Here is a 71,370-nt window from a genome sequence, read left to right as displayed (position 1 = left end):
CCTCCGCGGCGCGTCGGTCCAAGCAAGCATCATGGACGCCAAGAAAAGGAGGGGCTTGCGGCGCACGCGTCCGGCGTATGTACGTACTGCGTACCAACGTCCGTCCGTCCGTCCTCGCACGCCCGACCTTGTTTTTCTTAATCTAGCCCCGGGGGATACGATGCACCTTGGTTTTCAAAAAAAAAAAAAGGTTTTCAAAAAGATATGATGCACCTTGCTTAATCCACTGGTGAACAAGGCGCAGAAGAAACTAATCAACGACGACGACTGATGGCTTCTTTTTTGCCCTGATTGGTTTCTTTATTACAGTATCAGGCAAAGAAACAAGACGCTGCGGCGTGCACTAGTTTAATGGGGCACGGTGATCTTGAGAGTGAAGGGTCGTACGTACGCGAGGGTTCGATGGATCCGCGACAGCGACGGGGCAACGTAAAGATCAGAGGCGGGCGCGGGCAGCTTCGGCGTAGCATGATTGTGCGGCAAGGGAGTCCGTTGTGGCAGAACCCAACGGAAGGGAGAATAGTGTGGGAGGCTTTACCCAAGTGTAAAGCAAGCCAAAGGCAAGCTCTTACTTCACCGGCGGGTTGCAGCATTGCTCATATACACAGCACCACTGCACTGACCATGACCAGTGACCTGTGACCGCACCACACCACCTGCCCGGCTGCCCCTGCCCCTCCTCTGCAGCAGCAGCAGCAGCACAGCAGCAGCAGCTCTTGTTCTTCACGTGCTCGTCTTCACGAGTCACGAACAACCCACACGGTTTGGCTCTGCTGCTATAGATATGAGACGCAGGAGGCGGCCAAGGCTCGGCATGGGGTGGCTCCGGGCCGTGCTCTCCCCGCTCAGGAAGCTCTGGTGCCGCGTCAACGCGGTGCAGCAGCGCAAGAGTACGGTGCCCTGCCCATCACACGCTCTGCTTTGCTCTGTTCTGCTCCTCCGGTTCTCTGGATTCTGAATGTCCTGTGCTGTGCTCTGTGCTGTGCAGAGAGAGGGATCTACATCCTGTACGACGACGTCAAGTCGTGCCAATGCGAGGACGTGCACGTGCTGTGGTCGATCCTCGTGGAGTCCTACGGCCTGCCGCCGCCGACCCCGATGCCGTCGCCGCCGGTGCTGAGCCTGAAGCGATGAGGGGGGCGGCGGGTGCTTCGCCACTGCACTGCACCCCTGAATAAGCGAAAGGTCGATGGATATACCTCGACATGGCTGGCTATGGGAGGTGAATTGAAGTAGTAGTGATTCTGAATTCTGATGTACATAGGGATCAACCGGTGTGCTGCTCTGCTGTCGGCCTGGATTGGCGCCTCTGTTGGAGGCTGCCGAGACGAGGAGTGGCCTGCGGCTGCGGGGAATGTAGCTGCTGCGCGTGTCCCTTGATGAGTGTGGTGATGAGCTTCTTGGAGTTGGAGCGCACCCCTCGTTCGCTTGACTTCTACTAGTTTACTGCATCTGGATGTGCGGTCCTTCATCCCATCTCTATTGGAAGGGAGTAGCAAGAAGAAAAGTGAATGGTCAATGATTTTCTGAATCTGGTATCTACCTTTTTCAGTTTTCGCTTATGGTCCTATTCACTTGTCTTATAATCTATATTTTTCAGCTTATTTTTTTAACTGGAACAGTGTTTCACTTTGCACTCGCTGAATGGTGCAGTGCTTCTGCCTGCAAGTCTGCAACCTTATCGTACGGACTACGAAACTACGCAGTAGTTCATGAAGAAATGCTTGTTCAAATAACCACCATAATTTGCTTGGTCTCTTTTTTCCTTTTGACGAGTGCAAGTACACTTTAAACGCTACATCAGCCGGCACACCGAAAAAGCCGATGCACACTTGAATCGTTGAACGCCCGAGCAATCCGTCACCGAGAGAAAGGAGATCCAACGTCTGCCGTCGCGCGTAGTCGCACCTAGCACAGCTGCAACCACGCCTGGCGCAGCACCAGCCGAGCTCGACATGTCGCCCTGAGTACGCGGCCGGGTGCCCGAGGTAGGCTCCTGGACAGGTCGTCGGGGCCGGCCTTCTGTGGCACCAGATGAGCCGAAGCTAGAAGGAGGCACTGTGTGCTGCCGCTTACAGTCCCGCGCGAGGTGTCGGAACCCCTGCATCTTAGGTAGCGTGGAGGCAGCTTGTAGGTTGCCACCTTATGCGTGATGGAGAGACAGATGAAGCATTTCCCGTGTAGGTCCGTCGGATAGCGGATAGGGGGCCGCTAGTTCGCCGATGTAGTTTGGGTGGGCGTGCCCCGCCGGTGCCGCATGACGACCCCTGCGACAGGACCTCATGCCAGTCGTCAGCGTTCGGAGCGGAGATGCGCTGGCGGGCGCTGCAATGCGGACCCCATCGACGTTGGGGACGGAGACCTGTCCACGTCCACGGCGACCAAGGCGTTGGCGAGCAGGGACGCGGCCATCCACTGGCCGACGAGGCAGGCCGCACAGCAGCTGTGGGCGCGGCCGACTGCGTTTCCTCGGCCTCCAACCTAGTCTCTTCCGGTCAGGAGCAGGGACCAAAGCAGCGACGGGGCGAACATGGGCACTTGCGATGGGCGCGGCGACCGCCTTTGCCGGGCGACAAGCGTCGTCCAGGTAGGTCTAGGGTGGCTGTCGTCAGCATCATCATCCACCCACCAGTGCCTTTTGGTGCGCCCACCTGAGACTGGGTAGAAGGGAGCCGCGTCCGGTGAAAGGAAGGAGCTAGGGGTGACTGGCGGTGACTCGGCGGTTGGCTGACGGGACGGCGTCTCCAGAGGTGGCTGCACCTTCCCAGCATCCGTCACCTCCGACGGGTCGCTGTCCGGCGCAGGCGGTGGCATGGAGGGGCTGGAATGGACCCCCACGCACGGACCCGTGGTGGCCACAGGCTCTGGTGATGGCTGCGGGGCCGCACCAGTTCCGATGTCGCTGCTGCTGGAGGTTGTCACGGAGATGGTGGTGCCCGACGCCCGTGGAGGCTATAGGATCTACAGGAAGATAAAGAAGGCCTAGAGAGAAGTGAATAGGCCTGTAAAAATTCAACTCAAAACTCTGTTATAACAGAGGGTGGCACTGCCGGCCTTATAGGGCGACACTACCGCTCTACGAAAAATAATCTAACATAGTTGAGATTTAACAGATATAAACCTAACTCCACTAGTTGCATAATCCTGCAATATAAAGCCAAGATCCAGTTCGAAGGCTGGATACCACAGAAACTTCACTCAACAATGAATCGAGCAACTAAACCCTATCAACAGCTAGCAAAAAGATGAACTGCAAGTATAGTAAAGATGAAGCACGCGAGACACAAGATTTATCCCGTGGTTTAGCTCATCACTAAGGTTTGCCTAAGTCCACGTTGTTGAGGAAGCCACAAAAGGCTTGAGCTTGCCACAAAGGCTTGCCTTACCCTCATTCTCAAATCAAGAGAGTGAACTCTTGAAGTGAGGGGTGATTTCTTAGCTTTTGAATGAGGTTACAAACCTCCCAAGGCTGCCACACAAGTTGGCAAGCACAAGGGCGATGCCTAGCTGGCTAGGAGCAAGCTCCACGAGTAACAAACCCTAGAACCGCCGACCAAATATGAACCAAATGCTCTTAGACTTTGAGAATCAGTGGATCTTCTCTCCAATTGAGTTTTGCTGCCTTTTCTCTCAAGTTTTGATGGTTGGAATCAAGGATTAGCTTGAGGGATAGAGGAGCAACAATGGAGGAGAGTGGTGAGCTTTGGTTCTATCTTGTTTCGAGCTAAATGACTCAGTGAAGAAGATGATCATTGTGGGCTGGGCCTGAAGGGTATAAATATCCCCCGAGCCCAACGGTCAGTTAAGGGCGGCACTGCCGCTCTTAACAGGGCGGTACTATCGCCCTAGCCAAAATAGGTAATATGATATCAAATTTGGCTGGCTGTTTTGACTAGGTGGGAGGATGTAGATCTGTGAATTTGAGCATCTGATTCAACAGTTGACCAACTGTCCTAAAATCCCTCTTAATAGTACGGCTTTCCCTAAACTCAAATTCAAAACATAAAAGAATTTAAACCTTCTTTGAGCTAGGTCTAGCCACCTTTTGTAATTAGGACACCTGCAACCTGTACATCATCCTTATTCTTTGATTCCCTGCTTGTCATCTCGATAAATCTTATTAGTCCTCTAATTTGGTGGTCATCAATACCAAAACCCACAATAGGGCTTGATTGCACTTACAATCTCTCTATTTTTGGTAATTAATGACAACCCAATTAGAGATTACAAATGATATGAAATCTAAACTTAGATTTTCAAACCATGGGTGTAGAAGCCTCCCCCTAAATATGTGAATAAAGATTTGAATTCTCAAATTTGCATGAAAGACCATGATTCACATTTTAGATGTGATGGGAACCTCCCCCTATATCCATGCCTATTGTGGGGTGCTGAACAAAGTGTCATAGGAATGAACTTGACGCATAAGACATGTTTTATCAGTTCAAGCACACAAGATTCCGACTGATACAGCAGAGGGCGGGCCCCATAGGGCGGTACTGCCGTCCTGACTATGTCAGTCAGGTAGCAATCAGATTTCTACAGCAGATCATATGGATATAAAACAATTTAAACACATAATATGACAAGCTAAAACTATAACCATGAATACATGTCCATATCCAAAGCAAATAAAGTCACAAAGTAGCATAATTTCATAAAATAGAGTTTTGAGCGACTCTCAAACTCACAACCTAACAACTACTCTCATCGGATCTAAACATCAAGCGCAGCAGCGAAGAACATATGGTGTCAAAAAACTATTGACCCCTCTAATTTTCTCCCCCTTTGGCATCAAATACCAAAAAGAGAAGAAGAAAAAAGCAGAGAGATCACTCATCACTGTCGGAGTCGACGCGGGCACGTCCGGCGACGTGGGTGTGTGAAGTGAAGCGTGCTGAACGTCGCGGAGGTGCTGCCCCAGCTGATGTAGAAGGCCCTGGCTGATCCATTGAAGGACGTGGTCTCCTAGAATATGTGCGAAGCAAAGCTGCCTGAACCTGTGGATCGGCCTCAGTAGGGTGAATCTCTGTGCCAAGGTCCTGCTGACTTGGGGGTTCCTCAAAATGCTGCCCTTGTGGGTACCCATAGTACTGACTGAATGGCTCATATGAGTGCTCATGCTGCTGATCATCTAGCTATTCATGTGACTGATCCTGCTCCTCATCAGAAGAAGAAAGGCGAGGCAAGTTAGGAAACTAAGGTGGTGACTGCACTGGTGGAAGTGGTGGCAGCCCTGCCATCTCCCTAGCATGCCTCACTACTTCTCTGTTCTCCATTCTATCCTCATAAGCAGTCTGAGAAGCATATGTACAATGAGCAAAGATTGCCTTCATCCATGCACTCATCTTTCCCCACTTAGACTTCTTCTTTTGTTCCCTAGCCTTAGACGACTCAGGAATATCTCTGTGTTCAGCTCTAGAAGAGTGAAAGCCTGCTGCCCCACTATCTCCAAGTCCTCCAGAACCAGTGTGCTGAGTAGCTGAGCCAAGTCCCCCTAAACCACCATGTGTCTTTTTGATCTTGTAAACAGTGTGCTCACAGTTCTTAGGAAACCACATGTCAGTCACTCTCTCAACCATAAACATGAGGTAAGGAGCATAGGGCAAAGATCTCCTCCCATCATCCATAGCATATGCTAGCTCAACCCAAATAAATCTTGGAACATTAAACTTTTCACTATTGGGAAACCTAGACAACACATTAGTGATATAGCCATTCAAATCTGTTGCATTGTCTTTAGGGTTGAGAGTGATCCTGAAGAGATTATTCATGATGTAATAGAAGCTCTTGAGGTTTGTCCTTAACCAATCAGGAACTGCAAGATTTTGATCCTCCCACATGAAGCTTATTTCCATTGGCTCAAAACGACGCTCATTATGTATCCTCTCATATTCCTTATGGATGTGTCCAAAACCAAGAATACGACAGAAGGTGACAAAATCAATGCGATAATGTCGCCCATCAGTCATCCAATGAAGCTCATCCACTTCCCTGTTCCAATAGTAAGTAGCATGGAATTAGGCAAGAATCTCCCTGTTCCAATTATACCTAAAACTCATGATGTCTGTCATCTCAAAGCGGTCACAGGTCTTGATTGCTGTAGCAAACTGATGATCATCCCTGCTCTCCAAGTCACCAAAGTCAATGTACTGCATCTTGCTAATCTTGCCCTTTGACTTGGATAGGATGGCTGTGGCATAAAAATCAGATTGGAAAGCATTCTAAAATCTATAATCAATGCCATTTGATCTGTCAAAGGAGTAGGGATCAATCTCTCTGGCTTCACCAGTCTTCTTCCAACTCATGGAATAATCAATAACTCTATGATCATCGCTGTTTTGGGGAGGAATGAGGTTGAACCTATCAGTGTTATCTCTTATGTAGCTGCTATCAAACTCTGAAATGTGTAGAGGAGAATCAGGCCACACCCGAATGGTTCTTCCCATCCTCTGAATATTTTCCTCTTCAGCAAGATCTTCATCAAGATTTCTGTCTCTAGGGTTATAGCTCGCCTGTCTCCTGCCTCTCTTGACCTTTTGCTTGGTTGTCAACACCTTCCTTTTATCTCGGTCCATCTATGCAATATAAATGAGACTTGATAAGAAATTGTATAAGATAATGAGTTAGACATAGCTGCAAGCAGGTTTTAACAAGAAAAAGAATTTTGAAGATGACACAGGAAGCAGTGCTGGATTTGGAATCAGCGTGGTAGGGCAGCACTGCCGCCCCCTGAGGCCGGTACCGCTGCCCTCAGTTGCTTCACTATTTCATTTTCAACTTTCTCGTTCTGGTTAAATCCTATTTCCAACAATGTCTATTCATCATCACAATTTCAGAATCACAGTCTAAGCAAAGAATACATGAAACCCTAGCCATGAATTTGAAAGATTGAGTATGAAAAACTTTAGAAACAATTTTTGATAAATAAATCCAATCCATTCTGAACTTCATCGGATTTATGAACTTGAGAATAGTAGTTTGAATCTGCTAGGGGTGCCATTAATGGTCCCAAGGGCGGCATTGCCGCTCTCCCCAAAATCGTCCAACTGGTGAAATCCAAAATTAACTCGATTCAACCATCAAAAACCTTTCTAAACTCTTCATACTCTCCCTAGAAACTGAAATCCATGACTAAAAGCTTCACATTGCATAGATCGAAAGGGGTTAGGGTGTCACCTTGCTTCCAAACCATTGGAGTGGAGGGAGAAGAGAAGAAACGGCTTGGCAAGGAGCCTCCTGCAGTGACCAGCGAAGAAGAGTCTTGGCCAGCTGTAGGGGCGGCACTGCCGGGGTTGCAGTCCACAAGGAACGGCGGCGACACGTGCTTGTGAGAGAGGAAGAGAGAAGCACAGGCATCGGCGTCAGCTGGGAGAGAAGGAGAGAGTTGGGTCAGGGGCCAGAGAAGGAATAAGTAGAAGAAAATGGGCCCCGTGACCCAGCCAAAATTGACTAAAAATGGCCCAGTTTTTAGAGAGTGGCACTGCCGGGCAAGATGGGCGGCACTACTACCCTACCAATTTTATAGGGTTTACGCTGAAACTTTATGACCTCCTTCACCTCAGATATGGATATATATTCTCTAAATATCATGACCAGTAAGCAATCAACAATGCAGACAATGGTCATGACACTTAGTTGACCTTTTGAAATAGTTTTGAAACACAATATAATACCCCTTTTAAATCATTTTCCTATTTCGCTAAGTAGTCAAACAGAGGTGTGCTATATTTCAAACCATGTTACGAGAATCAAGTATATTTAGCTCACTACACAAAGCACAAAACCTTGACTCATCGAGAGGCTTAGTGAAGATATCGGCTAGTTGTTTTTCAGTGCTCACATGACGAATTTCGATGTCTCCTTTGGTTTCATGGTCTCTCAAGAAATGATGTCGGATGTCTATATGTTTGGTTCTTGAGTGGCTTACGGGATTGTTTGCTAGCTTTATGGCACTTTCATTGTCACACAAGAGTGAGATTTTGGTGAATTGACATCTGAAATCACAAAGGGTTTGCCTCATCCAAAGTAATTGAGCACAACATGCACCGGCTGCAACATACTCGGCCTCGGCGGTGGAAAGGGCTACACAATTTTGCTTCTTAGAACTCTAAGACACTAGGGACCATCCAAGAAATTGACATGTCCCCAAAGTGCTTTTTCTATCTACCTTGCAACCGGCATAATCGGAATCTGAATAGCCAAGTAGATTGAACTTGGAGCCCTTGGGATACCATAAGCTAAGATTAGGAGTGTGTACTAAATATCTCAAGATTCTTTTAATAGCCACTAAATGGCACTCTTTCGGGTTAGCTTGAAATCCAGCACACATGCACACACTAAGTATTATGTCCGGCCTAGATGCACATAAGTAAAATAAAGAGTCAATCATGGAACGATATACCTTGATGTCTATGGCTTTCCCTTCTTCATTTAGATCAAGATGTCTATTAGTTGGCATGGGAGTTTTGATAGGCTTGGCATTCACCATGTCGAACTTGTTAAGCATATCATGGGTGTACTTGGTTTAGCTAATGAACGTCCCTTTCTTTATTTGCTTGATTTGAAATCCAAGGAAGAACTTCAGCTCATCTATCATGGACATCTCAAATCTCTTAGTCATAATCCTACTAAACTCATCACAATACACATGATTAGTACTACCAAATATTATGTCATCGACATATATTTGGCACACAAATATATCATTTCCAACTTTGTGAGTAAAGAGTGTAGGGTTGGCTTTGCCTATTTCAAAGCCTTGTTTGAGCAAGAATTCCTTAAGGCATTTATACCATGCTCTTGGTACTTGCTTAAGCCCATAGAGCACCTTTTGGAGTTTATAGACATGGTTGGAGAACTTGGGATCTTCAAACCCCGGTGGTTGCTCCACATACACCAACTCTTGTATTGGGCCATTGAGGAATGCACTCTTGACATCCATTTGGTACAACTTGAAGTCATGATGGGCGGCAAAGGCTAGAAGCATTCGGATTGCTTCAAGTCTTGCCACCGGTGCATATGTTTCTTCAAAGTCCAAGCCCTCTACTTGAGTGAAGCCTTAGGCCACCAATCTTGCCTTGTTCCTTGTCACCACGCCATTTTCATCTTGCTTATTGCGGAAGACCCATTTAGTACTAATGACATTGGTATTAGGCCTTTCAACCAATTTCCACACTTGATTTCTTTCAAAGTTGTTGAGCTCTTCTTGCATGGCCATGACCCAATCCGGATCTCTAAGTGCTTGTTCTACCTTGAGAGGTTCCAAAGAGGAAACAAACGAGTAATATTGACAAAAATTTGCTAAATATGAATGAGTTGTTACCCCCTTTTGAATGCTCCCAAGGATGTTGTCAACAGGGTGATCCCGTTGTATAGTTTGACGTAGCCTTGGATGCTCAACACCTCCTTATTCTTCTTCTGGACCTTCAGCCTCTTCTTGTTCAAAGATAGGCTCCAGGTTGAGTCCTTGAGGTGGTGGAGTAGGAGTTGAAGGAGCTGCTGCTGAGGTGGATGGGGCGGCACTACCGCCCTCATGAGCGGCACTGTCGCCCTGCTGATGTTTAGCAGGTGAGTGCTGCCCTTGTCGATGGAGTATGTCAGCGGAAATTTGTGCAGCAACATCCTGGGGATCCTTATCATCAGTGGCTTGATCTTCTTGTGGCCTAATGTCGCCTATAGCCATTTGCTTGATTGCCTCACATGGTGGATCCTCCTTCCCTACAATACTTGAATCAACTTGCTCCACTTGAGAGCCATTAGATTCATCAAATGTCACATCTATCGTGACTTTAACTCTACCCATGGTTTTGTTGAAGACACGATAGTCATGCTCATTTGATCCATAACCAAGAAGAATGCCTTCATCAACTTTAGGTGTGAATTTAGAGGTTTTGGGTCTTTTGTTAAGTATAAAACACTTACACCCAAACACTCTAAAGTATGTCACCTTTGATTTGTTACCGGTTAGAAGCTCATATGAAGTCTTCTTGAGTTTCTTGTGTAAGTAGAGACGGTTGATGGCATGGCAAGCGGTGTTGACGGCGTCACTCCAAAAGAGGTCCGACGTCTTGTATTCATCTAGCATTGTCCTTGCCATATCAAGAAGTGTACGGTTTTTCCTCTCTACTACACCATTTTGTTGAGGGGTGTAAGGAGTTGAAAACTCATGTTTGATGCCCTCATCGTCAAGAAACTCTTCAACTAGAGTGTTCTTGAATTCGGTCCCATTGTCACTTCTTATCTTTTTGATAGGAAGATCGAACTCTCTTTGTGCCCTCCTCACAAATATCTTGACTTTCTCTTGTACCTGGGACTTATCATAAACAAAGAACACCCAAGTAAAACAGGAATAATCATCAACAATAACTAGACCATATTTGTTACCCCCAATGTTTATATAGGCGATCAGTCCAAAGAGATCCATGTGAATCAACTCCAACGGTTGTGTGGTGGTCATGATGCTCTTTGGTGGGTGAGGTACACCTACTTGCTTTTTAGCTTGTCAAGCACTACAAATCATGTCTTTCTCAAATTGAACATTGGTTAGTCCAAGGATGTGGTTGTCTTTTAGGAGTTTGGTCAAGTTCCTCATCCCAACATAAGCTAGTCGGTGATGCCATAGCCAACCCATGCTAGATTTTGCCACTAAACAGGTCTCAAGCTTAGCTTTTCCTTTGCTGAAATCAACTAGGTAAAGCTTATTCTTGAGGCGACCCGTAAAGACAATAGAGGAATCCTCCCTCTTAAAGACTTCTACACCCTTATCCATGAAGAGACAATTGTAACCCATCTCACACAATTAAGAGATGGACAGCAGATTGTACTTCAAGGAATCAACATGTAAGACATTTGTAATTGAATTATCAAGTATAATAGCTACTTTACCAAGTCCAATCATACTCCTTTTGAATTGTCACCAAATATGATATTCTCATCTGAATTTGTAGTTGGGGAGTATGATGAGAACATACTCCTTTCTCCGGTCATATAATTTGTACAGCCGCTGTCAAGCACCCAACTTGACCCACCGGAGGAGTATGCCTACAACATAAGTTTAGTTCCTAGTTTTAGGCCCCCAAATATTCTTAGGGCCTTGCATGTTAGTCACAAGAACTGTAGGAACCCAAATGAAAGCATTATGATAAACACTTCGACCATTGCCAATAAAGTTGGCAAACACCTCCCCCTTACTGTTGTGCTGCAAAATAAAGTTAGAATCCAAACATTGTGTAGGTGTTTTTGCCTTTGGTTTGTAAGCATATCTATTTAGAGTGACCCAGATAGATTTCTTTGGTTTCTGGACAACCTGCTCTGGATAAGACACCTTCTTCTTGGGCTTGACATGAGCAGATGAGTAGGAGGTGGTCTTCCCTTTTCTGTGGGGGGCGGCACTGCCGCCCATAGGCCACGGTGCTGCTCTGGGCTGGCCTTGTGCCACCTTCTGTGCAGACCTATCTGTACCTTCCTGCCCTTTGCTCATGAACTGAACACACTCATATCCATTTATTACTTTTCTCCCATTGGTTTTACCTCCATGAGTGTGCCCAAGCCCGTCTTTGATGCGTGGATTCCTTCCATCTTTGTATTATGGCCTCTTTGGTTTTTCACCTTTCCCACCAGCAGGTTTCTTACCTTCCATGCCCCTTTTTCCTAACATAGCATTGAGCCTAGCAATCTCCTTTTTCATGACCTCCAAGTTTGCAAGGTTAGTGGAATAAACATTTAAGTCAAGATTATAGCATTTTCCACATCCTTGGCTAGTGGAGGGAATATAAATGTCATTTGTGTTAGAGGAAAGTGGGGTGCTCTCGCATAGAAGGTTATATTGCTTCTCAAGTTTGTTGTGCTTTTTAACTAAGACACAATACTTGTCATTGAGTGCAATATTTGCCTTCTTTATGAGAGCATGTTCTCTTTGTTCTTCGGCCAAGGCCTTGTTTAAAGAGTCCACCTCACTTCTTTCTAACTCAAGAGATTCCTTGCAGCCAATATACATCTTTTTGGTTTCCTCAAGATAATCATCTCTATCGGCTAGCTCGACTTTGACACTTTCTAGTTCCTCCATTAGATTCATGATGAAGAGCTTGGTTTTAGAATCTAACCTTTTAGTCAATTTAGCATATTTCTCAACATCACTAGTATCATCATCACTAGAATCACTAAGTTCACTATTAGAGATGTCACTAGGAGATGGAGGAGATTTAGCTCTTTGTTTTACCTTCTCACCCTTTGCCATAAGACAAATGTGAGTGGAGCGGTGGTCATCATTATTGGACATGTTGTTGAAGAGCCTTGATGTAGAGGATGGCTTTTGAATGGCCATGGTTGCAATCTTCACTCTTCACTTGACTCTTTAGTTGAGTCCCACTCATGCCCAATGTGTGCCTCTCTCATTTGCTTGTATCTCTTTTTGTGCTCATGCTTGCCCTCATTATTGTCCCTCTTGTATTTGTTTTCTTTCTTGTCATAGGGACACTTAGCAATGAAGTGCTCCGTGCTGCCACAATTGTAGCAAGTTCTCTTCTTCTTGTTAGGGAACCTTCTTTGCACTATTTTATACCCATTCTTTTTCAACCCCTTGTGATAGCTCTTCATGAACAAAGCCATATCATCAATCTTCATATAATCAGCCCCATCATCTTCATCTTCACTTGAGGATGAACTTGGATCATCATTTTGTGGAGTTGACTTAATTTCCTTGGGTTGACTTGTTGATGCTTGCTTGCTGCCCTTTGCCTTGTTGGAGGTGCCTTGATTGCTTGATTTATTTGCCTTGAGAGCTACTTCCTTGATTTTCATGCCTTCTAGCTTGGCTTGCAACTCACCAAGTCTTCTCCTCTCATTTGCCTCTTCTCTTTGCATGTCAAATGTCAACAATCTTCCAAGCACATCATTAGGTGTGAAGTGCTCAAACTTCTCCTTATCTCTAATCAAGGTAACTATGGTCTCATTTCTTGGTGAGTAGGCTTCCAACATAACCTTCACCACTTTGTGATCATCAAGCTCATCACATCCATAGCCTCTAATTTTGCCCACCAAGGTTATCAATCTATCAAACATCTCTTGTGGCCCCTCTCCATCAACAATCATGAACCTATTTAGCTTGGCCATCAACAAATCAATCTTTGCTTTCCTCACTTTATCTACACCTTCATGTGCTAGATGCAAAGTGTCCCAAATCTGTTTTGCAACATTGACATTCATCACTTGGTTGTACTCATTTTCATCCAAGGCACTAAGGAGAATACTTGTGGCTTGGCCATTGAGATGGACAACAGCTAGCTCTTCATTTGTTGGCGCTTTGGGATCTTCCGGTGGCTGCAATCCATTCACCACAATCTCCCAAAGACCGGGGTGAAGACCTACAAGATAGGCACTCATCAAGTGCTTCCACTTGGCAAAGTTTGTCCTATCAAAATAAGATAACTTTCCCACGGGTACATTGATAAAGGACCTTTTGTTATGGTTAGACAAATAAGAATAATTAAAGGATACGATTTGTTCTTGTTGTTGTTGCTGCCCTTGTCCTTGCTATCCTTCTTTTTGTCCTTGCTCTTCACCTCCTTGCCATCTTTTGAAGTATGGTATGACACATCATCATCTCCATCATCCGAGCTACTAGAGAGCTCACTAGATGATGCATCATACTCATTCTTCTCTTGCTCTTGAGCTCTTGATGCTCTTTTCTTAGTTCTTGCCTCTCTTGTGATTCTTCTAGCTTCTTTTCTCTTTTTCTTGTCTTTGAGCCGCTGCTCTTCTTTCTTCTTTTCTCTAGCTTTTCTTGTTGCAATCTTTGCGGCTTTTCTTTCTTTTCTTGCCTTTCTTTTTTTGGCATCGGTGGTCTTGGGTTCTTTGATGGTGGCATCACTTACTATGGACATGGATAGCTCGCTGCTGCTGCCGACATCCTCAACGTGCACACCACTTGTGTCCGCAACGCGAACGTTCTTCAAACCTTCTCCTTCTTCCATACTTCACGCGGTGAAGCGTATACGAAGTAACCTACGCTCTGATACCACTTGTAGGATCTACAGGAAGATAAAGAAGGCCTAGAGGGGGGGGTGAATGGGCCTGTAAAAATTCAACTCAAAACTCCATTAGAACAGAGGGCGGCATTGTCGACCTTACAAGGCGGCACTACCGCTCTATGAAAAATAATCTAACACAGTTGAGATTTAACAGATATAAACCTGACCTCACTAGTTGCTTAATCCTGCAATATAAAGCCAAGATCCCGTTCGAAGACTGAATACCACAGAAACTTCACTCAACAATGAATTGAGCAACTAAACCCTAGCAACAGCTAGCAAAAAGATGAATTGCAAGTATAGTAAAGATGAAGCACGCGAGACACAAGATTTATCTCATAGTTCAGCTCACCACTAAGGTTTGTCTAAGTCCACATTGTTGAGGAAAGCCACAAAAGGATTGAGCTTGCCACAAAGGCTTGCCTTACCCTCGTTCTCAAATCAAGAGAGTGAACTCTTGAAGTGAGGGGTGATTTCTTAGCTTTTGAATGAGGTTACAAACCTCCCAAGGCTACCACACAAGTTGGCAAGCACAAGGGCGACGCCTAGCCAGCTAGGAGCAAGCTCCACGAGTAACAAACCCTAGAACCGCCGGTCAAACATGAACCAAATGCTCTTAGACTTTGGGAATCAGTGGATCTTCTCTCCAATCGAGTTTTGCTGCCTTTTCTCTCAAGTTTTGATGGTTGGAATCAAGAATTAGCTTGAGGGATGGAGGAGCAACAATGGAGGAGAGAGGTGAGCTTTGGTTCTGTCTTGTTTCGAGCTGAATGACTTAGTGAAGAAGATGACCATTGTGGGCCGGGCCTGAAGGGTATAAATACCCCCCGAGCCCAACGGTCAGTTAAGGGCGGCACTGCCGCTCTTAACAGGGCAGCACTACCGCCCTAGCCAAAATAGGTAATATGATATCAAATTTGGCTGGCTGTTTTGACTAGGTGGGAGGATATAGATATGTGAATTTGAGCATCTGATTCAACAGTTGACCAACTGTCCTAAAATCCCTCTTAATAGTACGGCTTTCCCTAAACTCAAATTCAAAACATAAAAGAATTTAAACCTCCTTTGAGCTAGGTCTGGCCACCTTTTGTAATTAGGACACCTGCAACCTGTACATCATCCTTATTCTTTGATTCCCTGCTTGTCATCTCGATAAATCTTATTAGTCCTCTAATTTGGTGGTCATCAATACCAAAACCCACAATAGGGCTTGATTGCACTTACAGAGGCACACCAGCACCAGAACCCGTAGGGACGGACTTGACGCTGCATCTGGTGGTGGCACCCAGCGTCGGCGCCAGCGGTGGTGGACCTCCGGCACGCGGATCTTGCAGTGTTGCTGTGGGCGGTGGCGATAGCATCGGCACCTCCCAGCGACGACGGTGGCACAGGCAGGCAGGGAGCCCACGGTGGCGCACCTGCACCAGATCCAACACCTGTGGGGATGTCAGGGTTTGGGAGGGAGGGGGAGGTGGTGGTGGGGGCGGGGGGCGCCAGCACCACTGGCGGCGGCGAGGCTGGGGCCGGTGGGGTCAGCTCCTAGGGTTTGCCCATAGTTGTAGGAGCTCGAGCCATCTTTCTCCTCATATATATAGGCCAAAAAATTGAGGATCAGATATTGTCACTTGCTAGCAGATGATAGAAAAATCAACCACCTTTCGTAGCTTACCACCAACGTGAAAGCTACTACGAACAAACAGGTAAATCCGTTAATGCAATCCCACAAGTAACAGGTCGCGCCGGCGCAGCAGTCGGCACGAGAGGCCGGTACTGCGGAATTGCGCCCATGTGACTGGTGCGCGCTCCGCCAACGCAACGATAGGCCCAACTAGAGGTGCGCCAACCCCTCACAAGTCGCACCTCAATACTGTACCAGTGTACCTCATGATTATTGGCCACCACGTCGGCCTTCGCTACCCCCTCTCCATCTCCTATGCGCCATTCTAGGGAATCACGTCGCTCTCTGTCACGTTAGAACTAGTTTGGTATGTCATTTTCATGAAACAGATGTCCAAAGTACCCCTGTCGACCAATGCAAATGGTCACCAAGGTGAGGCACTACAACTCCACTCATCCAGCTAACGTGACTCGACCAGGATTGGATGTGCCGCAGCCCTCTAGATGACGCACACGTGGCAAGGCACACGCAAGCTTGGAGCTTAGAGGTCAAGAGGCGAGAGCTCTGGGCACTGGTACGTCGTCGAAGCTAACCGTGCCCGCGCCGTCGACCTGGCCACTGTCGCTAAGCATCGCCATGCATGATGCATCCTGGTCCGACTGGTGTCCTCCACGAGTTCCTGCATACTAGTCTCTTTTCACATAAGGATGACAAAAGCAGGGAAGGGGAAAAGGCACTCCTAATTCAGACCCTAATACTGGTTGAGGTGAGATGGGGCGGGGGACGATGGTGACTTGAGTGTTGCCCTAGCCTAGGCAGCCCTCTCGAAATACCCAATATATGGTACATGATCAGAACCCGCAGGAGTTGATACACACAGCAGGAGAGAGCAGTCGAGCGCTAGCCCGTGGTACTAGTTGCCTAGACATCAAAAAATAGCATGCACTTCACGCGATGTTGATCTAAACCCTCCCCAAACGAGAAAGTCAAATGTGCCCTTAAGGGCACGGGCTCCTATGCACTGCCCCCCCCTCTCCAATCCCCACCTCCCTCCCTCCCTTTTGTTCCCTCTACAAAAGCTGCTACAACCCTTCACCACATCGAGCGAGGGCCCGAGTGAGCCTATTCAGTAGCCACCATAAGTCAGTCGAGCGACCTGGGTACGCATGAGCCAAGCTGCTGCTCACCAGTGAGCTGTGAACGCGATGGAGCGCCGCCACGCCTCGCAGCCGCCTTCAGCCACGCCTCGCGGCCGCTGCGTACTACATGGGCAAGGTAGCGGGCTGTGCGTCGAACCGCGCCGAGGATCCCTTCGACAATGACGCCGTGGGTGGCGACAGCAACAACGCAAGCAACGCTGCTTCCCCCATCTCCATCGATGTGGGCGGCGACGACGACTCCGTCTCCATCAACGTGGGCGGTGACGACGATGGCACCTCTTCTCAAACAGGAAAGTTAAATGTGCCCTGAAGGGCATATGCTCCTACGCACTGTGCCCTCCTCTCCAATCTCCACCTCCCTCCCCTCCCTGCCTTTTGTTCCCTCTACAAGATGCTGCTCCCCCATCTCCATCTGCTAAGAATACATAGCATGTACTGTTCGTTCTGAGATCGGTTGCCGATTCTTTGAGTCTCGATGTATATTCATGTATTTCATTTCATCCCCCAATTCGTGGAGTATACGTGACAATGTAAGGTGGTTCGTAATATACTTGCCAATAGCTACTTTTGCAGTTTGCATACGCAAGATGTCTAAAAGAAGTCGTCTGGTCTGCAAAATTTAAAACGCTTGGTTAAACAATCGAAGAGCACAGAGCACTGAATGACATGACCAGTTTACCACCTAATGTGATAATACGCGCTGTAATGTTTTTTTAATCGTTTCTGCTAGCTCATGCGGAATGCGATCGTACATTTGAATTTTTCTTGGTGAAACTGAGAAAGAAGCGACCGGTGAGAAACTGTTTTACTTTTTTAATTTCAAACTCAAAAATTATTATGTAGACGTCCTGTTCATTGATAATGGATCCACTTATTTTTCAGAAGCCTTTATTCTTGTCAGTTTTTAATGGTTCCTCGCGAACGTAAGGCATCCGGAGTTTAGAAAATAGGAGGGTTCTAAGCCAGCTAAAACCAACCTCACATATTACACCATCAACCCCCCCGAGGAGGTCTCCAGTAGAAAGAAGTTGAGGAGAGTCCTTGAGCTTATGTGTCAAGCCTTAAAATATTCACCTCGTTTGCGGCAACAGCGTAGCTAGCGCTCGGACGCCTGGACGAACGACCGCGCCCGCATCCCATCCCACGCCCACGCCCCGCATCCCATCCCGCACCAGCGCCCATGTCCAGACATAGCACCCGCGCACGCGCCCCATCCCGTGCCCACATTCCACCCTGGCTACGCCCCGCGTCAGCCCGTGGCGTTCCGTCTCCGCCTCACGCCTATCCCCGCAACGCCTCGTCTTCTGCTGCGCTCCGCTCCCATCCCAACGTCTCATCTCCTCTACAATATCGGTCCTACCTGAAAGGATCAAGATACCCAAGAGGGGGGGTGAATTGGGCTAATTCTAAATTTTCTTGCAATAATTAAATCCTACGGTTAGCCCAATTAACCCCTTGTGCCTAGAAAAGTGTTTCTATTAATCTAACGCACAAAGGACTTGCAACCTATGTTCCAAACTTACTCTAGCATGTCAATTCTATAAATGTAAGAACAAATATTGAATTGCTCAAAGTAAATACTCAAAGTAATTGCTCAAAGTAAATAGAGAGAGAGAGAAACGCGGCGATGTTTTGCCGAGGTATCGGAAAGTCGTCACTCCCCACTAGTCCTCGTTGAAGCACCCGCGCAAGGGTGTAGCTCCCCCTTGATCCGCGCAAGGATCAAGTGCTCTCTACGGGTTGATTCTTCGACACTCCGTCGCGGTGAATCATCCAAAACCGCTCACCACTTGAGTTGGGTCACCCACAAGCTCCGCTGGGTGATCACCAAGCTCCCAATCACCACCAAGCCGTCTAGGTGATGGCGATCACCAAGAGTAACAAGCACGAACTCTCACTTGACCACGCGAAGCCTAATGAGAACGGTGGATGCACACTTTGCTACTCTTGATTCACTAATGAGGCTACTCTCTTGGATTCTCAAATCTCAATCACCTCACTAGGACCTTGCTCTTCTTGGCACTCACAAACGTGTTTCTCAGCTATTGAAAATGAGCAAAAGTGACTCTACACACGAGTGAAGCTTCTATTTATAAGGCAGCCTGAAAAATGAACCGTTATGAGCTTCTGCGGGGTGACCGGATGCTCCGGTCATGTTGACCGGATGCTCCGGTCAGTTGAACCCACACACCAGTGTTTAAGTGTTGATCAGACGCTGGCAGGGTCTGATCACCACTGACCGGACGCGTCCGGTCACATTAAACCCTCACTAGAACCTTACTGTACTCGACCGACGCTGAACCCTCGGGGTCCGGTCAGTACTGACCGGACGCGTCCGGGTGCAGATTTCCTTCTTTGGAACCTTACTGGAGTCGACCGGACGCTGGACATCAGTGTCCGGTCACTTGACCACTCCAGTGTCCGGTCGCGCCAGACGCATACACCTTGATCAAATGAACCGACCGGACCCTACGGCCAGCGTTCGATCGCACCGGAGCCAGCGTCCGGTCAGCATTTGACCCTCCATTCACTTCCAACTCTCGATCATATGTGAATGAAGTTTGCTCCAAAAGATCTTAGGCATATGTAGGAGCTACCTAGTGCTAGTTTTAACAAGTGTGCACCACACCTAACTCACTAGACTCACTTAGGTCAAGCTACCCGTCCATACCCCCCTTAATAGTACGGCCAAAGGAAAAACAAAGTCCTAAACTACTCTAAGTGTCTCTCCAACTCTAATCGGCACTTAGAACTAGTCATCCTTAACCTTGTCGTCCATCCTTTGAAACCAAAACGATTTCCATCGTAGGGGCATGACCACCTCGATTGACCAATTGATCTCCATTACCATGACCTAACTTAATTGCCTCTGCAAAATACACGTTAGTCATAGTAATCTTGTATTGTCATTAATCATCGAAACCCAACAAGGGGCCTAGATACTTTCACTACCGTTTCAAAATATACAATATACACTTAAAACATGTATGCATAGTCATTGTAACATATGCAATATACGCTTGAAACATGTCTATATAGTTGTTGCAACATATGTAACATTCGGATCTACTTTTACAACATCTAGATGAAACACTTGCAACACACGTCTAAAACAACTGACACATTTGGAACATACACTTACAATATACGTGTGTATAGCCATTGCAACATATGCAACATTAGTTTTACTTTTGCAACATCCAGATAAAACCTTTGCAACATATATCTGAAACACATGAAACACACAGTTGCAACATGTGTTTTTAGCACAACATCTATTTGCTGCTTGGGCGAATGAAGGCTCGTCGACGTGGAGGTCGACGCGCGACACGGTGCTCAATGCCACGGAGTGGAGACAAAGTCACTGGTGCGGAGCTCATCGGCAGCACAGGCAGTGGCTACGACAAGCGAATGGAGGCGGCCGTGGCGGGCGGCACGAGTGCGAGCGGGAGGCACGGTGGAGACGGTGAATCTACGAGGATAAGGGCGCGTGGCGCGGGCAGGGCGAGTAGTCGAGACGGACAGACGGACACCCTAATTGTATCATTATCATTGCGGCATCGTTGCTATTGCTATCAAGGGAAGGCGCCACCTACGGATGCCTTCACGCCTAAGGGGTCGGTGAAGGTTGAAGGCTCTAGGTTGTCACTACAAACGTTTGCAAATGCGACAGAGTGATGTAGTGGCCCGTCGGGAGGGTGACCTCGAGCGACACCACTTCACAATGGTAGAGGTCGGTCTAGCCGGCCAACACCACCGCATACACCTCATATGCAACGTGGAAAATATATATAGTAACATCACAGGAGGTAAAAACATGCAAAAGTGCATCCGATGCTGGACAAGGGCCATGTCTGATGGGACGTTGCATGTTCCGTATCCTTTGACGTTACTACGAGAGAACTATTGTACCATAGTCCTACATCTTAGCTCATGAGGTGGTTGTTTCGAAAAAAACAACGACCTCTTTCTCTCTGACCTCTTTCTTTCCTTTACGTAAGCAAAAATCCTACGTGGTATTGCATAAGATGGAGTATGAGACCGCTGACAGATAGTAACGTACTTCCCGCTCTAATGTTGCATCGAGAATCAGCCCCAAAGCGACGCGTTTGAGAATGTCACTTGCTTTTTTTATCAGAATCTACCGTAAGGCCAGTCTCAATGCAACGTTTTATGTCACTGTTTCCAATACTATTACTCTTAGAAACTGGAACATGAAACACTCTCTCTCAGTGGGATAGTTTTATTTCGCTGTTTCATAGACTTGTTGTAGTATTTAATTATTATATTGTGCTATGATTAAATATGCTAGATGACTTTGGGCGTGTTTAGTTTCAGGACGTTGGAATTCGGGGCTACTGTAGCACTTTCGTTTTTATTTGGCAATTAATGTTCAATCATGGACTAATTAGACTCAAAACGTTCGTCTCGCAATTTTCCACCAAATTGTGTAATTAGTTTTTTTTTTCGTCTACATTTAATGCTCCATGTACGGGCCACAAACATTCAATGTGATAGATATTGTAGCACTTTTTGGGAATTTGAGGTGGAACTAAACCAGGCCTTTGTAGCCGTTTGTTGTGTTCAGATCAAACTTTATCCCCGTATAGCTGCATGCTAGGGATCAACCATGTATGAAAAACGCACTCGCATAGTCTATCTCAGGCCAAGTACCACACGTTTCCTAGTGCCAGCGAGTGGGACCAAGAAAATAAAAAAAAAACTCATCAAAATAAAAAAAAAGTAAAACGGAGGCTCCAAAAGCTCCCCGTGAGGCTGTGACTCCCTTTCCCACGCACCTCACACCAGAGCAGTTCCCCCTATGTGTGCATGGCCGGAGGCTCGGGCGTCGTCAAGCCCGGTGGCCGCGGAATCCGCAGGTGCGACGGTGGTGGGAGCCTCGACTAAGTCGTCGAGGCAGGCAAGCCGATTCAGCCGGAGAGGCTGTGGATCTACGTGCGCGGGCGATGCTATAATCGACGTCGACTCTGCGAGATGCCGCAGGCCAACAAGCGAAGCAGGCAAGCCGTCCGGCCTCTCGTTGTTGTCGGACGTCTGCTCCTGCTCTGCTGCTAGAGTAGCAGGACTAGGAGTCGCGTGCTCCGACACCGGTTGACGTCGCGGATCGGGCCGCCCCGCCCCCGTGCGAGCGGCAGGAGGAGGTCGAGGCGGGCGCAGCGAAGCCTGGAGCGATGTCCGGGAGCTGACGCGCCGCTGATCGAGGAGGCGGTGCAAGGAGGAAGCGGAGGCGAGACGCACGGGATCCATGGGGATGAAACTTTCCCCCTCAACACAAGCGTCGTCCGGTTTCCGATGGCTTGGAAACGTCGCCCAAACGTTTCGTCCCATAACTCAAACCATGGCCTTGTTTAGATTGCAAATTTTTGCAATTTAGACACTGTAGCATGTTTCGTTTGTATTTGATAAACTTTGTTCGATCATGGACTAATTAGGCTCAAAAGATTCGTCTCGTGATTTATAACCAAACTGTACAATTAGTTATTTTTTTTACATATATTTAATGCTCCATGCATGCGTCCAAAAATTGATGTGATGAAGAGAGAGTGAAAAAACTTAGAATTTAGAGGTGATCTAAACAAGGCCCATGCAAAGATTCTGACATGTCACCTTATTTAATGTTTGAGACTGGACTAACAGGGCCAAGAGGCGTGGACCAATCTCCGACCCCAACGGTCAGTATCGTTTACACCGCCGCCGACCCGAATCCCAATGGCAGTACAGCACGAGCCGGCACGACAGTCGCTCGCTCGCGAGTCGCGAGTCGCTACCATGTGATGCTCGCTCGCGCTGCCAAAAACAATTCCGCCGCTCCAACTCGTCAGCCACAGCCCACACTCCCCAGTCCCCACAGGCGAGGCACCAAAGCCAACAGACACCAGCGCCGAAAACCACCCTGGAAGTGCCAACAGCCAAGCCAATCAAAGTAAACAACCACCCGACGCCCTCGAACGGAAGCCATGTACGCGACAGCCGGCCGCCCTCCTGTTCGCCACCAGCTTCCATTAGGCAGCAGGCGGCCGCCGGTCGGCGCAGCCGCAGCCGTGCAGCTACTTATAACCTCTTGTGCTTCCCCTTTGCCCATCCATCGAAATCGGAAACAACAACGGCGGCAACAAGTTGATACTAGCTTCTCGCCTGCCTCAGCTCTCATCTAAGCAAAGACGTTCGATGGCAAGGCAACTGAAGGCCAGCCGCAGGATCCTCGCAGCGGCCGTGGCCGCCATGTTCGTTGCCTCCTCCCTGGTGGGCACGGTCTCCGCGGCCGATGCGCCCGCCCCAGCGCCCACGGCCGCCGCGCCGGCCTTCGCCGCAGCGTCTGTCGCCGCGGCGGTTTTCGGCTACTTCTTCTGCTACTAGGTGGGCCGGGCTGGCGGGGAGGAGATACGCGGCGCATGTGCTTGCGTGCATGGCCGCCGCCGCGCGGTCATGATGTGCGCGCCCACATGCTCTTCGTTTGGAGACCAGTTTTGTTCATGATGACATCCTACGTACGACGTACCGATACAAGTGTGATTCGTTATCTATTTGGTGCCGGATTCATTCATTGTACGTGATCTGTGATCATGTTTGCGGTGGTGATGCTAAGAGGGTGTTCGGTTGTTTAGTCGCTCCTAAAATTTATGTCACATTAAATAGTTAGGTATTAATAAAAAGCATTAAATATAAATTAATTATAAAACTAATTATATAGATGGAGGCTAATTTTTGAGATGAATTTTTTAAGCCTAATTAATCTGTTATTAGCACATGTTTATTGTACCACCACGTTGTCAAATCATGAACTAATTAAACTTAAAAGATTTGTCTCGTAAATTAGTCACAAGTTATGTAATTAGTTTCGTAATTAATCTATATTTAATACTTTATTTATATGTCATAAATACTGTACCACGTACTACTACTTCCATTGCATATACTTGGAATCCATCAGTACTTTTTTACGAGCGATTCGCAAAATCAAGTGGTGGTCCCAAAACAAAAGCACGCGGGGCTCTATGCCCGACCAATCGATGCACATGATTTGACAGCAAGGACCGACCGATTGGGATGCGATATGCGCTTGCTGACCGCTGCACGCCACGCCCGCGACGCGGCCAGTGGTTCCTGAATATTGTAATTTTTAGCCTGTTTGCTGGATCATATTTTACTTAAGTCATAGCTTATCAGCTAATAAATAATATTTTTCTCTCAAACTAAATCAGTCAATAATACTTTTAACCATGGTTTATAAGCTAAGCAGGCTCAAACGAAAGGCACCTGTTTAGCCATAGCCAGCGCACAAGATCACCGTAGCAATTAGTGTTTCATACAGTAAGAAGGTAATCCTCCATCCGTAATAAAAGCACGTTTAGAATTCAAATGTGTAAAATGTTGTAGCTGTGAAATTACATTTTTACCCCTAAAAAGTGTAGTGCAGTGATTGGCAGTGCAGGTGCAGATGGAGCAGCCTGCCGCTGGACGGGACTCCAGTGGAAACGAGCAAGCAAATGAGTGGTCCAGACACTTCCATGTAGCTCCCCTCATAATTTTGTTGCTCCCAACGTGATTGTCTACAGCTGCTGAGCTGCGGCAGCTGCCGGCTAGCCCCAGTACTGTTCCTATATTTACCTTCATTTGTGGGATAAATTTCAAACTCCAGACGTGCTTTTATTCTAGGACAGAGGGAGTAAAGCAAAGTGTTTCATAATTCTGTTTCATGAAAAAGTAATGCAATTAGTGTTTCACCGTAGCAACGTACTCCGTATATCGTACTTTCCCTTTTTTTTCTCTCCCGTTGGGGTGCTAAAAATCATATTAATTTCCCGCCAACCGCAGATAAGAAATGGAAAAGGCCCGGCCCAAGTTGCGATTCTGTCCCCAGCCCTCCCAGCAGTCTTCCCTGTCCCGCTGTCCGTCTCCCATCACCTCACTCGCTTAGCCCTCTGCGGCTCTGCCCCTCTTCCAGGTCCCAGCCCTGTCCAGATCCAGATGGGAGCTCCACCGCTGCCCTTCTCCCTGCCCCACGCCGCGCTCCTCTGATCCCGCACTCCCCGAAGTCCCCACTGCCGGCGCGATCTCCGCATTCCCCCACCGCCTGTTCGCCCCACCACCCGCTGATGCCGGCCATACAGGCCACTGCGCCGCCCGGAGTCCTGGCGTGAAACAGCCGTCGCTGCAGCGCAGCCTGGAAGTTCAGAGCACCCGCCTGTTCCCCGCTCCGCCCGCCGCCGCCGTTCATAAAACAGCCCCTCCGCCTGCAGCGCAGAGCCGCCACCGCTGCCTCTCTCCACGGGACACGCCGCCACCGGGAGGGTAGAACCCGGACTCCCTGGGTTGAAGTTGCCGCACCCCCGTTGTCCGACGTACACAGGTACGGATGGAGCGTCCAGCGTCCACTTCTTGAGTGGCGGATGATGTCATTTTTTTACTAATATTGATCAACAAGTACACAAGCGCTACAATAATGGGGATTGTAATAGGAGCAGCTCTTGGAGAATCGGTAAGGGATTTAGGTCTCTTCGACTCCTATCTGTCGAGATACTCGATGTTAGAGCACTTTTGTCTGTTTGGCTAGATCAAGGTCAGACGATGGCAATTCCCCTTCGTCTTAGAAAACTGGCGGCATGAGCTGCATTCTCCTGCTAAGTTGATACAGTAGATACATGCACAACACAAAAGTGTTTTTTTTAGGAACTGCAGAGTGAATTGCATGTGGTTACATGGAATAGCTCTATAAGCGTGTTTTTTTTTAATTAAGGTAGCAAAATACATGTGAATTCTATTGTTTAGTACCACGCTAGAGTGCACTTTGTGGATTGCTGTCTGGTTCATGGATCTGTTCCATAGTTTGTGCACATTACTCCTCAGGTAGGAGTGGATAGGAACTCTTATGTTTGTTAATTGTTATTGCATATATACCATTCAGGTTTAATCAAGGTAATCTTTGACATTTTTCATAACTGATCTATTGCAGTGGGATATACTACATTGGCCTGCTTGGACAGTACTTCTATTTTTAATTTGTAAATATATCTCGTTGTTCAGTTATGGCCACTATGGTTGAAGGGTGTGTTGGTCCCAGTGAGCTTCACCTGAAGAAGGAACTTATTGCCTTGAGAAAGGCACGTTTCTTGCGTGATCCTGAAACATGCTCATCCTGGAGGTCCCCGTTAAGCTCTAAATCATTCTTGACAACTTCTTGTGTTATAAATCACAATGAGGTAGGCAGTAGTTTGTCAGAAAAGCACACAGAGCCAGCTGCAGCACCGCCCAAAAGTGAAAAGAAAAGAAAAAACGTTTATCTCTACAACTGGAGACACCATTCTAACAATGAAAGTGGAGTGAAATTAGATGTGGACGATAGACAAGCCCCAGCAGACTGTAGTCTGGAAAGCCCATGTATTTCTAACGGTATGGACTCTAGGAGTGACACATGTCTGGAAGTTCCTGTCAGTATATACAGTGTTCAAGGTTCGAATTCATGCACTCCTGTTAAAAGAACCGTTAGAAGGGTGAGGAGTTCATTCTCAAAGAAAGGAGCTATGAGAAATTCGACCGTTTCAAAGTTGCTAGATCTCCATGTGAACTCTGGTGAGCCGTCTGAGGATACTGAGAACTACAACTCAGAGACTCATGAGCAGCTTCAGAAAGTAGGGTATTTTTCTCGCTCTACATCACCACTGTTTGCTGCATCAGGGTGTTTTAGCTCAACAAATCCTTCTAAGCTGTTGAGAGTGCCAAGAAGAGAAGGATCTTCCTTCTCCTGTACTCCGGTCTCCACTAGCTCCTATTACAGGTACAAAGGGAGGAATCCTAGTACTGTAGGCTCATGGGATGGAACAACTGCTGCTTCACTTGATGACGATGGGCTGAACCAACCAGAACTGTTGAAAAATCAGAGGTGTGGCATTCCTTGTTATTGGTCAAATAGGAGTAAACACAAGGGATCTGAAAGGAGTCGTTCTCCTTCACTTTCTGATACACTTAGAAGAAAAGGCAGCAGTCTTTTGTGTGGGAGTCAGACAATGCATGTGAGAAAGAAATCATCAGGCTCCAATAAATATGGATATCTTAAAAAATCTTCCCAAGGTGCACCACTGTTGGGTGATAGTAGCCATTTTGCTTATTCGTCATTTGATTCAGCTAGTGATGAAGTTTCAACCATCTTTGGAGAACTAGACCTGGAAGCTTTGAGCCGTTTGGATGGCAGAAGGTGGTCAAGCTGTAAAAGCCAGGATGGGATTGCACTGTCTGTGAGTGGAGCTGATCATGTAGTTTCAGATCACAGAAGCTTGAGCCAAAAATATCGACCAAGGTCATTTCTTGAAATTGTTGGTCAAAACTTTGTTGTACAGTCACTTAGTAATGCAATCACAAGGGAAAGAATAGCTCCGGCATATCTGTTCCATGGGCCTCGTGGGACAGGAAAAACATCTTCTGCAAGAATACTTTCAGCAGCTTTAAGTTGTACTGCTACTGGAGAGACCAAGCCCTGTGGAGTTTGTACCGAGTGTAGTGACTTTTTCACTGGAAATGGAATTAATCTAATTGAGGTTGATGCTACCAACAGAAAAGGTATAAACAGAGTAAGGCACTTGATTGAAAATATACCAGCATCTGCAACTTCTTCGCGGTACAAAGTATTTGTCGTCGATGAATGCCATATGGTATCTTCAAAAGTCTGGTCAGCATTTATGAAATTTCTTGATGAACCATTACCTCGTGTTGTCTTCATATTTATAACAATAGACCCTGAAAACCTTCCCCGTTCTGTCGTATCACGTTGTCAAAAGTACATGTTCTCCAAGATCAAAGACATTGACATAGTATGCCGGCTGAGGAAAATTGCTATGAAGGAAAACCTTGACGTTGAATTGGCTGCTCTAGATTTAATAGCGCTAAATTCAGATGGATCATTGAGAGATGCAGAGACAATGTTAGATCAGTTGTGTTTACTAGGGAAGAAGATAACACCATCACTTGTAAATGATCTGGTAAGTTATTTTTCAGATTGTTGGATATTTTTTAAACTATGAAATTTCTCTATTCTGTTGCTTCAATGAGGTATTATTAGGACTTGCACATATCTAAATGGATTATGCTTAGATAAGTTCATCGTGAAGTATGAAGACATAAACACACTGATTACCATATGTTATGTAGATATATGCAAAATAGGCTTTGTTTTCAGTCAATGTTCTCTACTCAATGTCTTGTTTTTCGATTACGGATCCATGAAGCCTTCTCTTTCTGTTTTCTCTGGAATGAACATTCACAAATCACAAACTCTTTGGATTAGATTGTTTGAACTCTCCCTCCCTCCCTTCCTCACTTACTGTACGTTTGTAGTTCATTCTTTAATGGAAAGCAGAACTCTAATAGGGCATTTGGTTTGAGGAATGAGTTAGTCCATCATCTTCTTACTCCTCACTTTTTTGTTTGGTTTGTGGAATGGAATGGGTTGATCCATCATCACCTCATTCCTTACAAGCTAATAATTAGTACAAGTATGAGGAATGGAGTCATTCCATCAAATTCGAGTAATGGACTCATAATGCACCACCTCATCTAGAATGGAGTGATTTCTCAAACCAAACACCCTATAAGATTCCCTCTATAGCTGTAGCAACTTGGAAGTCATAATGGTAATGCCATATTTAGATCAGTCACACAAACTTTAACTATGCTTTACAGGTTGGGGTTGTGTCTGAGGAGAAACTCCTTGACCTATTGGAGATAGCCATGTCATCAGACACTGCCGAAACAGTCAAAAGGTCGAGAGAGCTGATGGATTCTGGTGTCGATCCAATGGCATTAATGTCACAATTAGCTGGGCTCATAATGGACATCATTGCTGGGACCTATAGATTGGCGGACCCTACTTGCGGTGGAGATGGAATCGGTGGTCGAAATAGTGAGTCTTAACTTTCTGATGCAATCATTTCAAAATCCATCTTTTGTGTCGCTGACTCACTGTTCATGCTTTACTCGTTAAGTATGTTTTTCTTATGGAGCCAGTCTTCAGTATCATCATTCTTTTTAATGTTGTGCATTAGTGTATTTGGAGTTTCCACCCCTTTGTTGTGGAGGCAACCCACTGTACTTAAGATTCTAATGCCTGATAAATGTTTATGAAATCTTTCCTTTTAGAATCAAGATGTTGATTAACAACTTTGTTGATCTTATGAAATTACATTAGTTAATGTGATTCTCACAAAGTAAACTGATACATTCAGCTTCTCTACTATTAGCTTGTCTGATTGCAACAGTAAACATATGAAACTAAGATAGTGATATTTGATGTTTTAGCACCTTTATAAAAAATATGAAATGGATTGACAATTGAGCTGTAATGCTTATGTTTATACTAAGAAAATACACTGATTGGATAGTACTTAATTTTCTTGCTAAGGAGATGATGAATTTTTCAAGGACTTATGTAGAACACAACAGTTATGCAGTCATGCCCACCATTTTAAATATAATTAATACTTTTCTCATGAATCAATGCAGGCCTGGATGCCTTCAATGACCATAATTTAATACACTTTTATTGAGAAATACAATTGTTTCCACTTGCATCATATTTGTTGAATACTGTGCTCTCTGTTTTACTAGTTTTATTATCTAACATCTTTAGTTTTAGGGTCTGACTCATATGGCTTTTAAATGTGTGCACCCCTTGATCATTTCCCACAATATGTTAAAATACAGTGTATATAGGTGTGTTGCTCGGCTTTTATTTTTTCTGTGTAACTATCAGAAAATGAAATTATCGTGGTTTGTTCATGACTTACAAGGTTCTATATCCCTAAAGAAACAAATTCATTATGTATTCTTTACATAAACAGTTACTCAGTCAAAAGTGCTAATTTACTTTGTACTTTGCAATATCTGTGCCAAGAAACACATGTAAACTCTTAAACTTAGTAACCTGCCATTATGGATTCTGGATATGTAATTTTTGTGTGGCACCACCACTTGTAATCTATCTTGTCGCTCCAATTGAGATTGGTACAATGGATCTGTGGTCTGTCAATCTGTTGCAATATAGTGCATTCTTGAACGTGTGTTGATCTAAACAAGAAAGATTTATCTCAATTCTGAAGTTCTAACATGTTTGCTGCATTCTTTAGTAACTGATGCTGAATTGGAAAGATTACAACAAGCGCTGAGGATTCTTTCTGACGCTGAAAAGCAGATAAGACTTTCAAGCGAGCGTTCGACATGGTTCACTGCTGCTTTACTCCAGCTTGGTTCTGGTCATAATTCAGAAATAACTCAATCAAAATGCAGCAGTAAGCAAAGTGCTAAAGCAACCAGCGAAACCATGATGGAAGCAGTGAGAGAATCCTCTGCGAGCAGGACTACATCTCATCAATTATCCACTTTTCCTGATTCAAAGAAAATAGTGGATCTGAAAACAACCAGTGGGCACTCTAGTCCTCAGGGCCTTGCTTCATTGTTCTCCAGGATGAGACCCAATGAAAACATGATTTATGGCGAGTGTAGGTCTGTTGATAGAACATTATTGGATTCTGCTCAAATAAGTATTTCTTCTGAGCAAAAGGCTATGAATAGTGGAATCTCAGATAATCTTACCCGAATTTGGAGGAAGTGCATAGAGAACTGCCACTCCAAGACATTGCGGCAGCTTCTCTATGATCATGGGAAACTAGCATCTGTCAAAGAATGTGAAGGTAAAGCATATACTGTATTCTCATTCTTGTCCCAGCTATGTTAATGTTTTAAGGCCTTTCGTTTACAACTTACAGTTACAAGTTTGCTCTAGTACTTCTGGCCACTGGATTAGAGCTGGAGCTTCCTGACCATGTAGGGCATCTTAATTCCACTGCATCGTTTTAAAACTTTGATGGCCTAAAGCTCGAGTCAGAAACCAAGAATGAGAATTTCTGGATCCTGACTTTACAATATGTGAAAACATAGGGTAACTAAGCTGCCCCAAAAGCTGAATGCAGTTAGATTACATCTTTTGCTTGCGGTCCCAACTCCATGACGAAATAAATGCAATCATCAGAGTTGTCAACACATAAGTTTAGGTTCCAGCTTTTCGTTTGTAGCCATTTAGCTTCAAAACAGAAATTGCACTATAGCTTGACAAACTGTACTTAGTTGAATCGGTAAATACTGAATACGAAGTCCAAATTAGGTGAAAGATGCAGAAACACTAACCATATTGTTACACACTAGCCCATGGTAATGTATGTAATTGATAAAATTCATTCATTGTTTTATTGAACTAGAGCATATATGTTTCAAACACCGGGCTGGAAAGGAATTCCACCTAATTATTTGTTGATGTATCGAGCTTAGTTCTGTGGTTTAAAAGAAAGATGTAATAGGAAGGCAATTTATATTGGGCCATTCACTCTAAGTTACTAAATCAACTTTTGCTTACTATGTTTTCTTGAAGAAGCCTATTTTTCGTTGCAACTTTAAGTCTAGGTACCTTGAAGTCTCCAATTCTTCTGGCTTACATCCAAATTCGGCATTCTTAGTCACTGGCAGTGCAAGCAACAATACTGACCCTGCTTCTTGACAGATTCAGCATATTTGATGCGTAATTGTGATTAAATCTGTATGTTGAGCATGTAAATTATGCTTGAAAAATCTGTGGCATACAAATAGGAACACTCATAAATAAACGAGAGCAACAAGGAAATTTTCTTCCTTTTTCTTGCCACTTATTTGTTCTTTCCTGGTGCACAGCTGTTCATCTGCCCAAACTTGATTTTGGTATACTTCATTTCAGGTACCATTGTTGCTTTTATAGCATTTGAGGACAATGATATAAAGTTTCGAGCCCAAAGATTTATTAGCAGCATCAGAAATTCAATGGAAACTGTACTGAAGTGCAATGTGGAAGTCAGGATTTGTTTAATGCAAAAAATTCTTGCTGGAGGACTAAAGCATGAGACATACCCGGATGAGACAGCTGAATCTGATGTCTTGAGTTGTTCAACGAACAGTGAACGTCGAAAGGGTGTTCTGAATCTATCAGGTGCTGGCGGAGTGCAGCCAAGCATTGTTCCCATGATCATCTCTGATGAAAATTCAGGAATGCACAGAACAAGAGGCCAGGATGTTTCTGTTGAACAGTTGAAGATATCAGCTCTTGATGAACAAAGGTTAGAGAGTGCATGGCTCCAGGATGCTGAAAAACCCACGCCTGGTATGTTAAATCAAGCTAGACCTGAGAGAAATCAAATTCTTCCACAAAATGGTGGTCAGCATCACGGGAGGTCCTCAATGGCCAGCATTGTTCCCTCAAGACATGTTGACAAGGATCTGTCTAATGAACTGAAGGCCTTAAAGATCAGTAACAGTCATGGTCCCCATAAAAGTCAAAATGTACAGATGGAGAATGGTTATGCCATTTCACCAAGCCTTTTGCATAGAAATAACCATTTGGCAAATTGTGACAACGAGAGTGTGTAAGTAACATATTTACTATTTGTAATCTGCATGAATCCAGCAATAGTTTTTGATCTTGTCTTTAGAAGATTGGCAGTGCTACTAGAAAAAGTAAACAACTACATAAATGTAGCTGCATACAACTTACAAGGGCAGCACACTGACAGAATTTCTTATTTTTTAGTCAAATTAACTGACTTTGGAGGTGGCATTGAAGCATCTTTCCTTAGCATTATACATCTCCATAGTCAACTTTCAACAAAAGTTTCTATACAAAAGTTTCTATGTGTTTCATGGTTCACAAAAGTTTGTGTACATTTCAGCTTGTAATACAAACTATTTCCATGCCTGATTTACAGGGTTTCTGAGTCCGGAGCACCTGGTTGCCATGGGCTCTTTCCATGCTGGAAAACTGAAAAAACAAAAAGGAGAAAGGTAAATTTGAAATGCACTCATATGAAGATATTTCTTTTGGCTATCACATTTCATTCGATTCATGTTCTCGATTCAGGGAAAAGGGCAGTCACGGTTGAGGTCATCTTAAGTTGGCAATTGACAATGATAAAACAGGCATTGTGGCCCTGGATTGTAGAGGAACGTTTGAAGAGATGCATGTGCCTCACGAATCTGCTTTGCTTCATTCTTTCTAGAGGATTTATGAAGACCAATTTGCTATAATTTGCATGCATTTAATTCTGCTGCTGAGGGTTCAGCATTTTCAACGCATGGACTGCGCAGAGGGTGATAAAAGCTGGATACTTCATACTCAGCAGAGATGCTGGACATGCGGATTTTAACAAGTCATTCTGATCCATCTATGCTTCTTGTACAGACATTTGGGTGTGTAACACCTTGCTGAGTCGCAGGGCTGAGGCGTGAGGCGGTCAGCGGAATTAGGAAATATTCACCATGTTCGCTTGAGCTACTTTTCAACCATGGAACAATGCTTTTCTCTCACAATATTTCAATATAAGCATCAGCATAAGCAAACAGGGTGATTGATTGGCGAGTTGATGAGACGCACTTATTTTTCAGCATTTTTTTGTACCGTATTTGACAGCAGTTGAATTTACTTGTTGTTATTGTACCACCTCTTTTTGTTAGAACAAAAGAAGACCTTACGTCGATAAGTTGTGACTTTACCAAGTTTGTACAAAAACTATCAACCCCTTCGTTTGTCAAGATTTACATTTTGTATCGGTGGTTTAAAATCTCTATTCTACTACTATATATGCTAATACCGACCATTCTCTATCTAATCTACTCTTTTACCCCCAGCAGTCAATTGCATATGCTCAAGTGTAGTTGTGTTGCTGCATAATATGCATGTTTATCTCACACACAAGAAAAAACGCAATGAATAACTCACTGCATCACTTCATATATATATATAGCTGTGTAAACAGGTCGATCTACATGAACCAAGAATCCAAGATGCGCACACTCCCAACCGGCAACTCGCGTACGCCAACCGATCAAAACACACCCAACATGAAAATACTGGCAACAACAATCAAGTAAAAGTAGCCATGAAGACGACGCGCGCAACGGCAACCCAGCTCAGCTGAAGAGGTACCCAACGGCGGACACGGCGAACGTGCCGATAGCGAGCGCCGGACCAGCAGTCACGGCGGTGGCGGCCCCGGTGCTGGAGCTGGCGGGGCCGGGAGCTGGCGCCGCCTCGGACGCGGTGGCGACGCCGACGAGCGACGAGGCCACGACGGCGGCTGCCGCGGCGAGGATCCTGAGCCTGAGGGTAGCCGCCATCTCGCTAGCTAGCTTCTCGATCGGTCTCGGAGCTCGAGATATGGGAAGGAGGAGAAGAGGAGCACGAAACTAGCGAGCTGGGCTTGTTGGGATGGGAAAGGGCGGGAGGGAGAGGCCGGGCATATATAGCTAGCTGGTGGCGGGGCCTTGTTTAGGCGGAGGACGCGTGGCCTTGGTCCTTGGAAACGAGGATGAGGCTTTGGAGTTTCACAGCCTGGCTGGCTGGCTGGCCTGTCTTAATTTTAGGCTTTGCTATGATTAGCTGAGGGTGATGGCGTGGGCGGTAGTCAGCCTCTTCGGCCGGTGCTGATACGATCGTATATGATCGTGGATTATTACTACTGGTTGGTTTGGTATGAGAGAAAATACTGTTCTAGCTAAAAATTTATGATCGTTTACGAACAAGCGAGGCTGAGTATCTGAATGAATGGTCAGTTTTTGGTCTCTTGTGCCGGGACGAAGCAAGTACATGTGTGCGCGCTTGCCAAGGCGGGCGCCAACCGGTGTGTTATTTGTGCTAGTAATAGTCATCATCAGTATCATCGAAGGATTCGGTGGCTTTGTTGGTTGATTCAGCCGCCTTGCTTGTTGTTCGAGTATCGCAAGAAAACGTTGGTTGTGGAGATGGTTTGTTTGGTTATGATGAACTTACGATGCAACTGCTCGGCAGGACCCATATCGGCCTCGTTCGCTTCGCTAAAAAAACAAGCCGAAGCACTGTTTCGGTTGATTTGTTGTGAGAGAAAAACATGGTTCCGGCTAAAAAAATAAGCTGAAAAGTACGGATTATAGGACAAGCGGGTCCCGCCGAGCCGAAACCACACGCGCCGGCAGGAATGGTGGCGTGGGCGTGACTGTAACACCCTCGGTGTTACATTGTACTGTTTTTGCTAAAACACTGCATGAGCATCGTACTTATCTGTGGATGTGTGCAATCTAGTAATGTACATAGCTTGGAAACGTTCGCCGAAAACACGAAACAAATTTTATATTTTATGTCACGTTACATCATTAATATTCTAAGCGAATTTTTATCGGATAAAAATGAGGTGGAACATTTATGCGAACTTTAATAAAGTTTATAGTACACGCTTCGTAGTCAACGATGGAATGTGTGCGGTCAAGGACGAGGTTTGCTAGCTAGTATATAAGTAGGTAGGAATTGGGAGGTGACGCGAAATTGTTCGAAGTTTAAGTCATTTCGCGAAGTTTAAAAACAGGTCGACGAAGCCATGTTCGGCAAGCTTTGTAGAGCGACCGGCTTAAGGAGTGGTGCAATGTTGTGCCCTAGGTCGATAGCTCTATGTACGCACAGGAGTATTGAAGTAGTTTGGCGTTTGGACCTTCGGGGAGAGTTTTGCGATCGCTTTAAAAACCGTGCACGTCACCTATTTTGGACAAAGCCCACGCTGACCGCGGTCACCACTGCCACTCGGCTTGGCGTCGCTGCTGGCTCGCCCCAACGCGCGCCGAAGCGCCGGCCGCGTCCTCACCGCCGTCATGTGCTAGCACGTAGCGCGCTTGATTCCGGCGCTGCTGCCTTGGTTGCGTGCTGCCACGCGCTGGCGCCCGGTTCACATCGCCGTGGCTAACGCGCTGCGTCCGGGCTCTGGTGGCGCTGCCTCCCCGTCGCGTTGCGCGGTACTTCGGCCGCGCTACACGCCACCCATCGCCATGCCTGGCACTGGTCCCGTTGACTCGCCGCGGCTGCACGCGCATGGGACGACCGCCTGCTCCACCATCGCATCGGCGTCATGTTGCACTAGTGCTTCCTTTGACCGGCGTCGTCCGCCGTGCCGCGTCACCGAGCTTCGTCGGCTTGCGGGTTCGGTCATGCGGATGGCCGCCTGGGCACGCCTCGCTGTTCCCGTTGTTATGTGCACAAGTACGTTGCGTTGACGACCATGGCTATGCCAAGCCATGCCGCGCCAGGACCCCCTGTCTTCGCTATCGCCTTGGCCGGTGGGACCTCCCCTTCCTTCAATTCGCCGTGACCACAACACTATAATCAAATTCGTCGCATCCTCGGCTCCGCTGGGTAGCTGGCCGTGCAACCGTCCCCACCTCGCTGCGCATACCACCACACAGAGCCTCAATTTGAAATCGCCGCTCCGCCGGGTCCATAAGATCAGGGTGGCCTACGCCGTCGACAAGCCGCGTAACCAAGGCATACCATTTCAATTCATTGCACTACTAGCCTCTCCTCTAGTTGTTTATCACCCTGCTCACCATGGTTGAGGCTCTACCGCCGTAGAGCATTCCCTGACGCGGCCGTGCCATTGCTGTGCGTCGCCGCACCTCCCGAGCGCACGTGGCCAGTTCGGTTCGGGCCATCTTTGGACGAACCACGGCATCGTAGGGATCCTCGGTGAGTCGCTGGAGCTCACTAGCTACCTATTTTGCCCTGGCCTTGCTGATGTTAACCGAAACGGCACCGTCACAACTGTAGGACCTCCGTCATCGTGGTCGGACCGCGCTACTGCAGCTTGGCTCGTGTTTTCTTCTCCCGGCACTTCACGTTCGCTCCTAGGTAAGGGTCGGCTCGGTTGTTGGGGTGGGGAAGGCCTGATGTGGCTGGCGTAGGCCGCCGGTGCCAGCGCCGCCGCGCCAGAGCGCGCACGCGGGTGTCGGGTGTAAGACAAATGGACCCTAGGCCCATTTACTTTAGATTTTAGTGTTTAATGACCAACACAATCAAATTGGACTAATGAATTTGCAAGTGATTGTTTTGTAGTTCAATAGGATGCAAGATGTGACTTGAACAAAGGCGACGTGATGATCCGATGATCAACACCTCAAAGAAGACCTTAGGAGCACAAGAGAAGACCTAAGATATCAAGCAAAGTCCAAGCACGAAGATAGGAACCAAGCCGCACGCAAGATCACGAAGAAACAAGCTCACAAAGGTGACCGAACGCTGGAGAAAAGCGACCGGACGCTCTGATCAGGAGGCTCGGTAACAGCAGCAGCGACCAGACGCTGGACCGGACGCTGGCGGCAAACTGACCGAATGCAGGACAACAGCGTCCGATCGAGTACAAAGAGGTTCCAGAGCAGCGAATTTGCGACCAGACGCGTCCGGTGGCATGTGACCGGACGCTGGCAGCGTCGATCAGTGGATCACGGCTCCAACGGTCGGGACAACCGGATGCGTCCGGTCAGGACGTGATCAGCGTCCAGTCAGTAGCAAAAAAGTAGGATTTCATCCCAATGGCTACTTTCTCATTAGGGCTTATAAATACAACCCCAACCGGCCAAATGAGGTGTGTGGAGCTGAGGAAACATACTAAGGGTGTTAATACACCATTTTAGTGATCTTCACTTGCATAGTGCTTAGTGTTTTATTAGGTGATTAGCGTATGTGCTTTACGAAGTACTTAGGTTGATTAGACCACCGCTTATGTGCTTGCTCTAGGTTTAGGCCTAGTGTTTAGTGAGGTTTGCATACCTCTTACCACTCGGTGCTTGCGCGCACCATTGTTGTACATCGGAGGGGCTTATAGTCTTACGAGATCACACCAACCGCGTTTGTGGTATGGCCGCCACCGTGTACCGGAGGGAACAAGGCCCGCAGCGTTTCGGCCGAAAGCTTGATAGTGAAGACGACGGGGAGCATCCGGGAGAGGCTTGCCGGAAGGCACGTCGGAGACCCACTTGCGCGTGGGAAAAGCCCGAGGCTATCGACGGAGTTACCCGGCTGGGAGCTTGGCCCTTGCAAGGGATTCCTTGTGAGAGGCTCTAACGAGGACTAGGAGAAAGCTTGCGCGCTTCTCGATACCTCGGTAAAAATACCTGAGTCATCGATGAGAGTTTGCATATCTCTACCTTGCTCTTTAGCTTCCGCATTTACACTGATTGCATTACTCTTTTTGCGGTAGAGATAGCAATACATTAGCAAAATCGTAGTTTCATATTTAGATAGTTTGTCTTTTGCATAGGTTTTGCTAAGGTCAGAAAAAGAGGTCATAGTTTAGAGTTAGAATTTTAAGTTGCTTAATTCATCCCCCTCTTAGGCATCACGGTCCCCTTCATCGGGGATATCGCTGATGTAAAGATAGATATTCTGAGGGCGTAGCTGTAAAACCGTAGACTATAGGAATAATGCCTTAGAGCTCGCAGGGAATACAGAGAAGTACGTGGGCATTCCTGCATTTTGCCGTCACACACGGATCCTTCCCTCTGCGGGCCGTCGTCTGGCTGGGCCGCGCCCGCGCATGGGCCACGCCGCGCTGACGCGCATGTCGCGCCGTTGTGGGCCGAGCCGCGCATGTTGGGCCGCGGGTTAGAAATTGTTTTCTTCAATTTCCAGTAAAGTAGAATTGCTTATTCAATTTAGTTTTCAAGCTGAACTTTGATAATTTATAGTAAATTGTGTAGTGGTCCAAAAATAGTGAGATTAATTTTGTTAGGTTTGAAAAAATACCATCCACTTGTTAGTACAGTTAGACTGCAGATAGCTGTGGCAAGTATTGGGTCATAAATTCAAAAACTAGAGAGCCAATATTATGTAGATTAATATTTGTAGGAATATTTGTGGACAATTGGTGATGGTTATAGACATAAAAATTTTACAGTAGGTTCCCTAGGTCATTATGTACTTGCTGTAAATTTTGTAGCCTTAGAATAAGTTGTTAGATAGAGTAGCTATTACCCTTGCTTTATCGTATATAGCGTAAAATTAGCGTTAGGGGTAAGAACACCTGTAGTTGCTATAGTAGTAACGAATGTCATATTTCAAACTTAGCGGTAACAATAGATAGCTTAGCACCATGGTCAATATCACTAGCTTAGTAGTTAAATCGATGTACTTTTATTTTAAGAGTTGCTGTTGTCATATCATTAAGCATGGCATCGTCATTTCATATAGATCGCGAGTTGGTAGAATTCGTGCCCATCGATGAACAGGAGTACGACGAGGTGATTGAGGAGTACGAGGAGGAGATCCTTGTATAGGAGGGAGCCCCGGAGCCTACTGGTGCTGACCTTGCTGACCTGTCGTCTGCCCGAGGCAAGCCCTAGTGCATAACCCCTATTTTAAATGATCACTAAATATATATCTATGATGTGCATTTAAGTTACAGACATTTTATAGAAACTACATGTATAAATATATCTACCCATGAGTCCTACTAGTACAGGTCGAGTAGCTGCTATGCTCAGGATATCGATAGCGTGAGTAACCTGCCGTTACTCGTAAATAAGTAATAAAATATGATCACTCATGATAAAATGGTAAAGGTAACTGGTGATCGGGCAGGGATATGGTTTGAGAATTGGTGGGTGTAAGGGCTTGTGTCCTGCGGCCAATAGGGCATAGCTCGATTACACTTTTTTCTTGTCTGTGTCGATTAAGGACCGGTCGTTGCATATGACTCTAGGCAAGTCATTGATTTATTATCCCGACCGCATACTTTGGTATGGGCGCAGAAAAACTTGTTGCTCTCTTGTCATGGATCCGGCCCTTTCTGGATCGACTGATTGGAGGCGGAGATGGTGGAGGTCCTTGCACCGCACTGAGTCTAGGACTCGGGAGTGGGGGCTGGGAGTCCTAGTTTGGATGGGGACCTATACACCTAGGACTGGAGAGTGATGGGTTAGTCTTGCTTATTCCTAGGGTACAAGCGGGGCATGTATTTTTGGGGCACCCAGCTGGGCACATTGATTCGCGAACCGCTAGAAAATCCGATACGACTTGTCTATGGTTTAGCACCGTAGTAAGAACTGAAAGTTGAAAGGAGAAGAAATAGAACTGATTGCTCAACCCTTGCTTGAAAGTAGAACAAGTGCTTATATAGATTGGCCACTGTTCACCTAAATGACCGTTTAGCCCATTTAAACACCGTGTAAACGCTACATGGTGGTGCACCATTTCCGTTTAATCACCCGTTTACCCCGTTTAATTGGTCGTTTAGCCCGTTTAATTGGACGTTTTGCCCGAATAATGGCTAAACGATAGGTGACCGACTGTTTACCGTTTAGTGTTTAGGAAAACACTGAGATTGGCTAGATGATAACATAATACGGCTAATAATATTACATAAATAAGGACTCAATATTAGTATTGTTTTCTGCCAAAAAGAAACCAGTAAACCATAAAGCTTATCATATTTCTTGGAGTCGGGAAATTATTTCCCCTAGTCGGATAAGTCTTGCGAGTACATTGTGTACTCAGGGTTTATTTACCCCTGTGGCAGGTGATGCATGAGAAGTACCTTGTGTGGAGGATTCTTTTGGTGGGCTCAAACGGATCCTCGTCCCTATCGTTAGATGTATATTTTTAAATTCCGTTGTTTATCATTCCGCACTCTGATATTTGGTATTGTAATAATGTACTTTTTAAGAAACTCTGATGTATGAAATGGACAAGTATTATAACTCATTCTCATTATTGGATTCTTAGAAAAAATGTGGATCTTTCGGGTTCTCCCTTGGGGTGTGCCCGACGGATACCGCCCACTGTAGCTTGCTTTTGGGGTGCTTAGTGTCTGGTGGAAGACGAGCGCCTCCGTAAGTGTGCTATTTCGGACAATTCTGCCATAGTTGGTACCAGAGCCAATAATGGTCATGGGTTTCATCACTCTTTTTCAAAACTAAAAATTTGACCAACAAAAGCTTTGCGAAAAGTAGGATACGATTAAGTTAAGTTAAATAAGTATAAGCCCTAGCAATATGATCTATCTAGGATAGCGACACTGGCTTTATCTAATCAATTTTCTGTAGGTACACTAACTTATGTTGCGTAAGAAAGCGCTTCGTATACGGGAAGTGAGGGTGCGATGTGCCGAAAAGTTTTACGAATGCCGCTATATTCTAGCTTGAGTGAGCGCATAGGCCGAAGCATGCATCATGATAATAGCATCTTACTTCAACTGAAATCCCTCTTTACATATAATTGAATTAGTAAATTGATAGGACTAACTCACGGAATGCTTTAATAAATGTGCTGTCATTTATCTAATCCCTTGATTCTGATCGAGAGTGTGTTTTAATGGATGGTTTATATCTCTTATAGATGAGTCTAAGGTTTAGATATGGGAGCACTAGTGCTGGGGCGGCTCACGGTCTTGGTGAGGGCCACGGCGAGAGTGGCCGGGCCCATGAGCCCAACGGGGAGAGCCATGGGGCTCCACTTTTGGCTCCTCCTCCGCCACCGCCGCCTCTGATGACCAATGCCAACATGATGGCGGAGCTATTGGTTGCTCGCCGAGAGTTAGCCCATACCATGGACATAATGGCACAAGCTATCGCGGGTCTCGCCCGTGGAGGCCCTGGGGGCAACGGTGGGAACGGGGGTGGTGCCCGCCATCCTGAGGGACCGTCCTCTTACCAGGACTTCCTCAAGACTCACCCACCCACCTTCACCCCGTCTGATGAGCCCTTGGATGCGGAGCACTAGCTTCGCATTATGCAGCAAAAGTTTCTGCTGCTCGACGTGTCTGACAAGCAGAGGGTGCGCTTTGCAGTGCAACAACTTTTGGGTTCTGCAAGCGCATGGTGGGACACCTTCCATGCCATGGAGCAGCTTGATCATCTAGCAACCTGGCAGGAGTTCACCACCGCTTTCCAAGAGTTCTTTATCCCTGCTGGTGTCATCAACCGGAAGGTGACTGAGTTCCTGGAGCTGCACTAGGGGAGCATGATAGTGATGGGTTATGTGAATAAGTTCAATCACTTGGCTCAGTATGTTGGCATCCATGTGGACTCTGATGACAAGAAGAAGGACCACTTCTTTCGTGGTCTCGCTCCCATCCTTCAAGAGAAGCTATACACGGTGAACTATTAGACCTTTGGGGCACTGATAAACGCTGCCATTATCATGGAGGGTTTTCAGCGAGAGTCTTAGGCCGAGTGGAAGAGGAAACGGGTGGTAGCTGGATCCTCTAGCCACCCTCACACACAGAAGATATAGGTTGTCCGACGGGGGCCCTATCAATCATCAGGCGGGCCTTTATTCTGGCAGCCCCCGTAGACTTCGCAAACTTCCTCTACACAATACCGTGCACCCCCATAACAGGTGCAGCCCCATCAGTCTCAGGGACAGCAGGTCCCACCTCGTTAGGGGTTTGGGAACAAGCCAGGTGCTTGCTTCAAGTGTGGCAAAGATGGCCACTATGCCTGAGCTTGTCCCCAGAACCAGCCAGCTCAGCCCGCTCAACCATTAGCGAACTCTAGGCTTGTCAAGAGGACCATAATCAAGAAGAAAGTGCCCAGCAAATCCGGCCAAGTGCATTTCACAGATGCTGAGTAGATTTTGCAGCAGAAGCCGGTGATGGCTAGTATGTTTACCATCGACTCCCATCCAGCTTTGGTGTTGTTCGATTCTGGTACATCACATTCCTTTATGATCATGGGGTTTGTAGAGCGGCACAACTTACCACTTATGGCTATACCGTATGCCTATAAGATCCATACTGCGAGTTCACAATTGTTCATCAATACCTGCACGGATACAGTAAGTTTGGTATTAGCCACCCACACTTACCGCCGATAGTTCATGGTCATGCCTGGGCAAGGCATTGATGCTATTCTTGGAATGAACTGATTGCGGGTGTATGAGGTAGTATTGGATATGAAGAGGAGAAGTGTGGAGTTATGGCTTCCTTATTCTGAGGATAGGATGTCTTTTATTGTACCCTCAGATCTAGTCTTGCCTATTGCTGCCTATGCTAAAGCCTCTCCTGATCTTACCTTCATTCTGGTAGTATATGAGTTCTCAGATGTTTTTCCCGAAGATCTTCCTGGGTTGCCACCGGACCGAGAGGTAGAATTCTCCATTGAGCTTGAGCCTGGTACTGCCCCTATCTCCAGATGCCCATACCACATGGCTCCAAGGGAACTAACTGAAATGAAGAAGCAGCTGAAAGAGTTGATGGACAAGGGTTTCATCCGTCCTAGTTCTTCACCATGGGGTTGCCCGACTATTTTCGTGAAGAAGAAGGATGATACTTTGCGGATGTGTGTGAATTATCGCCCTCTTAATGCGGTAACAGTTAAGAACAAGTATCCTTTGCCCCACATAAACACTTTGTTCGATCAGCTAGTTGGCGCCAAGGTGTTCATGAAGATTGACCTCCGATCAGGCTATCATCAGATCAAGATCAGGCCACATGATATACCAAAGGCAACTTTCTCTAGTAGATATAGACTATATGAGTACCTAGTGATGTCTTTTGGTCTTACCAATGCTCCTGCCTTCTTCATGTACCTGATAAATTCAGTTTTTATGCCAGAGCTGGATAAGTTTGTGGTAGTTTTCATTGATGACATCCTGATCTATTCTAAGAATGATGAAGAGCATGCCCGACACCTTCGGATAGTACTAACTCGACTAAGGGAGCACAAGCTATATGCTAAATTCAGCAAGTGCGAATTTTGGTTAGATCGAGTGCAGTTTTTGGGTCATGTGTTGACACCGGAAGGCGTTTCTATAGATCCTAGCAAGGTGCAAGATGTATTGGATTGGAAGTCTCCCAAGTCTGTGCATTAGATTTGTCAGTTCCTTGGTCTGGCTAGAAACTATCGGTGTTTCATTCCTGATTTCTCCAAGATAGCCCAGCCAATGACCAAGCTGCTCCAAAAAGAAGCTAAGTTTGACTGGAGCCCAGCCTATGAAGAAGCTTTCCAAACTCTTAAGACATTCCTAACCACTGCTCATGTGTTGGCCCAACCAGATATTAATAGGCCCTTTGATGTATACTGTGATGCCTCGAAGACGGGGTTGGGGTGTGTGCTTATGCATGATGGGCGTGTGATAGCTTATGCTTCGCGCCAACTGAAAAAGCATGAGGTGAATTATCTCACCCATGACTTAGAGCTAGCTGCTGTGGTCCACGCTCTGAAGATTTGGAGGCACGATCCGTTGGACAACAAAGTGCATATCTTTATAGATCACAAGAGCCTCAAGTATATTTTCACCCAGTCTGAGCTGAACATGAGGCAATGGAGATGGTTAGAATTGATAAAGGATTATAACTTAGAAGTCCATTATCACCCAGAAAAGGCCAATGTAGTGGCCGATGCTTTGAGCTGAAAGTCACATCAGGTTGAGGAAACAACTTTGTCTCTCGACCATGCTGAAGTGTTGGCTCATGTTGCATTGACCTCAGAATTGTTGGAGCAGATTATTCAGGAGCAAAAGGAAGACCGCGAAGAGATTCCTCACATCAGGAAGTTGATGGCTGAAGGGCGTGGCCCTCACTTTAGTGTTGATGAACATGGAGTGGTGAGATATAAGGATAGACTGGTGGTTCCATCCAATGAAGAGCTGAAAAGAAAGATTTTGAATGAAGCTCATCATTCAAAACTGTCTATTCATCCTGGCAGTAACAAGATGTATCATGATCTGCGGCACTTGTACTGGTGTTCTAACATGAAGCAGGATATCACCTGGCACGTCATGGAGTATGACACTTGTGGTAGGGTTAAAGCAGATCATATGCATACCCAGGATATTTGTAGCCCTTGCCCATTCCTGTTTGTAAATGGGAGGATATTTCTATGGATTTCATTATAGGTTTACCCCGCACCTCCACGGGCTTCGATTCTATTTGGGTCATTGTGGACCATTTCACCAAGTCTGCTCATTTTTTCTCGGTGGACACTAGATATACAACTAAGAAGTATGTTGAGATATATTTTGATCAGATTGTGACCCTTCATGGAGTTCCCCTGACTATCGTCTCTGATAGAGGGTCAATCTTTGCCTCTTATTTTTGGGAGCAACTGCAGCACTGTCTGGGGACTCATATTCTTAGAAGCTCAGCATACCACCCACAAACTGATGGTCAAACTAAAAGGGTGAACCAGGTGCTCGAGGATATGTTCAGGGCCTATGCCATCTCTTTTCCTGAGAAGTGGGATAAGTGCTTGAAGTTAGCTAAATTTTCTTACAATAACGGCTACCAAGAGAGCATCCGCATGGCACCATTTGAGGCTCAATACGGGCAGAAGTGTAGAACGCCACTGAACTGGGTTGAAGTGGGGGACCGTGGATACTTTGGGTCTAATTTCATAAAAGAGGCTCGAGATAAAGTAAACATTATTCGAAGCCACTTGAAGGCAGCTCAAAGCCGACAAAAGTCTTACGCAGACAAGCGAAGGAGGCCTTTGGAGTTTGTAGCTAGGGACTATGTGTACCTCAAGGTGTCTCCTATGAGAGAGGTGCATCGGTTTGGTGTCCATGGCAAGCTAGCCCCTTGGTATGTGGGCCCATACCAGGTGTTGCAACCGTGTGGCCCCCATTGCTTATCGTCTCTAGCTTCCTGATATTTTATCTACGGTACATAATGTGTTTCATGTATCGTAATTGAAGAAATGTCTACATGCTCCCGAAGAAGCTATGGAAATTGAAGAGCTTCCCCTCCAGCCAGATTTAACTTATGTGAAGCATCCTATAAAAATCCTGGATGAGAAAGAAAGAGTGACCAGAAACAGAGTGGTAAAATTCTACAAGGTGTAGTGGCAAAACCATTCAGAGGATGAAGCCACCTAGGAACAAGAGAGTTACCTATTGCAGCAATACCCCCACCTTCTCGCCGGCTCTGATAGTTAGTTGCTGCGCCAAAATGTATTCCCTACCTCTTTCTCACACTAGGCACATGAAATCTCGGGTCGAGATTTTGTTTTAGGGGGGTAGATTTGTAACACCCTCGATGTTACATTGTACTGTTTTTGCTAAAACACTGCATGAGCATCATACTTGTCTGTGGATGTGTGTAATATAGTAATGTACATAGCTTGGAGTCGTTCGTCGGAAACACGAAACAAATGTTATAATTTATGCCACCCATCGCCGTGCCCAGCACTGGTCCCGTTGACTCGCCACGGTTGCACGCGCATGGGACGACCGCCTGCTCCACCATCGCTTCGGCGTCATGTTGCACTAGTGCTTCCTTTGTCCAGCGTCGTCCGTTGTGCCACGTCACCGAGCTTTGTCATCTTAAGGGTTCGGTCGTGCGGACGACCGCCTAGGCACGCCTCGCTGTTCCCATCATTATGTGCACAAGTACGTTGCGTTGACGACCACGGCTGTGCCAAGCCATGCCGCGCCAGGACCCCCTGTCTTTGCTGTCGCCTTGGCCGACGAGACCCCCCTTCCTTCAATTCGCCGTGACCACAGCACTATAATCAAATTCGTCGCATCCTCGGCTTCGTTGGGTAGCTAGCCACGCAACCGTGCCCACCTCGCTGCGCATATCACCGCACAGAGCCTCAATTTGAAATCGCTATTCCGCCAGGTCCATAAGACCAGGGTGGCCTGCGTCGTCGGCAAGCCGCGTAACCAAGGCAAACCATTTCAATTCATTGCACTACTAGCCTCTCCTCCAGCTGTTTATCACCCTGCTCACCACGGTCGAGGCTCTACCGCCGTAGAGCATTCCCTAACGTGCCCGTGTCATTGCCGTGCATCGCCGCACCTCCCGGGTGCACGTGGCCCGTTCGGTTCGGGCCATCTTCGGATGAACGACCGCATCGTAGGGATCCTCGGTGAGTCACTGGAGCTCACTAGCTACCTATTTTGCCCTGGCCTTGCTGATGTTAACAGGAACGGCACCGCCGCAACTGCAGGACCTCCGCAGCTGTGGTCGGACCGCGCTACTACAGCTTGACTCGCGTTTTCTTCGCCCGACACTTCACGTTCACTCCTAGGTAATGGTCGGCTCGGTGTTGGGGTGGGGAAGGCCTACTGTGGCCGGCGTAGGCCGCCGGTGCCAGCGCCGCCGCGCCGGAGCATGCACGCGGGTGTCGGGGATGTCGCTGATGTAAAGATAGATATTTCGAGGGCGTAGCTGTAATGCCATAGACTATAGGAATAGTGCCTTAGAGCTCGCAGAGAATACAGAGAAGTCCGGGGGGCATTCCTACATTTTTGCCGTCGCACGCGGATCCTTCCCTCCACGGGCCGTTGTCCGGCTGGGCTGCGCCCGCGCGTGGGCCGCGTTGTGCTGACGCGCGCGTCGCGCCATTGTGGGCCGAGCCGCGTGTGTTGGGCCGCAGGTTAGAAATTGTTTTCTTCAATTTTCAGTAAAGTAGAAATGCTTATTCAATTTAGTTTTCAAGCTGAACTTTGATAATTTATAGTAAATTATGTAGTGGTCCAAAAATAGTGAGACTAATTTTGTTAGGTTCGTAAAAATACCATCCACTTAGTAGTATAGTTAGACAACAGTTACCTGTGGTAAGTATTGGGTCATAAATTCAAAAACTAGAGAGCTAATATTATGTTGATTAATATTTGTGGATAATTGGTGATGGCTATAGACATAAATTTTTACAGTAGGTTCCCTAGGTCATTATGTACTTACTGTAAATTTTGCAGCCTTAGAATGAGTTGTTAGATAGAGTAGCTATTACCCTTGCTTTATCGTATATAGCGTAAAATTAGTGTTAGGGATAAGAACACCTGTAGTTGCTATAGTAGTAACGAATGTCATATTTCAAACTTAGTGGTAACAATATATAGCTTAGCACCGTGGTCGGTATGACTAGCTTAGTAGTTAAATCAACGTACTTTTATTTTAAGAGTTGCTGTTGTCATATCATTAAGCATGGCATCATCATTTCACATAGATCGCGAGCTGGTAGAATTCGTGCCCGTCGACGAACAGGAGTACGACGAGGTGATTGAGGAGTACGAGGAGGAGATCCTCGTGCAGGAGGGAGCGTCGGAGCCTGCTGGTGCTGACCTTGCTGACCTGTCGCCTGCCCAAAGCAAGCCCCGGTGCATAACCCCTATTTTAAATGATCACTGAATATATATCTATGATGTGCATTTAAGTTACAGGCATTTTATAGAAACTACATGCATAAATATATCTGCCCATAAATCCTACTAGTATAGGTCGACAGGGCATAGCTTGGTTATACTTTTTTCTGTCTGTTTCGATTAAGGACCGGTCGTTGTATATGACTCTAGGCAAGTCACAGATTTATTGTCCCAAGCGCATACTTGGGTATGGGCGTAGGGAAGACTTGTTGCTCTCTTGTCGCGGATCCGGCTCTTTTCGGACCGACTGATTGAAGGCGGAGATGGTGGAGGTCCTTGGACCGCATTGAGTCTGGGATTCAGGAGTGGGGCTAGGAGTCCAAGTTTGGACGGGGACCTGGACACCCGGGACAAGAGAGTGATGGGTTAGTCCTGCTTGTGCCTGGGGTACAAGTGGGGCGTGTGTTTTCGGGGCACCCAGCTGGGCACATTGATTCGCGAACCGCCAGAAAATCCGGTACGGCTTGTCTGCGATTTAGCACTCTAGTAAGAACTGAAAGTTAAAAGGAGAAGAAATAGAACTGATTGCTCAACCCTTGCTTGAAAGTAGAACATGTGCTTATATAGATTGGCTAGATAATAACTTAATACGACTAATAATAATACATAAATAAGGACTCACTATTAGTATTGCTTTCTGCCAAAAAAAATTAGCAAACCATAAAGCTTATCATATTCCTTGGAGTCGGGAAATTATCCCCCCTAGTCGGATAAGTCTTACGAGTACATTGTGTACCCATGGTTTATTTACCCCTGTTGCAGGTGATGCATAAGAAGTACCTTGTGTGGAGGATTCTTCTGGTAGGCTCAGACGGATCCTCGTCCCTATCGTTAGATGTATATTTTTAAATTTCGCTGTTTATCATTTCGCACTCTGATATTTGGTATTGTAATAATGTACTTTTTAAGAAACTCTGATGTATGAAATGGATAAGTATTGTAACTTGTTCTCATTATTTGATCCTTGGAAAAAATGTGGATCTTTCGGGTTCTTTCTTAGGGTGTGCCCGACGGATACCGCCTGCTGTAGCTTGCTTTCGAGATGGTTAGTGTCTGGTGGAAGACGAGTATCTCCGTAAGTATGCTATTTTGAATGATTCTGCCACAGTGACCCGGCCGCCCGGGCACGAGGGCATCCCTCACACTTCCCCGCTCTGCCTCTTGCCTTCCGCGCGCTGGTTAATTGCCGGCCGCCCTCCCTCTGCCCCTCCCCCATCGTGCTGCCGACGCCGACGTCCACCTGGCCGGGCTCGGTCCTCTCTTCGCGCCCCGCCGACAATTACATGAAGAGTGGCCGGCCGGCCGGCCGTAGCTTGCCTACGTGCTCCGTCACGAATTCACGATTCGTGCCTACATGTCGTCGTAGGCTCGTAGCTGCTACTCCCCCGCACCGTACGCCATGATGGAACCATTGTAGTACTATACACGAATGCACGTAATTGTTCCACGCGCTGTTGGCTTAGCAAAAATAACTGCGCTGCCACACACCACCGTATCTGATGAGTGATGACCGTTACAACTCAAGACAAACACATGGCATGATCCGAAGGACCGGTCGAGTTTATATTTACTTTTTTTTTAGATTACGGAAAAAAGATTCCAGCCTTCACATTCTGCAGTGAATGCTTATGGCTTAAACTTACAAGAAAGGGACTGAGCCCAAGCTTCCGCTAGGCGGGCAAACCTGACAAGTTTCCGCTAATCGGACTAACCTGACAAACACAGGTGACCTTACATTAGAAGGCAACAAATCAAAATGTCCAAAGCTCCACTGAACCCCAACCAGACAAACCTGACAAGTTTCCGCTAATCGGACTAACCTGACAAACACAGGTGACAAAACAAGATGTCCAAAGCTCCACTGAACACCAACCAGACAACACTAAACTCCCAGCTTCAAGAGAAGGCAGATCAAAACACACATGCATTAAACTCCTATCCTCTTGAGATTCTTCCACTCACTGGAGCCAAAAAGTTGTAGCGCCACGCCTTCTAAATGTCTGCATCCCTCTTTCATCGTTCTTTCCTCTTCTTCTTTAGACAGCAGTGACTATTGCCTGATCTAAAAAGTTTATATTTACTTGCACTGGCTACCTGAAAGCTTAGGAACGGTCCAAAGCAGCAAGCACACACTGTTAACCCAAACATCGATGCACAGAGGCGATCAAATACAGAAAGTCATCTATTTTTTATTCACAGATGAGGCAAGCAAAATGTCGAGACAAACAGGTATATATGTACTGCTGCACACTGCCAGAACTAGACAAAATGATCCCAACAACGTCGCTTCATTCGATCCGCACGCACGATGTACATCCCATTCCGCAACATTAGTGTATTGAATTCATTTTGGAGATCAGCTAGAAGAGCAATCAGTTCAGTTGACGAATGGCGATCCCGTCAGGATTCCGTGAGCAGGAAGACGGCGGAGGCTGAGGACGGCCGCTCCGACTCCGAGGAGTAGTGGCCGGCGGTCGGCCAGTTGCGCCTCCTGTCGGTGCTGGGCCGGGCGCTGGTGCTGCTCCTCATCCGCTCCTTGAAGCCCCGGCACGACTGCATGTGCGAGTGCAGCTCCTGCGGCTTGAACTCCTTCCCGCACTGCCTGCGTCCATCCATCCACGTTGTCAAAAAAATGCGTACGTGAGACGGCAGGCATAGCGTATTATTAATACTGCGTGGAGAATCTCTGCTTGACAACCTGTTACTAATTGCAACACACACCAATGCTCAGGGTACTACTCCGTCCCAAAATATTTATCATTTTCGTTTTCCGAGAAACAACTTTGATAAAATATAAATATTTATGGTATATAATTGGTATCATTAGAAAGATTTTTGAATCTAGTTTTTTAATAAATTTATTTAGAGATATAAATGTTGCATGTATTTTCTACAAATCGAGTCAAACTTACGGCACAAAAATCAAAAACGACAAATAATTTGAGACAGAGGAAGTAGAACCGAACAGCACGGCCAAGCAAAATTCAGACACACCAAATTCAGAAATGTACACCAGTAGTCGTTCAGCCTGGTCGACTAGGTGAGCAGGCCTTATCGACTGACCATGTTAAAACCTATAATAATTTGGGACAAATAATTTGGATCAGTGGGGTTCTAACAGATGCAAGTACGGGAAGCTGTTAGCACGTCAGTATCGGCATATGTTCTTGTCACTGGATAATATACTTCCTATACTCCTATATTAAAACCTTAAGAATAATCTACGAATAAATTTGAATGTTTAAAAATGCACCCTCTTTCGTCTTCTACTCGCACGGGATAACTTGACCCTACCTTGTACAAGATCCACGAATGAAACAGTACGGACCTGGCAATTTATCGCCATTATCTAGTCTAGTAAAGAGAATCAGAATCTCTTCCCCTGCTGTCACGGGCAGGCGGAGCTGAACGGAACCGATTGAGCACATGAATGAAACCCGATTGGCCGAATCACAGCGAGACCGAGCGACCAGCATGCAACGGGGTCAGAACTCAGAACCGAACCGAATCGATCAGGTTAACGAGAAATTAAACAAGCACACACAGCCAGTAGTGAACAACAGAAGCATCGCAGGCAGCGGCACTTACGAGCAACGCGGCAGGGTGGCCGGCTTGTTTGCGTCGTGCTTCTTCTCCCCGTCTCGCTTGCGCTGCTGCTTCTCCTTGCCGCCCTTCGGCGGCCTCGCCGCCTTCCGGTTCCGGCTCACGCTGCCACGCACGCACGCACGCACGTACGCGCTTGCAAAAGTTAGCAAAAAGGAACTAACCAAACCAAGCCATCGAATTGGATCGGCCTGCGTGCTGACCGATTCTTGTGTGCCGCGTGACGTGAATATGCGTTTCCAACAACTCACCGTAGGCCGCAGCCTTCCATGCCGGGGCACGTCGGCGTGGGCGGCGGCGGCCAGTCGCCGCCGCCGCCGTCCTGCTGCCGCGCCGCCAGGGGGCGGAGCGCGGCGTCGTCGGCGTCGGCGCGCGCGCACGTCAGCATGTTGTGGAGCGCCCGCGCCACGCGCATCCTCCGCGCCTGCTTCCCCACCGCGTGCGCGTGGCCCCTGACGCCCCCCGCCGCTCCCTCTCCCTGCGGCTGCTCCTCTATCGCCGCAGCCTTGGTATCGGCCTTCTCGGCTGCCGCTTCTCCTTCGTCGTCCTCCTCCTTGTCCTCGTGTTTTTGCCGCTGGTGGTTCTGTGACCGTGACACCTCGATCTTGATCACCACTTGCTCCTGATGCTTTTGCTCGTCGAGGCCCTGCGGCTTCTCGACCTTGAACGGGGCCGTGCTGCGGCGCGCCGACTCGCAGCCTCCGGGCGAGTCCTGGTCCGCAGGCGGCGGCGGCTTCGGGGAGCTCTCGTCGGAGTCCGGCGTCGTCAGTACCACCTCCACGGGGCCGTTCTGATCGTCGTTGCACGGCGTCACGTCTTCCTCTTCCTCCTTGCGTTTCTTCTCGCCTGGTATAAACGACAGCGGGTCGAATTGTTAACCTCAACGAAGAAATGATAACAAAAACCATTCCGCAAAACAAAAAGATTGAATGATGAGAAAACCTAGGCCAGATAGAAACAAAATGGAATGGAAATTCAGGCGTGGATGAGTCCACCTAAGGAAGAAGTCCTTCTTGGCGCTTGGACGCAGGGAGGAGGTGTTCCCCGGACGTCGCAGCCCTTGAGCACGTACTCGTTGTCGGAGACGGGCGTGATGAGGTCGTCGTCCTTCAGGTCCTGCCACACGTACCCGGCCTTGTACTTCCTGGTGATGAGGAATAATGGGAGGATTATGTATATATAAGGAAATTAAATAGACTAGAACCTCTAGTCTAACAGAATAATATCGACATGGATCAAGAAATTAGTAACATTCAATCAATACAGATCGACACAGCCAAAGAAAGAAATGAATGAACTGGCAACCAAAGAAAATCCTCGTCATATTTATAGGAAGGCAGAAATGCTGCACTGCGGTTCATCGATAATCATACTACCTTTTGTAGGACCAGGAGTAATTGTCCGGCATGTCCTTGCCGCGCAGCTCGGAGAGCCACCTCTTGACATCTGAACGAACAAAACGGTTCGGCACGAACGGCAAAGAATAATGAGCGGCATTGATCGACGATCGCACGTAGTAGATGCAAAAATGGATCTGAAAATGGAGGAAGAACGGCCGACGAACGTACCGCGGAGGCGGACGCCGCCGGCGCGGTTGAGGTGGTTGACGCGGAAGAGGTGCGGGTGGTCCGTCCGGCCGCCGCGGCTCAGGAAGTAGACCACGTTGATCCGCCTCACCTCGCCCCCGCCTCCCGCTGCTGCCCCTTTGTGCGAGTCCATGATGCCCCTCCCCCCTTAACCTCTCGGTATCGCTGGCCGGCGGCGGCGACAACGAGAAGGACAATCCGAGGGAACAAGGAGATAGCACCAAAAAATCAAACCTGATGCGTGCCAGCACCTGCGCCCGATCTTTGTCCCCTATTTAAATCGAATCGACCGCTCATGGATTGGAGACGGGGATGCAACCGGAATTCTTATTTTCGCAAGAGGCCAAGGGGGGCGGGCAAAGAGGGAGGCCGGCGCCGCGTGCTGCGTGCATGAGCCGACGCAGAGATTTCTTCACGGGCGGATCCAACAGGCAGCGTCGCGCGTCGCGTGGCTCAAAATGTTGTTGAGGGATTGGAGGGCGTGGCAGAATACTATAGAGGAGGAGGAGAGGGCCCCTGCTGCCCTGCAGCTGCTGCAGGCCCCCCTCTCCCTGCCTAGCGTAGGTTTGAGAATCTAGGGGATTATAATACGACGATGTCTGCGTCTGGAATGGGGCCAATCGCTATTTATACGGACTGCTTCTGGTGATGGGAAGGATCGCCCTTGTTTAGTTCCTCAAAACTTCCAACTTTAATACTATGCAAAAAGAAGATTTCTCATCATATTAAACTTACGGTATATGCATGGAGTACTAAATATAGACGAAATTAAAAAATAATTACATAGTTTGCTTTAACTTTGCAAGACGAATCTTTTGAGCCTAATTAGTCAATATTTGGACAATAATTTACAAATACAAACAAAATACTACAGTGAAAAATCTTTTACTGTGCAAAGTTTGCACCTCCAAAGTTGGCCGAACTAAACACGCCCATCGTTTAAATTCAGTGTGTAAATTCAGGGTGTTCGCATACTGAAAAAATAAATTATACAATCCTCTGGTAATCCACGAGACGAATTTATTAAGCCTAATTAATCTATCATTAGCATGTGTGTTACTGTAGTACCACGTTGTCAAATCATAGACTAATTAGGCTTAAAAGATTCGTCTCGTAAATTAGTCGTAAACTATACAATTAGTTATTTTTTAGTTTATATTTAATACTCTATGTATGTATCAAATATTCGATAGGATAGACAGTAAATTTTAGGAGAGAAACTAAACACGGACTAAAGTGATCTTTTATTTCACTGAGCCAGTAAACGCCAAGCGCAGTGCTACATGGACTCCTACGTGGGACAGGTAATTGCTGGAACGCAATACGGACATGATGATAGATTGAGATTCACGTGGACGGTAACAGTCGAGCTTGAGCTTGTAAAAAATACACCCGCAATTTAAAGCTATCTGGCCAATGCAAGGGCAACAAACGGATTTTTTCTTACGGCACCACTAGCGTCCGGTCGTCCTGTCCGAGGCCCTCGTCCGCATACCCGCGCTGCAGTACTAGCGATCCACGCTCGCGCTCGTAAAAAAAAAAACCCAGCACGCCCCGTCTATGACTGGGTTTCACGATCCCATGCGGGTCCACCCTGCCTAACGCCGCCCGCTGCCAGACCGTGCGAGGGGATCGCTCGTGTCGCCTCCGTTTCTCACGCACGTTGCAACATATACAATACTCAATTTACTTTTAAAATATTAAGATAAAATACGTGCAACATATGTCTGAAGACAAATAAAACATTTGAAATATGCTTCTGAAACACTTGTAAAAACACATGAAAACCATTGCAAATATACACAATATGCAGTTAAAACACTTGCAGCATATGTGTGAAATGTATGCAACATTCATATAAACACATTTGCAACAATACGTCCAAAAATAAAGATGAAACATTGGAAATAGACCTTTGCAATATATACACCCATTGCAATATTCTGATCTACTTTTGCAACATTCATCTAAAATAATTGTAACATACTGTCGGCACGAAAATACGTCGACACACAGTAAGCCGAAAGGATATGCTTGACAGAGCAAGGTTCGAGATCCGCTTGGCTTCAACGCAGGACCAGTCGACCCTACGAATTCCTCCCGAGGGCGTGTTAGTCAATTTGATCTGCAATTGACAAGGAGAGAAAGTTTATCAGTAATTTAAGGTGGAACATACCGTTCTTTGCCCAAACAGTTTTAAGTGTGCCACTTCGGGAGCAGCCAGTGTTAGCCCACTAGATCATAGAGATGTCCGACCACTCACTAGTGTTGTCGAGCACGCGCTAGTGATGCCGACCACGAACCATCGTTATTTTATATCCATTCATAGTGTGTGGTCGGGCAACGTTAGTGGTGATCGACAATGCTGATGAGTGCTTGGTGATCCAGTGGGCTGACAGCCAAACGGAAAAAATTGATTAAATAACCCGATAGAAGAAGAAAATCGGCTGTTAAGAACTGTAACGCTCGCGGGTTGTGACTGATTTTATAATGACAATGGCGACGTACCTAATTTTAGTGATTCTTTCCCTTGAACTATTAACATGTATGTGTCAGAGATACATCACTGGCTAAATCAGATTCCGGTCAATACGTAGTGTAGAGCCAATGAATTTAGTAAGGAAAAGGTATATGCCATGCACACAATGGACTATTTGATACAGACTGACCCACGAACCGTCTAGACCTAATCCATTACCATCAACAGTGAGGTTCAACTGGATCGATGCAGCTATGATGATAACAATAAACTAAATCCAGAGAATTCAAAGAATCGACCATACTTCAAGAGGTTCATGAGAGCGTGTCATATCTATAAAAGCGTAGACGAATCGGGTAAAAGAGCCGATTCAGATGGAAAAAGGATCATAGCATGTGAATAATAGACTATTCAACACGAGCAGACCTATCAACTCCTCAAATCTAACCTATCATCTTTAACAGTGGAGTTCAATCGGATCGATGCAGCCATAATAAAGATAACAGATTCTATTCTTAAAGAAAACAGATCTACTCATATTTAATAGGATCATAAAAACACACTATAAATGTTAAAATACGGGCGATCGGCTATGTAGCCGATGCAGGCATAGCAAACAGCCAAGGTCATGCCTGGTCGAAAGCAAACCTACCAGCTACTATCCTCCGATCTAGAGTACTAACAGTGGGGGTTGACCGGATCGATACAGCCGTGATAGTGGGCTATAGACCAGATTAAACTAGCTAGTAAACCTCCTCAAGATCAGATATGCCTTGACTGCGTACTATGCACGATCAAGATCGAAGTAGAACAACCGATAAAACGTAACCCGTCACTTAAAGTAAGGATCGTTGCAATGTAACAAGACAAACGAGGGGTTAAAAGGATGTGAGACCGATCTAGATCGATCTCGACCGGGTAGGCTGATGTTGTTGCAAACTAATGATGATAAAAACATCAGCAAGATCAGTAACTTAATGAATCTACCCGAAGGACGCCACCCTTAGGTAGAGCCGATAACTTGACCTTAATCTAATTCGTGCAGTGGAGGTCGACCGGATCGATGCAGCCGTACTTGAACTAGATAAAGATCGATAACTAGCTTATACTAGAGTTTGCAGTGGACATCAAACTTAACCGATGCAGCCATACAAACAGAAGCATAAGCCATGACGGTACTTACAGGCAAGCCGGAGGTCGGTCGGACCGATGTAGCCCTGCTTATTGAAGAACTCGTCGGAATCTACTCTACTCCTACTCCTAAGAGTTGGCCCGGAGCCGAAAAGAAAGTAGCTTGTATTGATTGATTGAATGTGTTTTACAATGGCGACGAGTACATATTTATATCCTGGACTAATGACCTCTGATAAGCTATGTACATAACTTGGCTCAAAAGAAATATCTAAACTAAAGAAAATACTAAGATACATGGGCTCTAATTTTCCTTATGTAGAGTCCTTGTAATTAAAGCTTCCTCGACCGATGTGTCCTTTCTTATTTAGTTCAATCGGCAAAGATCCTGTGCGCATACACATCTCGCCGAGTACATATACGAATATGACACCTAGCCGGCCTTGTACATGCACGTATATGATACGCCATCCTTGCTTCTTCCTTTGTTGAGTTGCACCTGGATGTTATGTTTTTTGTGTCAAATAAAATAAAATAATATTCCTTTTCCTTCATGTACGGACTCCAGAAATAGCAGCGTATATCCATATATCAACTGAATTAGGAATAGACGTGGCCAAATATGCTAATTGGCCGTACGTGTAAATAGCTGAACATGCAAGTCTTGGTGTTACGTGTGTATGCATATATCCTTTCCTTTAATCTTTCTAGCTTCTCTTGCTTTTCCCTTTATCTTCACGCGAGGAATTCCTATACGTCATGCATCTCCAAAATATATTAAACAATATTTCCTAGCTGACGAAGAGCTTTCTAGACGTCAAGTATTTCCAAACATATCTCCAAATATATTAAAGAATATTTCCTGGCCAGTTTGCAAATATTTATTGCTTTTGACACCATCGGCTGATTCCTCTCTGTCTAGGGTAAACGTGCCAAATTTTGGTGTAAACACATACCTATGAAACATCCGAAACGCTTGAAATATAAACTTGCAACATGCGTTTTCAGCACATCGCAACATCTCCTTGCTGCTTGCAAAATGGAGGCTCGCCAACGTGTGGAGTTCAACGAAGGCAGCCATGCCGTCGCCACCATCGACTTGATGGACTCCGCCTACTACGAGGCCGGCGGGGACCCCTTCGTAGCCGCTGGTATCGTGGGCTCGACACGTAGCCCCCCGTAGTCGCTGCCGCAGTCCCCCCACCATCGGATGTCTTGTCGCGCAGTGGATCTGGTAGAAGGAGCAGCGAGGCAGAGTGCGGTGGAAGCACGCGATGTAGGCGAGCGGCCACCCCACCGGGGGCTACGCCGCACGGCTGGGACACCGTCGGGCTAGCCGTGCGTAGCATGCGGTGGTGGTCGCGCTTTGGGCCATGTCGGGAGAGAGGGAAAGAGAGAGAGTGTCGGATGAATTAGCTCCGGCAATGCCTAGCAACGTGATCGCGTAGACGAAATCAGATTGTAGCACATGAGATGAGTAATAAGGATTTATACTGGTTCAGACCGCAGTGCACGTAAAATCCTACTCAAGTGCTGCTGCTGATGCTCTTGTATTGATATGCTTAATTATAGGGGTTGTTGCTCTTAGCTACGTAGTAGACCGGAATGAGAGGAGATGGATCCCAAATCGCAAAGTCCCTGTCCTCCTTTATATAGACAAAGGAGGTAGGGTTACAATGAGGGTGATCGGACTAACAGATTGAATTCCTAGTTTGTTACATGGAATGCGCAACAGATTGATCCTAGCTATCGTCTAGATACGCCTATCTTGAATATTCTTGGCTTGCCTTGGTCTTCACGTTAATCGACCGTCTCAGCCCTCGTGGGCCTCCTCCTTGACGGCTACTACTGGGCTGATAGCTTGGACGTTTTCGTATATACGTGTGGTGTGGGCAAAGAGAGAGGAAGGGGAGGCTGGGGCAGAGACGCGGATGGTGCTTAGCCAGCAGCGTCGACTGGCGGGGTGGAAGCGGCAGCGTCGCCTGCGGCAGCCGCGGAGTACGGAGCGAAGTGAGCGTTGATGGTTTGTTTTCTTTTTTTTTTATGCGAGCAAGCGGCACGAGCGGTGTCACGTAGGAGCGGATAAAAAAGCCTCGTGGACATTGCGGCCCAACAACAGGTCCGTCCGTCCGGAGGAACGTCCTGAACATGGCATTACCGCATTTTCTATGCAAGTTCGTTGCCAGTTGACACAACAAAATACCGTTGTCTTCAACAGTTGTTGTTCCTTGACTGAAGCAGCAGTCCAACCTCGAGAATTACAGCAACCACGAGTTCTACTAGCACAAAGGTAGTCATCATCCGGTTAACAATTCTCCGAATCCAGGAACACTTGATGCATGAGCCAGAGCATTACCGTTTTCCCTATGCAAGTTCGTTGCCAGTTGCCACAGCAAAAAACCGTTATCTTCAACAGTTGTTCCTTGACTGAAGCAGCAGTCCAACCTCGAGAACTACAGCAACCACGAGTTCTACTAGCACAAAGCTAGGCATCATTCGGTTAACAATTCTCCGAGTCCAGGAACACTCGATGCATGAGCCGTATACAAATGCCGTCTCTTTCTGAAACTGAGTGGAGCCTCTGCTACGTGCAGACGTGCTACCGACCGTGGTGCAGCCGTGCAGGACGGACCATGGGCCTGCCATTTGTTTTCAGGGCGTGTCGGGGGCCAAAAAGAAAAGAAAAGAAACTAACTGCCCGCTCGTTGCCGGACAAGCGACAGCTGCCGTTTTACAACCCGAAGGATTTGCTACGGCGCACAGCCCGAGGGTGAGGGTAAAATCGGGCTCTCTTGTTAATTAATTAATTAAAAATGTTCGCCCGGCTTGACTTACTGGTTCGTAGGCGTTGTTGTCTTGATAACGACGGCTGCAGCAGCTTCAAGCAGCATTGCAGCGTCACTTTCCAGGTTTCTTATAAATGGAAAAACGTCTCCAGTGCGAACACGAGAGCCTCGCTGTCCCGGTCGCGAGCAAAACCGGCGATCATCCCTTGCAGCATGACACTATAATCATCATTTCTACAACTATACTGGCCTATACGCTTAAGATTTAAGCAGCTGTTGCTGCTGGTTTTTTAATTACTGATGCTAGCCTTCCACTGCTACTTGCTTCCTCATGTTGGTTGGTTGGCTGCTGCAGCCTCAATCAACCAGCTGAAGTAATTTCTAAGTTTATTTTCTAGATTTTAGAAAGTTATATACTCCTATTTAATTATTTCTACACACAATTCTTTTACTCTTTTTCTAGAACAAACTTCCGAGGACAACTCATTAGCATTAACATTTTCAACATTACGGCCTCGTTCGATTAACAGAATTTTGGCTGAAACTGGCTAAAAAATATTGTTCTGGCTGAATTATTGTGATAGAAAAATACTATTACAGCTAAAAAAAAGCCGAACAAGCCGAATATAGGGTAAACCGAACGGGGCCTACTTTAACTAGAACGATATCACGAGAAATTCCTTTCAGAAACTTTCATTTTATTTTTTTTACAAACAACTTGTACACATATTTCTCGTTGTTCAGCATATTTAAGAAACTTCATATTTTTAGAAACTTTTATGAACAACTAATACTATTCAACAACTTTAAAAAAACATATTCAAAATGCGTTTATCTTTTTCTAGTAATTTTCTGTAACAACAACTCATCAAAAAAAAACTTATTAATCACAACATGTACTACTCCCTCCATCCTAAATACCCTAGCAATTCTATGATAGACTATACGGTAATACAATTGACACATGTAGTCCTCCTTTAACTATAGATAAATCTTATGCTTACTATATTTTAAGCCTGATATAGACACTATGGTAGGGGTACACATGTAGTAGGTGCTTTCTGGGAGTTAATTCCTTAAAATTTAGGACAAATTTTGAATGCTTTAATTAATACTATATATATATATATTTCATGTCAGAGGGGGTAGTAAAAAAATTAGTCATTTTTAATATAAAGTTTTACTTAATTTATTTAAAAATGTCAAGAAAAAAGTAGTTGAACAAAATTCTACTTCTACTTGTAACAAGATTCAAGTAGATAGGCAAGATGGATGTGAAAAAGAGAAACAAAAAGAGAAAAAAGGAAAAAAAGAAAAGCTATAAAAAAACGTTAGGCTCCACTCACATGGACTCAGGTTGTGTTTTGTTCAACTTCTGAAAAATGCTTCTGTTATAAAAAAGCAGAACACCAACCAAATGGGCAGAACCAGATGTGCTTTCTTAGAAGTAGCTGTTTTCGTTGGATCCTGATTTTGGCTTTTAGCATTATGCTTTTCCAAATTGTGAAAATGGAGGGACGTTTTATGACTATTTCAAGGGAGATAAAAGGCAAGAATTTTTTTCTCGAACACGCAGGAGAGCTGCGTATCATTATATTAAGAAGAATAAGAGGGTAGATTTCATAGTTGTTTTAACTAAACATTCACTACTATGTAAAAATTAACCGAGGTGGGCAAGCCATCCGCCTCTACCAAAAGGTCACGGTTAATCCAGCCTTAATAGAGGTGGTTGGCCGCCCGCCTCGGTTAATCAAATAAAAAACAAAAAAAATAAGAAAGCCCATCAACAATGAAAGCATCTAGACCCCTAGTTTGGTTTCAGTGATTAATAACGACACAAGATTACTGTGACTAATGTATGTTTTGCATAGGCAACTTGAGTTAGGTCATGGTAATGGTGATTGATTGAGCAATTATGGTTTTCATGTCCCCATCGATGGAAATCATTTCGGTTTTCAAAGGATGGACGACAAGGTTAAGGACGGACTAGTTCTAAGTGTCGTTTGACGTCGGAGAGACACTTAGAGTAGTTTAGGACTTTGTTTTTTCCTTTGGCCGTACTATTAAGGGGGTACGAACTAGTAGCTTGACCTAGGTGAATCTAGTGGTTTAGGTGTGGTGCACACTTATCAAACTTAGCACTAGGTAGCTCAAGGACAGCCCATAGATCAGTTGAAGTCGATGCCGTTCACAAAGTTGGTAGAATTTAAGGTGAATGAAGACTTGGATGATGACCAGACGCTGGACCAGATGCATAGGTGTCGCGTCCGGTCAGCATTAGCTCGCGTAGCTAGGGCTTGCTCATCGACCAAACGCTGGATCCTAGTCAGGATCAGACACGTAGGTGTGCGCAACTGTAGAGTAAGCAACACTCACAAAGGACCGAATGCTGTGACCTGACACACTAGAGGCCGCGTCCAGTCAACAACAGTAAGCATCCAGAGAAGGAAATTGCTGAGCGGACGCGTCAGATGAGTGGTGACCGGACGCTGGTCAGAGTCTGGTCTCTGATGACTGTGCTAGCGTCATGTAGCCGTTGGCTACTAATAAGACGCGTCCGGTCACTTTGACCTGAGCGTCCGGTCACCTTGAAATGTGCTGAGTTGGACCCCAACGGGTATGTTTTGAAGTGAGGAGTATAAATACTTCCTCCACTCATCCAACTTAGCTCTCTTGTCCATTTGTTCAGCTGAGAAACACCTTTAGAGTGTAAGGGAGAGCAAGAGCCTAGTGGTGTGATTGAGATTTGACAATCCAAGATTAAGGACCTTATTAGTGCATAGGGAGTAGCAAGTGTGCATCCATCTCTCTCATTAGGCTTGTCTTGGTCAAGTGAGAGTTTGTGCTTGTTACTCTTGGTGATCACCATCACCTAGACGGCTCGATGGTGATTGGAAGCTTGGTGATCATCCGATGGAGCTTGTGGATGATTCAAGTCATGTTGTAAGCGGTTGTGTGTGATTCACCGCTATGGAGTTTTGAAGAATCAGCCCATAGAGAGCACTTGATCCTTGTGCAGATCAAGGGGGAGCTACACCCTTGTACGGGTGCTCCAACGAGGACTAGCGGAGAGTGGTGACTCTCTGATACCTCAAAAAACATCGCCGCGTTCCTCTTCCTCTCTTTACTTTGAGCATTTACATTTGAGCAATTCAATCCATGTCTTTACATTCTTAGAATTGCCAAGCTAGAGTAGAATTTAAACCCAGTGTGCAAAACTTTTATGCGGTAGAACAATAGAAACACTTCTAGGCACAAGAGAGTGAAATGGGCTAAGTGTAGGGCTTAATTATTGCAAAAACATTAGAATAAGCCTAATTCACCCCCTCTTTTGGGCATCTTGATCCTTTCAATTGGTATCGGAGCCTCGTGTTCCTTGAATTAGGCTTAACCGCCTAAAGCAAGATGTCCCACGGGGATGGACTCTCTCCCGTCTTTAAGGGAGACGACTTTTCTTATTGGAAAATTCTACCTAGAGGCTCTAGATGTTGGAGTACTTAGAGCCACCTTACAAGGTATCCCAACACATAGGGATCCCGCTAACCTTTAAGGTGATGAGATTCACTACGAGAAGTGGAATGCAAAGGCTAGAAACACTCTTTTTAGAGGCCTTTGCAAGGATGTATTTAACCATGTGCGGAACCACAAAGACGCCCATCAACTATGGTTGGACATTTGTGCACTCCATGAGGGAACCAAGAGTGAGCGTGAGGAACGCTATCACCTCATGATGAAGAAGCTTAATTCATTTGAAATGCTTTCTAGTGAAAGTGCTAATGAAATGTATTCACGCTTGAATATTCTTGTAGAGGAGGTCAATGGGCTTGGACTCACTCAAATGCAACCATCCAATGTTGTGAGAAAGATCTTGAGTGTCCTTCCTATTGACAAGTATGGGCATATTGTGATGGTGCTTCATCAAGGCGATCTTTCCACCGCTACACCAACTCAAATATTAGGAAAGATCAATGCACATGAGATGTACATGCACATCACTCCACAAGATGGCTCTTCTTCCACCAAGAAGAAAGATTTGGCATTCAAGGCTAGCCAAGAAAAGAGGGGCAAAGCAAAATTTGATCATGATACCTCAAGTGATGATGAGATTGATGATGCAAGCCTTGCTCTCGTGGTGAGAAGAACTACCAAGATGCTTAAGAAGCTAAACAAGTATGGTGTCAAGTTTGATGGTAAAAAGAAAAAACTCTTCACTAGTAGTAGAAGGAAGCCCATCTCCGAAGTCCGGTCATCTAGCTCATCAATGCCCCAAACCCAAGAAATACAAGTATAAGAAGAAGTACAAGTGCAAGAAAAAAGACTCATGTGATGATAATGTTGAGAAGAAGAAGAACTAGCCATACAAGAAGATGGATGATAAGAAGAAGGAATTTCACAAGAAGAAGAATGGCAAGGCCTATATTGTTGGTGATTGGCTCATGGACATTGAATCATCAAGCGGCTCATCCGATGATGAAAGTGAAAATGAGAAGGAGAAGGTGGCCGCTCTTGTGATTGGGTCTTCACTACCTTCACCGACACCGTCGTCATCATCTTCTACGCACCTATGCCTCATGGCCAAGGGTGAATGAAAGGTACAAAATAATGATGGTAGTGGTGGTGATGACAATGCTAGTGATGATGAGAATGGTAGTGATAGTGACAAAGAATTTGAATCGCCTTCTTATGATGATCTTGTGAAATTGTTAAACCAATACACTAAAATCGTTAGAAAGACAAGAGCTAAAAATAAGAAGCTAGAACTTATGAATGACTCACTCTTAGCAAAGTATGACATAGCCGAAAAAGCTAATGATGAGCTTAGAGAAGAGAACAAAATTGTGTCATCCAAACTCAAGGAACTCAAAACCTCTAAAAGGGAGCTTAGAGAAAAATATGATAAACTTGAGGAGATACACAATGAGCTCACCACTAGTTACAACTTGCTAAAAGAAGAGTATATAATCTCAAGGTTAATCATGATAATCTTATTCTTTCTCATGAGTTATTGCCAAATGAGCCACATGATGCTACTAACAATATTGTTAAGATTGATATAGCCACATTATGTGATAACTTGATTGTTGAGAGCATTGAGCAAGGTTCTAGTAGCAAAGGCAAGAAAGTGGTTGAATCCGACAACTATGATGATTATGTCAAGCTAAAGAATGAAAATGAAAAAGCTCAAGAAGGATCTTGAAAAGCTATCAACCACCAACACAATTGTGATAGAGAATCTTGACAATAATCATGATATGTCACTTGAGAATGAGATGCTTAGAGAAGAGAACAAGAAACTCAAGATGGATAAGAACCATGATGAACTTAGAGAAGAAAACAAGAAACTTAAGTTAGAGAAAGAGCATCTCAAAACTGGTTTGAGCAAGTTCACAAGAGGCCAATATCTCCAAAGTGAGCTACTTATGAACATCGTGATGAAGATGGATAGAAGTGGCATTGGGTTCTTGGCAAATTAAGAGAAGAAAGCTCAAGTTCAACATCAACAACAATACAAGTCAAACCCTAAGCCAAAGAGATGCTTTGAGTGTGGACAAGGTCACTTTGCTCATGAGTGTGAAACTCCAGCACCACAACCCTTGCCCAAGCATACTAGACCCTTTGCCTTTAATGCTCACTACATGCTTAGAAAAGATTATAGTGGAAAGATGAAAGTTATATTCTTGGGTCCACCCAACAAGAATAGGCCTAAGCAAATTTGGGTTGCTAAGTCACTAGTTGAGAAAGTCAAGGGCCCTCATCAAGTTTGGGTCCCTAAATAACAAGTTTGATCTCTTGTGTGTGTAGGTGAACTACAAGACCGGTGGAAGTCATTGGGTTATTGATAGTGGTTATACTCAACATATGACCAGTGATCCTCGTATGTCCACCTCACTAGATGAAGAAGTAGATGGTCAAGAAAGGATTACATTTGGTGACAATTCAAAGGGCAAAGTACAAGGGGGGCAAAGTTGCAATATCAAATGATCACTCAATATCAAATGTGTTATATGTTGCTTCATTGAGCTTCAACTTGCTATCCGTTGGTCAATTATGTGATCTTGGTTTTCAATGTTTGTTCACCAAGAAAGAAGTGGTTGTGTCAAAGAAAGATGATGATCAAGATATATTCAAGGGTTTTAGATACAACAACCTATATCTAGTGGATTTCACCTCTAAAAATGTAAACTTGAATATATGCTTATTCACTAAAACATCACTTGGGTGGCTTTGGCATAGAAGACTTGCACATGTTGGGATGAGCTCACTCAAAAAGTTAATGAAAAATAAGTTGGTGAGAGGTTTGAAGGATGTGAAATTTTAAAATGACAAGCTTTGTAGTGCATGTCAAGCCAGCGAGCAAGTTGCAAACACTCATCCAACCAAAGCTTACATGTCAACAACAAGAGTGCTAGACCTTCTCCACATGGATCTATTTAGACCAACAACTTACAAGAGTTTGGGAGGCAATCTCTATTGTCTTGTGATAATTGATGACTACTCTAGATACACTTGGGTGTTCTTCCTTCATGACAAGATTGAAGTGGTCGCATGTTTCAAGAAGTTCACCAAGAGAGAACAAAATGAATTTGAAGTAAAGCTAAAAAAGATAAGAAGTGACAACAGGAAAGAGTTTGGCAACACAAACATTGAAGCACATTGTGATGAAGTTGGGATTAAGCATGAGGTCTCCACAACCTACACTCCTCAACAAAATAGTGTAGTAGAGAGAAAGAACCGGACACTAATCACCATTGCAAGAACAATACTTGATGAGTACAATACGCCTCAAGATCTATGGGTGGAAGCTATCAACACCGCATGCTATGCATCCAACCTCCTATTTCTCCAAAAGTTTCTTAGCAAGACCCCTTATAAGTTGCTCAATGGGAAGAAGCCAAACGTCTCATTCTTCCGGGTATTTGGTTGCAAAAGCTACATCTACAAGAAGTGGCAACACCTAGGGAAGTTCCAAAGACGTTGTGATATTGGTTTTCTTGTTGGTTACTCATCAAAGTCCAAAGCATATCGAGTATTTAATCATGCCACCAGCTTGGTTGAAGAAACATATGACGTGGAATTTGATAAATCTAATGGCTCCGATGGAGCACATGAGAATCTTGATGATATAGGTAATGAACCATTGAGGGAGGCAATGAAGAACATTCTAGTTGGAGACATCAAGCCCAAAGATGATGAAGATAATGTACAAGTGATTGATCCACCCTCTTCATCAAATATGCCACAAGATGATGATAAACACAGGAGAGTAGAAAAATGAAGATACTCATGTCTCCCATGACTAAATGGTGGTACAAGCTCAAGATGTTGGTGCTCCAAAACCTCTTTCTCAAGTGGTTGATAGAAGAAATTCATCCCTACTACAAGCACATCCACAAGATCTCATCATATTAAGTCATTCAAAGGGTGTAATGACTTGCTCTTAAAAACTTGCTTCATTTATTAAACATCACTCGTTTGTTTCTTGTATTGAGCCTAAGAATATAGAAGAAGCTCTTCAAGATCCAGATTGGATAAATGTCATGCATGAAGAATTGAACAACTTCACCCGCAATGAAGTTTGGACCCTTGAAGAGCGACCACAAGATGCAAGAGTCATTGGAACAAAGTGAGTGTTCCGCAACAAGCAAGATGATCAAGGCATCATTATGAGGAATAAGGCAAGGCTAGTTGCAAAGGGGTTCTCTCAAGTTGAAGGGTTGGATTTTGGAGAGACTTTTGCACCGGTTGCAAGACTTAAAGCCATTTGTATCCTTCTTGCATATGTATCTCATCATAAAATGAAATTATATCAAATGGATGTTAAAAGTGCTTTTTTAAATGTCATCATAAATGAACTAGTCTATGTTGATCAACCTCCCAGGTTTGAAGACTCTAGATGTCATAATCATGTTTATAGGTTGTCCAAGACGCTATATGGGCTAAAGCAAGCCTCAAGAGCTTGGTATGAGCGCCTTTGGGATTTCCTAATTGAGAAGGGCTTTACTATTGGGAAGGTCGACACCACACTATTCAGCAAGAAGCTTGAGGGAGAGATCTTCATTTGTCAAGTTGTTTACACCAAAATTTGGAAGGAGTCACGTAGAGACTTAAAAACTCCTAAGATCATATCATTAAGGAAGCAATTGCGTGCAGATCAAAATTGGCTGGTTCGGATGCAGTACCAGAATCGGCTTTCTTTAGGCAGCGCTGGCAGATAATGACAAAGGCTACGATCGGCGCTAGGATGAAACATGATGGACTCTACAAAAGGGAAAAGATTAGGGTCCAAGTTATCTTAAATTAGGAATATTTTCTCTAGGGTCAAAAATTATAATGAGTCATGTTTCGACAGAAGTCATGCATAGGGCCCGGGTATAAATATCAAACCCTGACTATTGTAAAAACAACAATCAATCCAATATACAAGTCATTTACTTTTTTGGCTCCGGCCACCCCTTAGGAGTAGGAGTAGAGTAGATCTTGTCAAGTTCTTCAGCAAGTACGGCAGCATCGATCCAGTCGACCTCCACTGCTTGTTGTAAGTACCGTCATGGCTTATACCTCTGTTCGTACGGCTGCATCGATCCGGTCGACCTCCACTATGACTCTAGTATAAGTTAGTTATCGATTTTTGCCTAGTTCAAGTACGGTTTGCATCGATCTAGTCAACCCCCACTGCATGAACTAGATCAAGGTCAAATTATCGACTCTACCTTAGAATGGCAGTCTTTGGTAGATTTATTAAGTTACTGATATTGCTTATTGCTTTCATTATTTATCTAAATTACAGCAATATCACTCTGCCCGATTGAGATTGATCTAGATCGGCCTTATATATTGTTTAGCCCATCGTTTGTTAATCTAAAACTGATCTAATCTGTGCATTAAATGATGAGTTATGTTTTATCGGTTGTTTTACATCAATCTTGATCGTGCATAGCGTGCGGTTAGAGCATGTTGCGTCTTGAGTAGATTTATTAGCTAGCGAAAACCATTCCATGGCCCATTATCATGGCCTGTGTGATTCTGCCTCACACCCCACTGTTAGCACCATAGAGTGGGGATCGTTATTCGATAGATCTATTCCTGATAAGGCATGACTTTAACTGTGCGCTATGCTTGAATCGTCTATTTTAGCCGATATCGAGTGCTTTCACGAACAGTTTGCATCACGAGACCGTTGAAGTAGAGATAGGTTGAAAGATGTGTTAGCCCCATGATCTTATTATTATATTATGGCCTGCATGATTCTGCCTCATGCCCCACTGATATTAGTAATGAGTTAGGGTCGTTGAGTCTATTGTTATTTCTATGGCCTGCATGATTCTACCTCATGCCTCACTGGTCATAGTGATAGATGAGATCTAACATGTTCATTAGATTTGTCTTTATTAAATGGTTAAATGGTGTTGAATTATTTCTTTATATAAAAAATATTTGGTTGCTTGTAATCATTGACTCAGTATAAACCAATGATTGTTGACATCTTATTGCCATTGATTAATATCTGCTCAAAAAACGACATTTATCTTGAATGATAACCGATTCTTCTTATACAACCCAATGAGCTTTAACCGATTTATTCTCATGAATATGCTGGAATCGACTATTTAGTCGATCTCCTTTGATATCGGCTCTCAGAGCCGCATATTTGGGACTGTCTGGTAACACCGGCAAGTTCTGCCCTTAATTACTGATAAGCTTTCTCTCCTTGTCAATTACAGGGTCAAATTGGCTGGCACATCTTGAGAGGAGTGCGCAAGATCGACCATTCCTATGCTGAAGCTAGGCGGATCTACAGCTCTATCGAGCAGACCCTGTCGACTTGCTAGTGTGTCCTCGGCACGGGACGCAAATTCTGTGTCGACACATGTTTCCGGCATGTTCGGTGGGACCCCACAATCATCATGGCGGTTCACAACAGCAATGACATCCTTATGCTGCATTATGAAGATCTACCTAATGGGGATAAGGGTATCATCAGCAAAGCTATAGAAGAGTTTCAGAACAAATGTTTATTGTCCTACACCAAAACACGTGACAACACAATTGTTCAGAAATTTTCACTACCAAGAGTTCTACTACACAGGTAGACAGATACAACTGAAGATGAAGATAGGCATTTCTTTAAGGAAGTTGTAGACAAATCTGTTCGTGATGCCATATCTAGCCATAACGAAGCTTTCGTGGACATATTCCACAACGCCATGAGAGAAGCGATTCATGGATTTCTAGTTGGTCAAGGCGGCCGGCTTATTACAACATTCCAGATCCGTCGACCCAAGAGACTAATCAAGTCGGTACCAGCCATCAAGAAGCAGCACCGGCTGGTAATGGTGATGTCCAGGCAATTCAAGATTCATCTAAATAGGCTCAAGGAACTACTATAAATCAGATATAGTATAATCCTAGACCGTCAGTATAACATGTGCAATAGCCGGCGGGGCAAAGTCAGAACTAGATGATCAATTTTGACACATTAGGCCACATACCGTCATCGTCTCAAAAAATAGCACCATTAATTCAAAGGATCCGTAGAGACATAGATCCTTATGTCAACAATCAGAGACTTCAAGCAGCAAGCTAGCAAAGAACCCAATAGATCGAAATTCCACAAGGGTATCATTATGGCACGGATTATAACACCCTTCACATGATGCCAAATCCAGGATATCAAGGCACATGGGATTTCAATCCATAGATGAGTCAGTAGGTGCAGAGAAATCCAAATTCAAATGCTGATGAGTTGCTGCTGAGGTTGATCGAGATGATGAAGAATCAGTTCGGTCTGAAGCCAAAAGGGCTGACCTTTTCATACAAACGTCCATATCCAGAATGGTATGATTTGGTCACTCTTCCCACAAATTACAGGCTCCTAGAGTTTGCTAAGTTCATTGGCCAGGACAGTACAAGCATAATAGAACATATCAGTCGGTATCTTACACAATTGGGCGAAGCATCAGTTGAGGATGCCCATCGAGTTTGTTTCTTCTCTCTGTCCTTATTAGGGCCAGCCTTCACTTAGTTTTCATCATTGTCAGTCAATTCTATTACCAATTGGACTGACCTAGAGAAGAAGTTTCATACATATTTTTACACTAGGACTGGAGAAAAGAAGATCACCGATCTGACAACTATAAGACAGAAGACTAATGAATCGGGCACTAAATTTCTTCAGAGGTTCCAAGAAACTAGGAACTTATGCTTCTCCTTAAACTTGGCCGATGATCAACTAGTTGTTTTAGCTGTTCAAGGAATGCTGCCGATATAGAAAGAAAAGCTATTGGGACAAGAATTTGACAACTTGGGTCAATTGGCTCAATGAGTAGCAGCGCTCAATAGCCAATTCCAGAGTATACATAAAGATACCTGGTTCTAGAAGAGTACCACAGTAGCCAAAGCTTATGATCCATACTCAGTTGATGATGGCTATGAAGATGAAGAAGAAGAGGTTGCTGCAGATAAATGGAATTAGGGCAAGAAGATAGTAATTGTGCCAAATCCTTGGGGAAGAGGAGTCGAGGAGAACTATGACTTTGATGTCACCAAATCAGATAAGCTCTTCGATTTCTTACTTGAAAAAGGGCAGATCAAGTTGCCTGATGGTCATGTCATGTTGCCCCCTGATCAATTAAAGAATAAGAAGTTCTATAAATTCCATAATGCTACTTCTCATTCTACCAACGAATGCAGAATTTTCTGGCAGCATATACAGAGGGCTATTCGGTAGGGGAGGCTCAAATTTGATACACCTCGGAAAATAAAAGTTGATGATAATCCTTTCCCAGGAGATCAAAATATGGTTGATGCTAGGCTATTCAAAGGAAAAACTAAGGTCATAACATCAACCAAATCAAAAGAAGTTGGAACAGTTGATCCCAAAATGCAAATATCAGCTGACGAGTATAGAGAGATTAAAAGACGTCGTGCTGAGCAAAAGAGCCAATATGAGCAGGGGGAGATGTTGAAAGCAGAGATGACAAAGCTGCAGGTTGCATATCAGATTCTATTG

The 71,370-nt window shown here is 45.5% G+C and overlaps 4 protein-coding genes across 6 annotated transcripts; 3 read left to right on the top strand and 1 right to left on the bottom strand.

Annotated features, from left to right (window-relative positions):
* The first annotated feature begins 624 nt into the window (after positions 1 to 624).
* On the top strand, positions 625 to 1,560 carry LOC136453340 (uncharacterized). Of its 2 annotated transcripts, XR_010759010.1 has the most exons (3): positions 625 to 890; positions 989 to 1,185; positions 1,265 to 1,560. XR_010759010.1 is itself a non-coding variant. In XM_066453909.1 (2 exons), exons 1-2 carry the CDS (start codon positions 785 to 787, stop codon positions 1,132 to 1,134), a joined length of 252 nt encoding a protein of 83 aa, XP_066310006.1. In that variant the 5' UTR covers positions 625 to 784; the 3' UTR covers positions 1,135 to 1,560. The 2 variants fall into 2 exon arrangements, 1 of the variants encoding a protein (XP_066310006.1); XM_066453909.1 differs by having other exon boundaries at positions 989 to 1,560.
* A 21,437-nt stretch (positions 1,561 to 22,997) lies between these two features.
* LOC136455250 (classical arabinogalactan protein 4-like) lies at positions 22,998 to 25,125 on the top strand. The gene is made up of 2 exons (XM_066455362.1): positions 22,998 to 23,159; positions 24,775 to 25,125. Exons 1-2 carry the CDS (start codon positions 22,998 to 23,000, stop codon positions 25,123 to 25,125), a joined length of 513 nt encoding a protein of 170 aa, XP_066311459.1.
* On the top strand, positions 24,691 to 34,134 carry LOC136450623 (protein STICHEL-like). 2 transcript variants are annotated; one of them, XM_066451160.1, is made up of 7 exons: positions 24,691 to 25,179; positions 25,854 to 27,802; positions 28,503 to 28,722; positions 29,945 to 30,508; positions 31,582 to 32,263; positions 32,603 to 32,678; positions 32,755 to 34,134. In XM_066451160.1, exons 2-7 carry the CDS (start codon positions 25,856 to 25,858, stop codon positions 32,785 to 32,787), a joined length of 3,522 nt encoding a protein of 1,173 aa, XP_066307257.1. In that variant the 5' UTR covers positions 24,691 to 25,179; positions 25,854 to 25,855; the 3' UTR covers positions 32,788 to 34,134. The 2 variants fall into 2 exon arrangements, with proteins under 2 accessions (XP_066307257.1, XP_066307256.1); XM_066451159.1 differs by having other exon boundaries at positions 25,783 to 27,802; positions 32,755 to 34,132.
* Positions 34,135 to 49,948: 15,814 nt separating this feature from the next.
* LOC136453339 (protein SOSEKI 1-like) lies at positions 49,949 to 53,518 on the bottom strand. The gene is made up of 6 exons (XM_066453908.1): positions 52,947 to 53,518; positions 52,755 to 52,824; positions 52,374 to 52,522; positions 51,630 to 52,224; positions 51,364 to 51,483; positions 49,949 to 50,377 (listed from the first exon to the last, which is right to left on the bottom strand). The coding sequence occupies exons 1-6, from the start codon at positions 53,095 to 53,097 to the stop codon at positions 50,176 to 50,178; spliced, it is 1,287 nt and encodes a 428-aa protein (XP_066310005.1). The 5' UTR covers positions 53,098 to 53,518; the 3' UTR covers positions 49,949 to 50,175.
* Positions 53,519 to 71,370: the final 17,852 nt, after the last annotated feature.

This window comes from Miscanthus floridulus, chromosome 5, assembly GCF_019320115.1.
Source record: "Miscanthus floridulus cultivar M001 chromosome 5, ASM1932011v1, whole genome shotgun sequence".
Lineage (NCBI taxonomy): Eukaryota > Viridiplantae > Streptophyta > Magnoliopsida > Poales > Poaceae > Miscanthus > Miscanthus floridulus.
The sequence above is the reverse complement of the archived record's forward strand: the minus strand, read 5'-3'. Positions and strand labels throughout refer to the sequence as shown.

Coding starts and splice junctions, on each gene's coding strand:
- LOC136453340 (XM_066453909.1), top strand. CDS start 785: ATGAGACGCAGGAGGCGGCCAAGGCTCGGCATGGGGTGGCTCCGGGCC. Junction 891..988: donor CGCGGTGCAGCAGCGCAAGA/GTACGGTGCCCT, acceptor TGTGCTGTGCAG/AGAGAGGGATCTACATCCTG.
- LOC136455250 (XM_066455362.1), top strand. CDS start 22,998: ATGGCAAGGCAACTGAAGGCCAGCCGCAGGATCCTCGCAGCGGCCGTG. Junction 23,160..24,774: donor CAGCGTCTGTCGCCGCGGCG/GTTTTCGGCTAC, acceptor CCCCTCTTCCAG/GTCCCAGCCCTGTCCAGATC.
- LOC136453339 (XM_066453908.1), bottom strand. CDS start 53,097: ATGGACTCGCACAAAGGGGCAGCAGCGGGAGGCGGGGGCGAGGTGAGG. Junction 52,825..52,946: donor CGGCGGCGTCCGCCTCCGCG/GTACGTTCGTCG, acceptor TTGTTCGTTCAG/ATGTCAAGAGGTGGCTCTCC. Junction 51,484..51,629: donor ATGGAAGGCTGCGGCCTACG/GTGAGTTGTTGG, acceptor CGTGCGTGGCAG/CGTGAGCCGGAACCGGAAGG.
- LOC136450623 (XM_066451160.1), top strand. CDS start 25,856: ATGGCCACTATGGTTGAAGGGTGTGTTGGTCCCAGTGAGCTTCACCTG. Junction 30,509..31,581: donor ATCTGTCAAAGAATGTGAAG/GTAAAGCATATA, acceptor ACTTCATTTCAG/GTACCATTGTTGCTTTTATA. Junction 32,679..32,754: donor AAAAAACAAAAAGGAGAAAG/GTAAATTTGAAA, acceptor TTCTCGATTCAG/GGAAAAGGGCAGTCACGGTT.